The 70677-nt window shown below is 48.6% G+C and overlaps 2 protein-coding genes across 2 annotated transcripts; one reads left to right on the forward strand and one right to left on the reverse strand.

The window, feature by feature from the left end:
• Positions 1–4387: 4387 nt before the first annotated feature.
• MLLT1 (MLLT1 super elongation complex subunit) lies at positions 4388–31270 on the forward strand (the record flags this gene model as incomplete). The annotated part of the gene is made up of 12 exons (XM_084276377.1): positions 4388–4411; positions 6858–7038; positions 10014–10096; positions 18976–19119; positions 20643–20768; positions 22418–22963; positions 26544–26631; positions 27388–27499; positions 28709–28808; positions 29000–29071; positions 30506–30577; positions 31142–31270. The coding sequence occupies 12 exons, from the start codon at positions 4388–4390 to the stop codon at positions 31268–31270; spliced, it is 1677 nt and encodes a 558-aa protein (XP_084132503.1).
• A 5314-nt stretch (positions 31271–36584) lies between these two features.
• On the reverse strand, positions 36585–47830 carry ACSBG2 (acyl-CoA synthetase bubblegum family member 2; the record flags this gene model as incomplete). Its single annotated transcript, XM_084276333.1, has 14 exons — positions 36585–37383; positions 37795–38041; positions 38892–39031; positions 39504–39721; positions 40376–40609; positions 40836–41017; positions 41614–41790; positions 41947–42096; positions 42290–42370; positions 42764–42884; positions 43467–43555; positions 44569–44810; positions 45354–45433; positions 47706–47830. 14 exons carry the CDS (start codon positions 47828–47830, stop codon positions 37268–37270), a joined length of 2202 nt encoding a protein of 733 aa, XP_084132459.1. The 3' UTR covers positions 36585–37267.
• Between the last annotated feature and the right edge of the window lie 22847 nt (positions 47831–70677).

The raw sequence follows: 70677 nt of genomic DNA on the forward strand, positions 1-70677 counted from the left end.
GCAAAGTCTTTTTTCCACTTTATCTCCAACTCTTGGGGGGACAGAACCAGCCTTGGCATAGTCCCTTACCATGGGCCAAGCCAGATTAAACACACACCTTTCAGTCCAAGACTAAAGCAAGTCTTTGAAGCAAAGCTCTGGAAAGAAAAAGAAAAAGCCCAAACAAAAATTAGGGAGAGCTGTCGTGGTTCATTTGCATATTTGAATATGCAAATAAGATCTGTTTCTTATCCATTGGCACTGGCCCTACTGTAGATGGCAGCAACACAGCAGATCTCTGCCAGCATAGAGTGCCACAAAGAAAGACGCTAATTGGATTTGCAGACGCTTATTGCAAAACCCAGAAGTTGCTGGAATAGATATAAAGAAACAGGAGCTCAGCCCACGGCTTCCTTGGGTGCGAAGGCGCTCAGCTGACAGCTCGTTAGCTTGAGATGTCCCTGTAAAATTAGAAGTTTGGAGGAGCTGGAATGGCTGCTGGATCCACCTTCCCAGGCACCTGAAACTCCCACCGCACTCCCATAGAGCCTGGCAAATTTCCTACCCTTGGCTGTGTTGGGGGGCGGTTGTGGGGTTTGGTGTATTTTTGGAGCTTGAAAATAAAATCAGGGAAAGCTTGATCAGTCATTGGGCTGGAAACAGTTCAGAACTGGGAAGTGCTACTTGGGCAAAAGCTGATTATAGGAATTTCTCTCGAGTATTTTCTTAGTTGGATGTAAAGTTACCCCAGGACATTTTAAATTAATCCACTACTTGTCCCAGCACAGAGCCCTGAGGTGCTGGCTTGGAGCTGGTGTTAATATAATGATGGGTTTACTCTGAATGCGGCACCCCAACTTCTTCCATGAGGTTTAATGGCTGTGTCAGACTATCCACCTGAGGTGCTGTGGAAGCTGAGGCAAAAATAAAGGCACATCGATAAGAATTAAAATATAAAGCAAATCCTAATGATGTTTCAAAGGAACTAACAGACAAAGGGAAAAGTTCAGGGTCTTGTGTGCCTGAGCAACATCTCTTCTTGCACAAGGAGGAAATTCAACAGAGCAAGAGGAGAGTCAAACTTGGGAGAGATGGAGACATTTCCAGGAAAGGCCTGGGAGCATGTAACCACGATGGGCTGTGATGGGCCCGTGAGTGAATAGCTAGGATTGGGACTTAGAAAATAAAAAGATTTAGACCTAAGAATCGCGTGTGTGGGAATAATGTCCACAATTAAAGATATCAATGAGAACTCCCAAAAGAAAGAGGCCCTGTCTGAAGGGAGAAGAAAAGAGACTGTCCGAGGAGATGGCTCTTGGGACAGCATCAGACAGAAACATGGGAAATTAAAACCGCAGCACCCAAAAGAATCCAAATCAGGCTCTTTTTTGTTGTTGTTGTTGTTGTTAACTGAAGCGATTAAGCATTTTGCTTTCCTAATATCCTCTATCAGGTTGATGAGGTAAACTGGCTCTTTAGAACGATTTGGGAACCGATTAATCCTCGCCTGTGGCTATCGGGTAGCAGCACACACAGCGTTATTGGCTAACAGGCATATTTTTTTTTTCCTGCTGCCTTACAGAGATCAACAAACTATTTCAAACAAGAAAAACTCGCACGAAGGGGAAAAAAAAAATTCTGCCTTGCGCCTGAAAGAAAATATGCTCAGAAACAGTCACAAATCGCAGCTGTAACTTACAGCCCCGCGTTAATTCAACGCTCACGAAATCCAGCGCAATAACTTGTCATTTAGAGCCTTAAGAAAAGGTAAACAAAAAAATCCCCACTTTTCAGATGCAAATGTCACGCTCGGAGTCAGCAGCGGTGCTGAGAAAACCGCGTTTGCAAGGGCGGGCGGCTTTTAATGATGCCTCCGCCTCAGCCGGCAGCTCCTTTCTCAGCCAGGACAGTGACCTCCGGGCTCGTCACCCAGCTGAGCCCGGGGCTGATAACCACCCCTTCACTGAAGGAATCCCTGGGTGTATTTGCATTGCGGTTACAGACTAGAAAACGGCTTCCCCAGCCGCGAACACCCCTCTCTCCCCTCCCGCCGTCTCCATCACGGCCCGTGAGGCGCCGCTGGGCGGGAAAGGCGGGTGGCGCGCGGGGCCCGGGCCGCAGAGCAGCGGCCGCCGGAGGGGAGAAGCGGGATGGGGGAGGGTGAGGTGAAGGAGGGAACGCGGGGACGTGAGGGAAACTGCGGGAGAATGAGGGGAAGGCGAGGGACAAAGAGGGAAAATGAGAGAAGCCGAGGGGTGGGGGAACGGAAAGTGAGAGGGAAATGAGGGAAACAGGGAAAATGTGGGAGAATGAGGGGGAAATGGAAACTGGGAGAAAATGAGGGAGGCTGGAAGAGAAATGAGTGAAACCCAAAATGTGGGAGATGGCAGGGGAAATGAGAGAAAGAAGAATGTGGGAAATTGAAGGGAAAAGGTAGAGTGTGGGGGAAAGAAACTGGGAGAAAATTAGGGAGGCTGAAAGGGACTGAGGGGAGAAATGAGGGAAACGAGGAAAATGTGGAAGACGGGTGAAATGGGGAGGAGGCTGAGGGGGAAATGAGAGGAACAGAAGGAAAATGTGGGAGAATGAGGGGGAAATGAGAGGAACATAAGGAAAACGTGGGACAGTGAAGTGGAAATGAGGGGGACTGAGGGGAGAAACTAAAAATGAGGAGAAAATGAGAGCAACGGAAGGAAAATGAGGGGGAAATGAGGGAAGCTGAGGGGGGAAAACTGAAACTGAGAGAATATGAGGGAGAACAAGAGAGAACGAAGAAGAATGAGGGGAAATGAGGGAGTATGGGAGAAAAATGGGTGGAACTGAGGAGAAATGAGGGATAAGGAGGGAAAAGGGGGCAGGCACCGAGGGAAAATGGACAGCGAGGGGAAACGAGACCGAGGGAGAATGCGGGGGGGAGGGAAGAGATGGAGGGAAATGAGAAGGAAGGAGGGAGGCTGAGGGAGAACAAGGGGAGTCGAGGACGGTCAGAGACGCGGCCAAGGCTCAGCCCTGCCCAGCCATTCTGGACTGCCGTGTCCGCTGTACTGGGAGCTATGGTTTCTCTTGTTCTCAGCTCATTTGTGTGGGAAATTAATAAACGGGTGAGAATCGCTGCCGCCAGCGGCGCGGAAGCGCGGGCCGAGGGAGGGAACGGGGGCGGGGCGGGGCGGCTGGGGCGCACAACAAGGCCCAAGAGCTTGCTCCCGGTGCTGGGTGGCGGCCGTGCTGCGCCGTCCCGGGGAGGGGTAGGGACGGGACAGGACCAGGAAAGGCGCGCAGGAACGGAGCGCGGGTCCGAGCCCGACCACGCCACAGGGCAGGAAGACGCCGCAGCACCGCGCCCGGCGCGGGGAGGGGGGCGGAGGGGAGGCAGCGCAGCCCCGCTCCCTCCCACTCCCCGCTTGACCCAGCGCAGGCCACGCCCCTACCCCCGCCCACTGGGCAGCTCGCCTGCCGTTGATTGGGCGAAGCGGCTGCCCATCAAATAGAGGCGGAGGATGCCGGCGGCGCCCGGGCGGAAGCCCCGCCTCCATGCGTGAGGCGACGTAGCTATTGGCGGCGGGCGGGTGCCTCTCTGGTGGCGTCGGTTTCCGGTTCCGCGGGGCGGGCGCCGGGGGGTGGCGGGGCTGCTGCCTGTGAGTGACACACAATGAGGCGAGCGGCGGCGGCGGGGCCGTGAGGGGCCGCGACCGAGGAGGCGGCGGCCGAGGCGGCGGGGAGGGGGGTGGGGGGGACGGAGAGCGGCTCCGCTCATAGAGCGGGGGGGAAGAGAAGGGGGGGACAAGAGACCCCCCCCCGCCGACCGCCCAGCGAAGCCGCCGCGGCGGGAGCGAGCGAGCGAGCGGGGCCCGCGGCGCTGCGCCCAGCCATGGACAATCAGGTGAGGGGAGCGGCGGCGCCAGCCCTGCCGCGCCGCTGCGGGGGTGGGGCCCCTCGGGGCCGCCCCGCGTGGGGGGCACGCGTGGGGAGGGGCTGGGTGTCCCCCCCAATGCACCGGGAAGGGGGCGGGGGGGGGGGGCTGCCCTGGGTGGGCCCCCATCCTGGAGAACGGGGAGGGGGGGTAGGTGATTGCCCCGGCGGTGTTGGGGGTTATCGCCCCCCCCCCCCCTTTTTGAGGAGGCGCACCTCCTCCTCCTCCTCACACCCCCTTTTTGGGGAGGGGTGCTCAGCCCCTTCGCTGGCGGCCGCGCTGCAGCCTCGCCCGCGGTGGGGGGTGGCAGCAGCAGCAGCATTTCCCGCAAATTCCTGCCCGGGCTTATTTACGGGGAGGGGTGGTGCCGGCGTTACTACCCCGCATCAGCCGCGGTACAAAGGGTTAATGCCACCGAGAGAGTTATTACCGCTCCGGGGAGGCGGTGGGAAGCCGCCCGTTAGCGGCCGGGCCGCTGCGGTGCTGCAGCAGGCGGGGATGGAGCCTGGAAGTTTACCTGAGGTGATGTGGAGCCGGCTGGCTCAGGCCTTTTGTGTGCGTGTGAGCTTGGGAACAGGTTACCTCCGAGCCCGAGGTTCAGGAGGTGAGCCCCGCTATCCGCTGAATAATCACCCAGAGGAGAGCGAATGGAAGCCGGTTATGGCTTTCAGGCAATTAGCACATCAAACAAAAAGCAGAACAGCCTTCAGAATGTTTACTGAGAAGTTGAAAAGCAGACTCCTTTTGTATTATTACAAATTGTTTGAATGGGATCCTGATTTCCCTTTGTTGAGAGACAAGCTTGGAGAAAAGCCCCTCCATTTTCAGTGGAGCAACTTTGGCTGGGTGTTCTGTTATAGGAGATCTTATTTTCGAGTGTGTTTCAACTTCTGGCTTAATTCATAGCAATTGTTAATTGGACCGATGTGTGAGGAGTATAGCGAGTATCACTTTCACTCTCAGCTAAACAGTTATCTTTTAGGCTTAATTTTGTTCTCTTCCATGCAGCCCCATCTGTTTCTCAGCTAAAATTCCTCAGCCGTTTCAACTAGAAAGGCAAATTTTGTAGACTTGACAGTCGTTTGCACCTCTCTGGAGATGGGTAGTAACTGGCACCAGTAGCACGATTTAAAGGGTAATTATGGAGTGGGTAACGTGAAGCTGCAGAGCAGACTGCAGCAGTTGATGTGAACGCTGTGGGAAGGATCCCGGGTACAGCCAGCCTGCGAGCACGCTGCTCTGCAAACTTGGGGTTTAGGCAGACGGTCTCCACCTAATGCCCTTCCACTGGAGGAGGGATTGCTGTGCTTTGAGTGAAACACACCTTGCCTTTTGGTCTTATTCCTTAGTGCATGAAAGAACAGCAGAATAACTTCATTTTTAGTGCAGGAGCGAGATGGAGTCAGTTTATATATATAAAGCACAGAATAGAAGGGGGAAAAAAGGCTTGAGAGAAAGGTAGCCTAAAGAAATACTGTCCTAATACAGGTGAAGCAGTTAATTAGGTGAGTTTGTCCCTCAGTCTTAGAGTTTTAGAGTTGGATGGCAGCTGATGGTTTTTTGCCATAAAGATAACCTGAAAGAGTGTCTTAAGGCTTTTAATTGAAATTAGAACTAGACTGCAATTTGGGAGGTCGGGCTTTGATGCCTGGTACTCTGCAGACCTCCTGTGTGATCTCTTTACAAAGAAAAGACTAGTGAGATTGAGTGACTTAAGCTTTTTCAGACCCTATTAACCATGCTATGAAAATCACGTTCCCATTAAATGTCCAGTTGGATATACAAGATATTTTTTGAGCATTAATCATGGCTAAATTCCTTGTTGCAGTTCCTCAGTGGGGAAATGAGGATAATTCTTTTGCTAAATATTTGTTTAGAGTTTGGGAAGCGTTCTTGTCCCATGTTCATTGTCTTAACATCAGTTGTATTACACTGTAATATTGATAATGGCAAATAATGTTCTTTCCCAGTGGTAGCTAAGAACTGCCAGAAAGAACAAGACCCTTCCTTGAAAGGAAGGTGAAGGTGAAGGAGGGGGTAAGGACTAAAACCTGCCCCTTTCTAAAATAAACTTCTACTTGCTGAAGCTGGGGTTTGATGGGTTTAATTTGAGATCACTGTGCTGCTGGTCTGGTTTGTAGATGTACAAAATTAGCCAGTAGTTGGATAGCTTAGGTGTTACTCCTTGTCTCTACAAACCTTCCCTCAGGATTTGCTTTAACTTAAGCCTGAATCACGTTTGCCTTTCCACTGTTACATCTAATTAATTTGCTTTCTTCTGAGTGTGAAGTCCACAACAATATGTGGATCTTCACAATTGATTTAATCTGGTTTTTAAGACATTGACCAGGATTTTTGTGCTTCGAGTGAGACATTCTCCATTAGCCAGTGATTAGAGTAGGATCAGAAGTGCGAGTCAGTTGGGTCGTTTAGTGCTGCATATTATGCAGGCACACTATGTGTTAACATGATCTTTGAAACTGTGTTAAAAGAACACAAGGAACGTCATAGTTTTATTCCAATGGATTTTGTATTCTAGGGAATATCATAATCCACCAATTCATGATCTCATTTTTCCTGGTTTAATACTAGTTTGCTGTGAATTCTGTAAACTGTGAACATCAAGTTCCATCTCTGACACTTCCTAGAAATAAAGATTCTGCAATTAGGACTTTGCTGGCAATTTAGTTGATAAGTGAAGCAGATAAACCTGTTCCCCTTCTAAAGCTGTTTCCTCTGCAGTGCTAATATTAGGAAGAAAATAGGTATGAAATGGCAGTAAGAGCTATTTTTATACCTTTTCTGTTGACAACACTGTAGTTTGTAGAGTTAGATGAACCTCTTATCCGGAGGCTGTTGTATTCCCCCCCTGCAGTGATCTAGCATCTTCTGTCTGTGGGGCTGAGCGTTCTGAATAACACATAAGCTGTTTCATTTTCCTTATGGTCTCACCTCTGCCCTGAAACAGTGCACGGTTCAAGTCAAATTGGAGCTGGGGCACCGAGCCCAACTGAGGAAGAAGCCCACCACCGAAGGGTTCACTCATGACTGGATGGTGTTTGTCCGTGGCCCGGAGCAGTGTGACATCCAGCATTTTGTGGAGAGGGTGGTCTTTCGGCTGCATGAGAGCTTCCCAAAGCCCAAGCGAGGTGAGTGGCATTTTGAAGATGCTTTATTAGGTCTTTTCTGCACGAAAGAGAGTTGTGCAAGTCAAGGTTGTCTTGGACTGTTGCTTTTTAGTGAAAATGTCTGAAAGAGGAGCAAAATGTACATTGTGTGCACTTCAGCTTTAACCTTTACTGTCTTTGTTTGAGAAAGGTCAGGAAGAATGGGACCTTTCTTCTAGTGAAAGGGCTAGAGGTGAGATGATTCCTCCTTTTATTTAAGCCTTAGTACATGCAGGTTCTCAAGACAGTGATCATAGAATGGTCTGGGTTGGAAGGGACCCCAAGGAGCACAGAGCTCTAACCCCCTGCCACAGGCAGGGACACCAACCTCCAGGCCTGGAGCTACACAAGGTTGCCTAGGGCCCCATCCAACCTGGCCTTGAACACCCCCAGGGATGGGGCACCCACCCCCTCTCTGGGCAGCCCCTTCCAGCCCCTCACCACTCTCTCTGTAAAAAAAACTTCCCCCTAATATCTAATTAAAAGCTCCCCTCCTTCAGCTTCACTCCATCCCCCTTGTCCTGCCATTATCTACCCTGGTAGCAGAAGATAGTTCACATTACAAAATGTGAAAAAATGGGTTTGATTTATTAACATTCACCAACATGAGCTGGAAGGGTGGGATTGGTGAGAGATGCTCGTGTGCACAGACGCTGGAGCATGTCAGCTTTTGTCATTAAGTAGCCATCAGGATTCCTGCAATTCCTGGTCTCATGTGCCAGGTCAGGTAGTGTTAAACCCAGCAGAAGGCAGTGCTGCCAGAGGGGTGATGGTCTCTGCTGCTGGCTGCACCTCCCAGCTGCAGGTACGTGTGTGAGCCCTGTGCAGTCAGCGTGGCTGGGCAGAGGATGCTACTTGTGGTCTTGTTTTCTCCTGGATCTGTTCGTGGCTCTTCCTGGCTGTGCAGCAGTGGGAACCTTACTCTTGGCACAGGGCAGCAGAAACGCACAGCTGAGGTGGAGGAGCTGGAATTGCCCTGTTCAGCAGCAGCAAAGGTTGTGTAACTGCATCTGCAGTCCTGTTCTGTAGGGTTACCAGGGGTGCTGGCTGCCTGAGAGCGTTGCTGGTAATGAGTTTGTAATGCATATTCTTTGAACTGTTTCTTTGGAAGACAGCTGGTCACACAGGATATCTTAGGACTTCCTGCTACGTTGTTATTTGTGGGAGGGAGTCCACAGTGGAAGGTAACTCAGAGGTGTTCAGCTCCTAAGGATGTGAGTCCAGCCTGGATGTTAATAGCACCTCCTTCAAATGGACACAGTAAAACTGCTGTGTGACAAGCAAGCGCAATCCTGAGCTGAAAGCTAATTTATAGAGTCAAAGTTACAATCTGTTGTACTACAGTTCTTTTCATCTGGTGTAATTACTTTCTGCAAGGCACTGTGTTGGGATTGTACGTGGTCTTTGCCATATTACCTGCCTTTAAAGAGACACTTTTATCTGATCTCTGGGCTTTGCATGCTTTCCTTGCTTGCTCGTAAAGCCAGCTTGCTTTTGACCAGAGTATGCCTGGGCTGTGGGTAATGGTATGAAAGATGGATACTATTTCTAGATCTGTTTGATGGGTTTCTTTGGGTGGCTTTGCTTTTACTTGGAGCAAAATCTACCCGTGAAGGTGAGGTTGTGCTGCTCACAGATTGTATAGTCATTCTAATCTGTTAGAATAGAGCAGCGAAGGAACAAAGGCTGCTTGGCAGATAGTCTTAAGATTCCTGCTGCCGTATCAACGCTGCTCTTTGGTTTGGGGCTTTTTCCCTTAAATTATAGGCTGCTTGTATGAAATTCAAGTTAAAGCAAGCGTAGAGATTTTTATTATTTTTAGATTTGCTATTTTTTCCCAGTTGAATTTTGAGTGCAGCTTCCTAGCACCTTAATGATGGTAGAAGTGCTTAGAGCTGGGGATAATAGATCTACAGTAAAGGAAAATAATTTGTGTGCACTCCAGGTTTGAGGTACTGTTTCCTAATCATATTAATTATTTGGAATTCTTCAGAGAAAGTAAAAAGATTTGCACTGCATTCCCTTAATTATTTAATTGACTTTATTTACATATGTTGTAGTGCATAAATTATATGCAAGTGCGTCCGGTTCCTGAGAGGCAAATCTGTCAGTCTCATGTTTCTTGTGGCAGCTGTTACATATAGCTATATCATGGCCAAATAAGCCAGCCTAGAGTCCTTCAAGTCAGCTATAATTATACTGAAACACAGGGGTAGGTGATATCTTGTAGCATAAAGATACAACAGGTAGCAGGCAGGGGAAATTGAGGCAGGACGCGTGTACATTAATTTCTTAGAAGCAATTACCTTCTGTAATTGATGTTTCTGCAGCAGGCAGTGCTGTGACTTTAGCAGCAAACTGTTTAAGCTTTCTCCATTTCCTTGTGTGTGAAATAAATAGCAGCCCTTACCTGCCCTTCAGGTTTGGATGAAGCAGCTTGTAGTATGTTACGTAGTTGTGAAGATTGAGCATTGCAGGAGAGCATTTAAAGGGGGGAAAAAACCCCACAAACCAACCTGCTCACATGGTACAGTGTCTTGACTAATGAACATGGGCATCAGAGTAAATTTAACCTTTCTGTTCTGTTCAGATTCTCACCTTTTGGGTCTTTGCAGGTTTTTTTTGGCAGGACAGCTTTAACTGGCAGTTTGCATTGTTGTGGAACAGCAGAGAAATGTAATTGTATCTCACTGCATAAAGGGGGGGGAGGACATTCTCATGGAGACTCTGGCATGGAGTGTTTTATGTTTCCTTTCCATGGGAGGAGCTAAGAACACATTTCCATGTCCTTAACTAAGTCCATCACCACCATCTTATTTTAATTTTTTTTCTTTGCAAAGGTCAGTGTTTTAAATATGTCCTGAAGTTGTCAGAGGCCCATTTCTCATCTTGCAACTCCTTTTTGACTCAGATTAAGTTGCATTATATTCAAAGCTAATGTGTGTTCTCTTTTTCAGTGTGCAAGGAGCCCCCTTACAAAGTGGAGGAGTCTGGCTACGCTGGCTTCATTATGCCCATTGAAGTGTACTTCAAAAATAAGGTAGAATCTGATTTCTGGTCTTCTAATTGTTTTGAGCTGTGCCAGAGCCTGAAACTGCCTGACAGGAAGACTCTAAATTATGGGACTGGTTTATGTGTGTGTTTTTTATTAGTCTAATAAATAGAATTTAACTGGGAGTTGGAAGCTCCTGCTAGACTTCAAAAGAAAACTTTTGGCAGAAATGGAATTGTATAGAAAGGTAATATCAGGACAGTGTGATGGTCCTAGAGATTGGGAACAGAGATTGTACTGCTTGTGAGGAGGGAATACTAAAGGAGTTTAAACTACTTTATGCAAATAGGGAAGTAAATAAGTGTAAACCACTGATTTCTACACACACTTGTAAATACTGTATTGACTGGCAATATATATAAAAATATTTTTATTTATAATCTTATTGAAGTACCTGTGCTGGTATAAAACCCAACACAAACATTTGCATATATAGGACAGGTATCTACCACTGTGTTAAAAATATTGTTGTACTCTTCCAAAAAGAAAGCACTAAATATTTTAAATCTTAATGCCAATGAGTGTGTAGAAGTTAAATTTTAGGATTTATGGCTTAGTTTAAGTCTTGTCACAGGAGTCACATGCTGCATGAATTGAAGACGGTTGTGACAATAGGGATTTGGGCAACTAGGCTTCAGTTAAGGTGTTTAGCTAAATATGAATACTGAATCTTTCTGGGTTTGATAACTACTTAAAAAAAACCCATATTTGATTATTATCTCTAAGAGGGAACGTAGATAAACTGAAACTTGACCATTAAGTCACATCTCTCTGACACACTCTCAGCCTCAGCCCCCGACCCTCGAAGCACAAGCCATTACCCCAGGATTTGTTGACAGCAGACCACAGACAACAACCTAATTCTATTTAGCTTCCCAGCATCCTTTCCATTGTACCTCCCACAAAGGTATCTGCCTCTTGTTCCCTCCTCACCCCAGGCCAGCACAGCATCCTCTCCTGGTGGTGTAACTTGTGAATAATTAACAGTTTAGTTTGGGGTTTTTGGCATACCACATGGCTCTTACTCCAGTTTCTGAGTCTGAGTAATAAGCCAAATAAAGAGACTGAACCACATGAAGATTTGTCTTGTAAACCTGAGAACGTTTTGCCCACAACTTTCTTTTGGGTGGGATAAACCAAAAGGATGTAAAGAGAAATGGCAGTTAGAGTGAGGGATTCAGGTTGTTGATAGAAGCAGCTTTTATAGCAAACACTGAAAACTAAGAGTTGAAGTCAAAAAAAAAGCCAACCCCAAACCTCAGAAGCTTAAGAGCAGTTTGACTTCTGGTGGCTTTTCTGAGGCTTTGGATGGAAATCAGGAAACTCTTCAGCTGCGCTGTACGTGGTTTAATTCAGGTTCAAAGTAACATTAGGTTTCTGACCAACTTTTTCATGCAGGTTTCTTGTAAGGGGAATCTTGAGTCACTGTGATGGGTGAACAGGGGTTTGTTTCTACTCTTACCTGTTATTTTCCCTTCCTTTCTTCACTTAGTCTTTTCCCACACTTGCCTTTTCCCTGTGGGTCTCCAGTGGCTTCCTTTTTCACAAATCCTCAGAGATTTTGTATCGACTGTGGTCTATTTTCTTGTAGGCTCACTTGTTTGTGGTGAGAGTCACCTGCTTTTTACCTCTTTGTCCTTAATAGTCATACACTCCTCTCACTCAGCTTCTCTAACTGTAACTTGGTCTCACACCCACCAGGGTCATCACTTCTCATTGTTTATCTATAAACACGTGACTGTGGATTTGTTCTTCCTCACATCAGGGATAGGGTGGCTCTTATAAATAAGGGAAATAGGTGGTCTCTGTTCTTGGTGGAAACAATGGAAGTAGCAGTTGATTAGGAAAAGGCAGTTTGGTGTTGGCATTTCAGTCTTCAGAACCCTTAGTAGGAAAACAAAACTGCAAATTTTCAGAATGCTCACCTTTGCCCTGTGTTTTAGATGTATGCCTTCTGGAGAAGTTCTTTTCCCCTTGTAAGCTGATTGACAAATCAGCTAATTAATGCATTTCGGACAGCACCCCCCAGTATTGAATTGGGGCCAGTAGTAGTTGAGGGAAAATGTGATAGCTTCTGCCTTCCAGCATGTGTTTCCAGGTTCAACCATGTATTTGAAGTACATGAGCTGTATTGAAGTGTTTTGACATTTGTTTTTACTGATTAAAAGTAAAATTTTCCATCCTTAAGTCAGCAAATGTTATGTTCCCTACACATCTGGAAGTTAACTCTGGTACTTACCACTGCTGGAAGCTTAGAAGTTGTCTGAGGGTGTGAAGAATGTGGCTCCTCTGCCCACCCTTGCCCAGTGATTGTGCCATCTGGAAATATTAAGAGCTATGATCGTTTTCAACAAGTGGAGTTGAAGGAAACATAAGAGGTAAATACTTCAGTGAAGGTAGAAATGCAGACACAAAAGATGAGCAAAGATTGGGATAGACTAGAAATTAAAGAGACTGGGAAAGAGGAGGAATGGCAGAGGCTTAGAATACAGCCTGTTTTCCTCTGCATTGAAGAATGTGACATTAAAGCACCAAATAAAGAAAAGTCTTCACTACTTTGAGACCATATGTTCACTCTGTAAACCTGTTGATGCTGGTGGGGGATCAGCTGTGGTGTGTGGAGCATATATTGTTCTGAATTTGCTTGAATTGATCACAGCATTTGGGGCTCATCCTTGAATAACTCTTTTCAAGTGGATGTTACGGACTGATTCCTGCCTTGGGTAGAAAATGCTGTCTGGTAGGTGGCTGGGCAGGAGCCCTTGTGGGGTGGGTCTTTCTGGCCATATGCTCCTTACATTCTAGCACATTTTTGTTGATGTGTGTCCTTTCAGTTGAAACAAGAGTGCAAAGGCTTTGGGGGTTGTTTACCGATGCAGATTTAGCTTTGTGAAGGTGAGAGGAGAAAGGATTTAAAAAGGGAGCGAGCTAATCTGTGGAGGTTGATCTTTGCCATGGTTGGCTGATCTTCCCCCCAGTTTAAGCCTCCTTTCTTAGTCGTTTCCTTTCCCTGTTCTAATTTGTTACTAGGATGCTAAATAGTGGTTGTCAGAGCCAGTGTACTCTTTGCTTTGGCTAAAGAAACCGTGTGCCTGTTCACTGCTAAGGAACAGCTTTGCTAAGAATGGCTTAAGAATGTTTTTAATGAACTTCATCAGGGATTTTTTTTTTTTAAGGCAACTTTACATAAAACTGCCTGTTAACTCTTTGTGTGGGGAGTACTTTGTTGTTGTTGTCTGTTTGGAGTAGGAGAGTCAGTGTTCCCAGCCCACTGAAGCTTTTGGTGCCTTTCTGTCAGTCAGGGAAGTGTCAGCAGAGAATTAAAGGTGTGAGAGCTGGTTGTTACCCTCCACACACACACACTTATGCCTTGTTGGCCTGTGTTTGTCCTTCCTGTGCTGTAATTCAGTTCCTCCATAAGTAGTGTGTTGTCACACCATTTGAATTACAGAAGATTTATTCTGAGTATTGCTCTGAACCTGGACAGTTTGTCTACCCCAGCTTTCTGGAGAGCTGCTGTGATGTATCCAGGCTGCAGAACTTGTGGTCTTATTTGATGCTGGTGGCCTGCTAAAGCCTTTGCCTCTGTAACTGAACCTGAAAAACAAACGGCGGGGTCTCAGCGGGTTGGGTGATAGAGCTTTGGAAAGCACAGTTGACTAATGATAGTGGATCATTTGGGATTGTTGGGCTGAAAATGTTAGTATGCTATTTTTGGTTTTAAATCCTTTGTGTTCCTTCCTGTAATGAGGGCTGCTGTTAGTGGCTTCTGCTGCTTGAATCAATACAAACTGGGTACAATAAATGTGTTGCTGTTTTTCTACTGCTCTTCCCCTTCCCTCTCCCCAACTCAATTTCAACGGTCTTGAGGCTTTTTTTTTCATGGCCTCATTGTTGTTGCCAAACACAGCTCTCTGTGGCATATGTTGTAATCTGGAGGCTGTAATACAGGTATGATTTTGGTATTCATTGCATGTTACATGGTTTGAATCCTAATCAAATAAGATCGATGTCCCCCCCCAAATAAAGGGCTGACAATCTGGGATACTTCCATACTCTCTTCTGATATAAGGCAGATGATGTTAATGTACCGTGGCTAAGATGTTGTATTGAAGTCTGTTTACAGATACTACCTCCCAATTTCAGTCTTAGAGATAAAAGGCTTCCAGTGTTTACATAATGGATACCTGTAACTTGGGCTTTTTCTGGTAGTGAAAAGGGAGATAAGCACAGAAAGCAGAGAAATCCATTGGATTTTTCCAGGTAGGTTCAAAATAAAAACATGCATCTTTTACCCCTGCTGCAGTATTTACAGGGGTGATGTATAAAATGCATAGATACTGGTAAAGGGGAAAATTATTTGTGTTTCAAAGTATGAACTTCCCCAAAGGTGAAGATGATCAGAGGGCTGAAGAACCTCCCCTACGAAGAGAGGCTGAGGGAGCTCGTTCAGCCTGGAGAAGAGAAGGCTGTGGGGGGACCTCACTGCAGCCTCCCAGTCCCTGGAGGGAGCAGAGGAACAGGAGGGGAATCAGCTTGTTCAGAGGGGAGATAATGGCAGGACAAGGGGGATGGAGTGAAGCTGGAGGAGGGAAGGGTGAGAGGAGATATTGGGGGGAAGTTCTTTGCAGAGAGAGTGGTGAGAGGCTGGAACAGGCTGCCCAGAGAGGGGGTGGGTGCCCCATCCCTGGGGGTGTCATCATGTCAGGACTGTGTCATCAGGAAGGTACCAGCTTGGGAAATACTCCTGGGGCAGCGTCTGGAAAGCCCCTGTTTGTGTGAGATACTTGGGTTTTACTAAAGAAGTGGCTGTGTTGTTGGGGCAGGGTCTGCACAGGTTTGAGGAAGGGAGGGGAAAGTTTAGCCTGTTAGTATTTACTTGGTGTAGGTGGAAGTTGTGGAAGGAGGGATAAAACTTGTCTTCTTGCCTTGTTTTAAGTGGAAGCATTTCTGCTTGCATTTTTCTGTCTATTCTGTATCATCTTACCAAACCTGCAGCACTTTTTTTTTGTGCTGCTGCTGAGTGGTAAAGTATATTTTTAAACATTTTTCTTTCATAAATGAATACATCCTACCAGTTTACCCATTCTTCTCTCTGAGCAGGCTGTTTTCCTGGCCAAAACACCCAGGTTGTGTGTGTTTCAGTAGCCTTTCAGTGTGGCACAATAGATTGCAGCGCCTGGCAAGGAAACCCTGTCGAATGTAGCAGCTTTACCAGCCATGCCAGCATCACATCATGTATTTGTAAGAGCTGGGAGATGATTAAATGCTTGTCATTGAGCAGCAGCTCTATTTTTCTAATTTTCAAAGTGAAAGGCTTCACTTGGGGGAATGAATGTTATTTTACTTAACCCTATAGAATCCCCCAAAAGGTAAGGGTGTTTGTTGGACTTGTTAGAGTGTAACATAAGGCTACTTGCTTCAGAAAATGAATATTAGGCTATTTGCTTTTAAACATCCTGTCTGGAAGTGGGGTGGAAGACTAGTCAGACGGGTTGTACAAGCCTGGAAGGGGGGTTTTGCTTCTCTAGACGTTAGGCACGGGGTTACAGATAATGACTCTGTCAGGCTGGATCTATGGCAAAAGGGAAGTAGTGTTAGATGTTATAGTTATTGAATAACCATGAGTCTGCTTCCTTGGTGTGCTAGATTTTCCTAGATAATTTTGTTTTATGGCTTTCTAAAAGTGATTTATGAGCTTTGTGTGCACGCTACCAGTGAAATTCTTTTGATTTGTGTTAAGTGGCAAAGGGCACACCCTGCCTTAAAAAACAGGACAAGGAAATTTTAACAAAAGACTTTGAAAAAAAAAAAAATTCCTCCTCTTATGAAAAGTGCCAAAAGAACTTTAACCCTTTACTGCAGAACCTGGGAGAAAAATAAAGCAACTTCAGTGTTTGTCACAGCTCAGTGGCAGTCAGTGCAGGCAGGAAGCTGGAAAACCATAAAAATGAAGTGTGATGTACTGGTGTTGGAGATTGGAAGTGGAGTAGGGGGATTCACTGGGTGGAGGGGAATTTACAGCGGCTGCAAATGAAAGCTTGGCCCTTACTTTGTGGTACACACTTCTACTTTATGTCTCTGGCATCCTGAGATTTAAAGGGCAGATATAAACTGAAGTTCTGAGGTGGCTTGCTGAGAGACCCCATACCAGGTTAACCATTTCATGTCCTTTGAGTTTTAATCTGAATACCCACAGTACCTACCAGTTAGGAATGGATGTGATTCATCCTTTCTAAAGCCTTTCCTGGAAGTGAGGCCTTTAGAAAAGTTTATGGTCTTGGAGAGCAACGAAATACCTACGGAAAGTAAGTCTTTCCCCTTTCCAGTTTTAGTTTCTGACACTGAAGGTTGAATATCAGAAGGTGGAATCATGTAAGAGCCTGGCTTGTGTGTGTAGTTGCTGCTCAAGCAGGAGTAGGTAAAGTGCTGTTGCAGTCTGAGAACAGACTGCCAGGACCTAAGCTCCTGGGGTGGAAAAGCACCTCCACTCCGTTGCAGCTCCAGGCAGTGGGATGTGTCGATCCCAAGGTGGTGTTTAGAAAGGCTTTGAATTACAGCATTGTGGATTCAGAGTGGCTTTCCATTTAAAGTTAGAGGATGTGTAAGTCCAGGTCAATTGAGAGAGATTTTCCTTGGGTTTGGGGTGGTTTTTTCTTCCTTTTTTTTATCTCTCTCTTTTTTTCCTCCTCTCTTGATGGTTGTTTTTGAGAGAACCTTTTAGGGAGGACCGGATGGGTTAAGCTTTGGAGTGTCTTGAGCTGTAATCATTAGCTGTCAGTGAAGGCAGTAAAGGAAAGAATGTTTATTTGCAGCTTTTTGCTTTGAGACTTTTGTACTCGTTCTTTTAGGAGTGCTATAATCTTAACTATTCACTTGGGGCAGGGGGCTTCTGATGGCCTGAGACACGATACAAAGGATATTTTAATGATCATGGTACTTGGCTAGGGCTCAGTTCCCAGGGTGGCTGTGATCTCTGAGCTGGAGGAAAGTCACATTGAAAAACTGTCTTAATTTTGCAAAAAGTGGAAGCTCGTCCACAGAAGTACAGTAAATAATTTAAGGTTTTCTGATGCTTTTAAATCTGTGTAAAAAAATAAAAAGGGGGGGGGGAGGATACTGAAGATAAAAGGGAATGAATCTGCTGCCCCTCTCCTGCTCTGAAAGCAAACAGGCAAATGACAAAGCAGAGCTCTGATAATGTGATGGTGTAACAGACTGAAGCTTCCTCTTGCTGATATGTCCAGGATAATTTATGCTATGTTGTAAACCAGGAATAGCATTTCTAGAAACCATTCTTAGGCCAGGTTTGGATTTCTATTAATCCATCATTTGGGTTTATTAGACTTTGAGGGACCCTCTACAGCTGCTGCTCTGACTCCAGTGTAAGCAGGCACATGCCGAGCTCACTAATGATTCAGTTAATGAGAATGGTGGTGGCAAAAGAGGGAAATGCCAGTGCAGTGCATTCTGCAAGTACTGTTCTTACCATCCATCTGTTTCAGTAGACATTGAACCCTTTCAAGTGTGTGTGGACCCTCCCAAAAGAGGGTCTGAAGCCCCTTGTGTTGGTGGCATGTTCTTGCTTGATAAGGGGAGACAGTTCTGTTGCCTGTGTCTGCTTAGATCTCTGTCTTCCCCAGTTTGGGCACTTAGGACCCAAGACCTCGACTCCCAGGTGAGCTTAGAGTACTGATTTAGTTGTAAACCAGGTGTTGTTACAACAGCTCTTGTTATCAGGGCTGTGGTTTGTACAAGAAATGGCTGCTGTAGCACTGTTAGCATCCACCCAGCAGGAATCAGTGTGGTCTGGAGTCGTTTGATGCTTCAACCTATTTTCAGCAAATCTAATGGCTCAGGCTGCAGCCTGCGGCGCCTGTTCCCTACAACAATGCAGCTGCACCAGGAAACCAAGCTGCTGGGTAGGAATTGTGGAAAAGACTGCTGTGCAGCTGCTTGATGCTGCACACTGAATGAGGCATGTGGGATGCGTTCATGTAAATACCAAATGTACTGTAAGGCTCTGAGGGCTTTGCAGGAGAGTCTCTCTTGCCACATTGTGAGGTTTCATCTTGCAATGCAGAATAGAAGTTAATACTGGGGAAATAGCATCTTGATATTTGGAATACACAAGCAGCATGTGATGCTTGTGATTTTCTGAGGTGAGGGGAAAAAAAGGAAGGGATTCCTTCCATTCTGTACTGCAGACACAGTGTTCACTGTGCTGCTGCAGCAGGTGGAACAGAACCAGTGAGGCGCAGATGATCCCCAACATGCATACCAAACTCTGGATTTCTTCAGTGAAAGTGCCATTGGGAAGTTCAAAAGCCCAGGATATCTTCCCATTCAGCCCCTGCAATATGCATATTGAAAAGGATTTGGCAAAGCAAGTCATTCTTTTACCATTGCATTTAATCTTTTCTCTGTACCCACAGAGATTGTGTGAGTTCAGAAGTTGTTCTTTCCCTAAACAAAGGATTATACTTTTCTTAATATCAATACTTTATAATTCTGTTGCTCCCCAAAGGAGATAGGATCTGAAATTGGATGGAAACAATATAGTGGATAAAGCTTGTGAATTTGCTTTCCTAGGATGACTTGAATGGCTTTAAACAGAGAATTGTCAGTCAGTATCCTTGTCTGTACCTTTCTTGTGCAGTGAAAAGCCACTCCAGTGTTTCTTCTCAATGGTATTTTAGGCACAAATAATTTATTTCCTCACTCTCTGATCTCCTAATGAAAACCTCTATGAACACAACACTCACTTGGCACTTTAGTTGGGATTTTCAGGAATGACTCTTTGAACCCTCTGCCTTAGTGTGCTTGCCAAACTTCTTCCCTTTTCCCAAAGTCTGTTTTGTTTTTAGGAGGAGCCCAAAAAGGTTTGTTTCACATACGACCTGTTCTTAAATTTGGAGGGAAACCCACCTGTGAACCACCTTCGTTGTGAGAAACTGACTTTCAACAACCCCACCAAGGAATTCAGACGTAAACTCATTAAGGCTGGAGGGGTAAGTGCCAAAGGGATTGGGGATCTGAAGAGTCTCTGTTAAAACAGAGTGTGGTAGTTTTACTCTGAGGTTTCTTCTCAGCTGCAGCTCAGCAGGCTGCATTTTCCCATGTTCATCTAAAGGATGAGCCAGCCAATTTTTACTCCTGGTTCTACAACTGCAGCACTTGAAGCAGAACAAAACCATTGCTGGTGTGATCGGTGGCACTTCATTTTCAATTTAAATGAGACCATTAATATCAAAGCACTAAAACTCCTCTGGAAATGGAGATCATCTGTGGATGTTGCATGCTGTCTGTCAGGCAGTTACAGATACCTGTGACCTTCCTAGTGTGAGATGTATCAGCATAGAACAGCTCATGAAAAGGGAGAAGCTTCCAGTCTGTTCCTTGCTCATTTTTGCCACAGGAAAGCTTAATACTTGGCATTTCCTGGTCAGTTAATGTCCTCTAAACCTGAGGTCAGCTTCTTGTGGCTTGGATAATAAAAGATTAAGGAAAAGTGTTGGAATATAGAGTGAAAATGGGTGTGTATGGTTGGAAACATGATAAAATATGATATAGGCTGCTACAGTGGACGAACTCTCACTTCTGGGAGAGTCAAATGCAGTGACAGACTGAAGAAATGATCCTCAAATAACTACAAGATCTAGGCAAATTAATACAGCCACAAAGTGTATCAAGTATTTAGGCAGAGGATGTCATGACTGTATTCTGAGATTCCCCCTTATATAGTAATGTATAATTATGTTCTATTCAGGGACCATTTCAGATTATCTTAATTGCTGGCAGAATTTTCTTCTGAAAAAAACGTTTCTAACATGAAACAAGTGAAAAAAGTAATTGTGGGGACACAAATCTCAAAGTGGCAAGTGGCTTTTCTGTGTTGGACACAGAGGAAGGTGCTTATGGATGGCTGGAATGTAATTTGCTTTCTAGGATTTTCATACTGCATTAATGTATTCCTTATGCATTGATGTGTTCTGTCTGTCAATCTCTTCTGATGCTGATCTAGTGAGGTAAGAAGGCAAGTGTTTCATGGAGCTCAGTGCTCTTGTGTTACCATCTTGTCAGGGAGAGACCCAAAGCTTGTTTCTTCCTTTTTTTTCCTTTCCCTGAATGAGTGAATCCAGCTTCTCCTAAACTGATGAATTCTCACTCATTCCTTCCAGATTTATCTTGCTACCCTTTTGCAGGGTAAGGGCATTTGCAGCAGAACACACAGTTCTTGTCCAGAGCTTTATTGCCTGCTAGTGCTCAGAATATTGGAGTTCCCTTTGGGAAAGATACTTGATATTGCTTGTTGCCTTTCTCTTTTTTTGTGGTTTTAATGTTCTGTAGTTGAGGACCTGCCTTTAAACTGAGCACAACCTAGACAATATCTTTTTATGACCTTTAAGCACAGGGAAAAAACCTCCAAAACATGAATAATAGGGTGTTAATTGAGCAAGTGACTTAACATAATCATGTGTTAATAGTCCATTTGACTCCAGTCATACATAATTTTCCTCCTTTTTATTACTAGGTGATGGTAATGCCAGAAGGAGCAGAAACTGTTTCAAGGCCGAGTCCTGATTATCCCATGTTACCCACAATACCACTCTCTGCCTTCTCTGATCCCAAGAAGACCAAACCATCCCATGGGTCAAAGGTCAGTGAGACATGCTTTGCTGGCATCCCGAGGTGAAGAAGTTCTTCAGGCCTTGCTGTGAAGAGCTTAATTAGCAGCTGGCTTTGGCTTTTAATTCAGAAAACATTTTCCTTGTTCTCTAGTTCACTAGCTAATGGTCTGGAACTTATCATAATTTAGGAGGCCTTTTTATTATTCACTAGACTTCTCTACAGAGCAATTCTGAAAAGAAAATTAAACAGCTATGGCTAGGGTTTTTTTTTTTGGTGAACAGCATCATCTCTCTGATCTGCTGTAGCACATAAAGTTGAATGAAGCCCCCTCTGATTGTTCTGGCTTGTATCCTCGATGCTGAGGAGGAATGACAGGGTTCTTTCCTTGCCCATCCTGTAGAGCTGTACTCTTCTTAAGGCATCTCCTTGCAGCAAAGCTGAGTAGAGTCAGATCTTCCTCTGTTACGACTATGTGAAGTAGATCAGAAGGTCCAGAATACATAAAATACTCTGCAGTTGGTCACAGTAGTGATTTCAAAGTTTGATGGTTGCATCCAGCAATTTCTAGTTGTTGAGACTTCAGAACAAGCTGCTTTTCACTTGTGTGATGAAGCTGGTTTTGTGTGATCCTACATGGAAGGAACAATCCACAGGCACTGTGTTTTGAAGCAGGTCACATGCACGTTATCAGCCAGAACAGTCACAAATATTAACAGCAATTCAGTTTATGGTGTAATTAAATTTTGATTTCCACTTTGTTCAGGGCTCTAACCACTTCTGGCACTTCAGTCACATCTTCTGATGTTGATGGTATGAAACAGAGTAAAGATCACTTATCTTTTAGTGACTGATTTAATTTTGGTCAGGAATTAAGTGTTAGAAAACAGAGAAGACAGAAGTAAAGGGCTCTGACACGTGCACTGTGGAAACTGCTGGTAGCTGAAGGTACCAGAGTCTTCTGCTTCCCTTCCTCAGGTTGGCTTCTGAGGTGCTTGTGTGTCAGCCTGTCTGGTTCATACTCCAGTGTCTCCCCACAAGACCCACTTCTCTAAAGTGTTTTAAATTCATGTATAATCTGCAAAGGGAAGCTACTCCTTTGCCTTCATACATACTTGACTCCTAGGACAGGCAGGGTTCTAGGGATTGGTGTCTTACAGCTCTTGCTAAGGGGATAAAATGCCTGCTGACATCAGGAGTGTGGTATGAGGCACATGTGGAATTGTCAGGTTGCTGTGTTGATGTGGTGAGTTAGGGGCTGCAAACAGCTTGCACTTGGCATGGATGTGATTTAACTCTCAAAAATACTTCCTTTAGCTGATGCTTTGTGTAGCACAGCCTGGGTAGGTTCCTCTCTGCTCTGTCTTCAGATGTTAAACCTGCAGATTAAAGCTGCACACATCTGTAGATGTTAATAGACCTTCTTTTATAGACCATGGAAAAGGAACAGGCATTTTTGAAACATGTTTCCTCCTGTCCTCATGGAGATGTTGAAGTGCCTGCTGTCAGTCTGTCCATCAGCTCTGGGGAGATGTAGATGTCTACCTCAGCGGCAGATGAGTGCGGTAGGGGTGTGTGGGTGGATGTCTGCATGAAACAAACGCTGCAGTGTGATTGATGGGAGTGTGCTTTGTAATTCTGTGCAGAGCTTCAGTTTCATTCCTGGCTTGCATGTTTTAGGATGCTAACAAGGAAAGCAGCAAGGCATCGAAGCCGCACAAGGTAACCAAGGAGCACAGGGAGAGGCCAAGAAAAGACTCTGAGAGTAAAAACTCCTCCAAAGACCTTGAAAGAGAACAAAACAAGCCTTTGAAGGACTCCTCCAGAAAACCAACTGAGAACAAACTGCCTAAGGAGGAGAAGGCACCTCCAAAAGCTGCTTTCAAGGAACCAAAACTGGCCGTGAAGGAGACCAAACTGGAGAACACCTCTCCAAAGGGTGGGCCGCAGCCGGAGTTGAAGTCTTCCAGCAAGAGGCCCTCCAACGTGGAGTCACCAAAGCCTAGTGCCAAAAAACAGAAAAAGAGTAGCTCCAAAGGGGTAAAGAACATCCTGGGGACATCGCCCAGAACCTCGTCTTCCTCGTATCCAGAGAAGAAACAAACCAAGGAGAAGATGAATGCCAAAGTGGAAAAGGTAAAATCTGAAAGTGAGGCCAAGGAGATCAAAAAGCCTGTGGAAATGGAGGAATCCAATTCAGAGGATGAAACTTCCTTCAAGTCAGAGGTGAGTAGGGGGTTGCACTCAAGCAGCATGCTTAAAAATGTCTGGTAAAAACCCTGCTTGGAAAAAGATGTTGAAAAAATTCTCCCTTAGATAAGATAGAGAACCAGCCTGGCAAACACATGGGCTGGGTTATATCTCTGATAAAATTAATTTAAAGAAAATCTTATCAGTATTAATTGTTACTGCCTCCTGTCTCAGGCAGTTCTGCTGAGATTTATCTGCAGGCAGAGTTACCTAAAAGTCAGAGTTTAAGGTTATGCTCTCTGGTTCATCCCTCACAGTAACATTTACAGAGCTGGAGCACAGCAGGGATAGCTACACTTTGTACCTGTTTATGGTAATGTAATGGTTTTGAACAGGATCTTAATACAGAAAAGGAGGAAATCATTTCAGTTTTGTTTCTGAAAAACACACTATTAAAATGTAAATAAAAAACCCCATTCCTGACACAGCCTGTAAGAAATGGGCCATTGGCTAAACCTCAGAATGCAACCACATGCCACTAGACCCAAGTAAGTTGTATTGTAAAACATAAACCAAATGATGTTATTCTACTACTATTTTTAAAAGCTGTCTAAATATTTTTTTTCTTTTTTACAACTCAGAACATTCCTCATCCTCTGTCATTTTCCAAAAAAAGGTGGTGGGGGGAAATGTAGGAGGGGAAAGATACAGTTTAAATCCAAACTCTTGCTCTGTTTTGCTTGTGTATTTTCTATTTGTGGCAAAGAAGCCAGAATGCAAAGCATAATATCCCATGAATTTAACTGCTTCCTGCTGCCCACTTGTAGAAAAAGATCTGGTTTACTAGAATAAATGTTTAGGGACAACTCATACTGTGATTTAATACAGTAAATACTGTTTTTATTTCAGAAAGAAGGGCTGGCTTTTATTTTTGCAAAGGATTCTCAGTAGAAGAGTGGGGTTTTTCCTCCCCACACTGACTAAATGTGTTGCTTGTGCATTAACAAGATGTAGCTCTTCTCCACCTTACACCTGAAGTGCCTCCACGTGTAGCAAGCCTGTTCCATGCCAGACTCACAGCCCTCCCTGCGAGCTCCTGTAGTCCCCTGGTCTCTGTAAAGTCCTGAGCATCTTGTACTTCATTATTTCCTAGGTGCCATCCATCCCCCTGGGACTCCCCGTGCAGCTGGAAGCTGATAGAGCTGTTTAGATTGCTCTGGCACACCACAAATTGGGGTTGTGGTTCCACAGTGTCTGCTGCAGTCGTGTCCTGCCCACCCCCCAAAAGCTCTGGATGCTTCTGTGTCCTCTCTTGCACCAACTCTTGTGTCTGTTGGATGCTTGACAGAGGTATTTGAGTTTGAGCCCAGGAGGAGGGTAGGAATACTCAGTGTGATGGAGAGGGAACCGTGGCAGCTGCCAGTGAGATCAGCTTAGGTTTCTGTGGAACGTGGAGCTGGAGGGTGTAACTGCATAGTGCCTTGTCATCAGCAGAGGGGACTCTCTGAGTTCCTTTTCCACCCTGGGGGGGGGTTCCTCTTGCTCCCAGCGCTGCAGTGTGCTGCTCCCTGGCTGTGCTGGCACAGCTCTGTGTGGCTCTGTGTGGTTGAGCCACATCACTGAAGCCAACGAGCAGCTGGAGGTGGACCGGGGCCCGGAAACTCTTAAATCAGCTTTGCTGCTGCAGCCAACATATTGTGCAACGTGCTCTGGGGCTGCAGCTCCACGGTTGCTTTTGAGTTGACATCTTTGCAGGCTGCTGTTGAAAGGAACAGGCTTGCTCCCATTTGTGCTGCTGGCCTGAGCTCTCCTGTGACTCCTCAATGGCTTCAGAGGAGTTTCTCCTTCCATTTCACCCCCTGCTCACACTTCTCCAGCCTTTTATTTTTTTCCTTTTTATTTTTTGGGGTGTTTTTTTTTTTTCCCTTCCTTCCCCCATCAAATCCAGATCCCTGAACTGGCCTCATGCTTGGCTGCCTGAGCACTGGTGCTGACAAAAGGGAGAGGCTGGGATGTGAGGGCAGGATTGCTCTTCCCCTTTGTCGGTTGTGCTTTGTCGTATCGCGGTGACAGTAGCCACAGCCCGAGCGTATCCAGCTGGGTGCTCCTCAAACAGTTGAAATAACCCACAGGGTTAATGCTGAAAGGAGACACAGAGGCCCATGCAGCTCCCAACTTGTGCTTTTTACCTCCTATTAAGTCATTTTAAGGCAAAACCTGCTAGATTATTAGGAATAAAGGCTGATAGGATTGAATTGTGACTGAGACATGTGAGCTGTGCTCCCTTCCCTTGAGAATATTGCTCTTTATTTTCCTGTTGTGTATAGTCTTAAAAAAAGGCTGCTGCAGTGTGCCAATACACTGATAAATTATTCTCCTTTGCTGCTGAATTACTTAGAAGGGTTTTGTGATACCCCTTTTCCTGCATTCCCCCCCACTTTCATAAAGTTGAATAAATCCAGCAGTACTTGGGTGATAAATTAGAGAGGAGGGTGGTTGTGGGATGAAAGCTATGTTGCTGTTTTCATTTAATACCTGAAGCTGCCTCTTTCTCCCTGTTCACAATGTTTTTATAGTAATGACACTTTCTGTAATGATGTTTATTGATGAGTGGGAATGTGTGATTTTTTTTTTTTTCTAGCATTGGGATTTGGCAGTGGAAGTAATAGGTGGATTCCCAGGAATGGTGCAGTGCAATCAAAATGCAAAATTTCCAGAGCATTACTTTAAAAAAAAACCCCAAAAAACCCCAGTATAATATTATGATACACTGAGGATCCTTAAACTACATCCTACTGAGGAACAAAAAAAACCCCTGTAAGACACCGTGCTGCTGTTGGGGATGAAACAGTTGAATTAACCTTCACTGCCACCTCCTGGTCCTTCAAGCTAAAGCATGTGACTGCTGTACAACATCTGGGCTTATGGTAAAAAACGTACATAGCATCCAGAAATGGTGGTTTTGTGCTGTCATTAGCAGCTGATTACATCCTTGTACCCAGTCCTGCCACACAGTATGCTCCTGGCATTTCTGTGGGCACTCAGTGGAGCTCAGAGTCACAAGAGCTTGGTTGCTATCTGTTGTGTTATCACAATCAAGTGGAAAGAGTGCAGTGGATCACTCAGCCTGGTGTAGAAACAGCTGCTTTGAGGGGATAGTAATCAATTCGAACTGATTTTGGAGTCAGGTCAGCTGAGGAGGGAGAGCATCCTTTTTCAGTGATGAGTACAGGGTGTTCAGAGGGAACGCTGGTGGGTTACAGATAAATATACTGATTATTCTGGGCTGTAAGTGATCCATCCTTCATGTTTCAAAGTTAAGGGGGGTTTCCACTTTGAGATCTCATCACTTGAGGCTGTTGGAAATCGGTGGTGTGAAGGGTGTTGGGGGGAGCTGGTGCTGCTGCTGCCCAGCAGTGCTGAGCCACAGGATGTTTCACAAATGTTGCCTTTATTCACCTCACATCTTACGTATTTTCTGTAATTCATTCAGCAGTGTATGATGATGTACAGTGCTCAGATGCTTCTGTCTCCCTGTGCTTTGTGCTGAGTGCTGGTTTTCTGGATTAGAAAGGTTAAGATTCTTTTTCTCTTTTCCCTTTTATGGGGGGTTAAGTCTGTCCAGTCCAGCCCTTCCAACTCCAGCTCCAGCTCCGACTCCAGCTCTGACTCTGATTTCGAGCCCTCTCAGAACCACAGTCAAGGTGTGTATTGCAAGAAATAAAAACTGTTAAAATCTTCCTTGCATGACCTTAAAAGGCTCATTAGATCTCTTTTCCCAGCACCAAATAGAAAGCTAACACAGTTTCTTGTACTCAACCATGTGCTGAAGCTGTGATGCTTCATCAAGACAAGGCAATAATGTCACAGCACAGTCATGAGCAAGTATTTCTCTTGCTTTGACAGTTAATTTATGAGGAGGTTATCTCTCTGGATTTGGTTCTTTCCCTGTTGACTTTGGGTTCTGCCTCAGTTTATAAATGTGTTTGCTGCTGCTTGATCTGTAGTGCCACCAGGATGGTTCTCCAATCTCATATATGCTTTATTAGAAATTAAAATGTGACATTCATCACTTTGCCAGTGTGTAACAGCTTCTGTTCCAGATCCCTCCTCCCATAATCCAAAGAGAGAAACTGTGGCAACAGTAAAGGGTCCAACTCCAAGCAACTGCTACAAATTCTGCCTGGAGAGATGTTTAAAATAGAGAAAATGGGTCCTTTTGTTTTCATTTCAGAAGAGGGTGGGAGGATGGGGATGGGGGGTTAGGGTGACTTTATAGCAGTTGTAAAGTCTGTCAGCTCTGCTGGAGTTCAGAGAGCAGAACACAGGCCCTGTAGCCAAAACCCAGACAGCAGTGATGCCTTCCTGAGGAGTCTGGCTGTACCTCTATGATAACTCACCCAGTTTGCACCACACAGCTTGGATGGAGCTTTGAGTTCCTTTCTCCCTTCTGCCCCCAGGCCCCCTGCGCTCCATGGTGGAAGATCTGCAGTCAGAGGAGTCTGACGACGACGACAGCTCCTCTGGAGAGGAGGCAGCAGTCAAAGCAAACCCAGTCAGCCGGGATTCCAGGTGGTAACAAAGCAGGAAGAAAGATGCTTGTTGAGCCTTTTTTTTGCCTTCCACATTGGGGTGTTTTTGCATGGGGAGGGATCAAAGCCATGGGGCTGTGTGAGAGGAAAGGGTGACAACAGAAGGGGCAGATGTGTGGGGTGCTTAGCCCTGCTGGGGACACAGAGTCCATTCAAACCTCAGGATGAGAACAGAATTGGATGAGGAGGGATCAGCTGAGCCTCAAAGAGAGGAAGCCACTGGGAAGTGGTGTGTGTTGAGCTTGCAGGTGTTAGTGACTGACCCCTGTAAAATAGTCACCTAATTGTCATCTTCAGATCTCTGCTGAGCTGAATGGTGTGTGGCACCTTTGATCTGCAGAGATTAGAGTAGTTCTGTGGAGGCTGTCAGCATGAGTGCTGCTCTTACTGTGTTTTACTGGTACAGAACTGGGAAATCTTAGTCTCTGCCCATAGTCTGTGCTGACAGTGGGTTACTTGACTCCTCTGGGACTTGGTTAACAGCTGCTTCCTGCTTTAGTCAATGGAAATAGTTGAATTTCATCCTTCTCTCCTCAGGAAATGCTCTTGTCTCAGGCTGAATATTTGAAACCAAATGCTTGGCCCAGATAGCAGCTACAGCTTGCAAATGGTGCCTGTGTTTACCAAAAACAACCCCAAAAGTTCTGTTGTTGCACTTTGTCCTTACCAAATAAACAGGAGTGAAAAGACACTGAAGGATATGACTTTATACCTGTAGGGGATAGGTAATAAGCATTTCAAGCTCATCAAAATTGGGATACCTGCTGTAGTACATTTGTGGGGCCACAAGAAGAGGGAGAATAAATTGGAAATCTCAAAGGTCCCAGAAGGTGGGGGTTTTGCCAGTGAGGTGTTGGTGAGGCACTCAGTGGTCTTGGAATGAATCCTCACAGTGATGGGCTGCTGCTTGTGAAAATCAGCTGGAACTTCCTCAGGGGGGACTTGATACACCAGAGCTGCAACGTGCAAGTTCAAACTCCCTGCTCTGCCTGCCTGGGGAATGGAAGGTGGTGAAAGTGATGTCATCTGGGGGAAAAAAAGGGCTGCTTGGAAATTACAGACTGACCCTGTCTTCCAGCCGACTTAGTAGCCTGTAAGAAAGAGTCTCACTGAACTCTGCGGTTCAGCTGACAGCCAGGTACCTCTCCTGTGAGGTGGTGATGCTAATTCTCTGCTGGTTGTTTTTCAGACTGAGCCTTAGTGACAGTGACAGCGATAACAGCGCCGACTCCTGCCTGCCGAGTCGAGAGCCACCTCCCGGCCAGAAGCTGCCCCCAGCGAATAACAAGGTACCGCATCCTCCCTGCCCAGGCTCCTCCTCTTCCTGGTTCAGTCCAGGGGGTTGGGTCAGACTTGCACCAAATTTCCCCCATTTCACTGTCCTTATTTCTCTCTGTTCAGTGCTCTGCATCCAAACCATCAAACCACTCTGTTGCCCTAACTAATTCTGGTCCCTAATGCTGATTTATTTTACCCACAGGCATCTGGAAGAAAAAGCCCAGAGTCTTGTAACAAGCCAGAGAAGATCCTGAAGAAGGGAACATATGACAAGGTGTGTTTGGGGATTTGCATTGGACACTCACTAATGTTTCTGTGTAGAAAACCAGTTTGAACCAGTCTGGCCTTGTTCACATTGTTCTGTCTTGGGTTATAGTGAAAAACAGCTGTTGAAGGGACAGACTTCAGAGCCTGGCACTGCAGAAGGGGTGTGCTATAAATAGGTGGACTCCCAGGTCTTCTCCACATGCAAAATGATCTTTCAGATGTAAAGACTGTTGGATGCTCTGCTTGAACTGAAACCTTTGTTCAATGAAACTCTCTCCTTCCTTGCTTCCAAGGAGAGCAGAGCAGTGCACATGCTCCTACATCATGGTGAACTCAAGTAAATAGCCAAACCCCAGTTGTCCAGCAAGATCTTCCACAGTGATTTATTTTCTTCCCATAAAGAATTCAGTCAAATGAGAACATACTACTGCTCCTTGGCCTGATTTCAGGGCCTTGCAGCGATGGGAGGAGCAGTTTGCAGCTCTCACTTGTGCATTAACACTTCTTCCACAAGCAAATGCAGCACAGTGAATGGCTTAACATTAGGTGTGGGACCTTGGAGATGTTTGCACCTCAGTCTGCTGCTAGCAGCAGCATCTTCCACTGTTAACCACAGCTGAGATGGCCTGTCTGGGGCAAGGTCTGGGGGTAGTTGTATCTTTTATTAGATTAATTAATACAAATAGAAGGGGGGCACCCACTGAAGAGAGGCCCTGACATGCCATCAGCTTTTCCAACTGTCAGAGGTTTTATAAGAGACTCTGGCTGTCCCAGCAAGCATGGCATGCTGTATTGGGTGTGTTAGCAGGAAGAAGCCTTTTCTCTGCATGAATGTGCTGGGGAGGGGGGTGTATTTCCCAAATTATTTTGGAGGGGAAGGTAGTTTAGTGGTATTTTTTGTCAGGGTTGTTTTTGTCTTGGTACAATTACTTAAATGAGTTGAGGGCTTTTTGGTACAGACAGAAACAACTCTGGGTCAGCTTTACAGACTGAGAATCTATCCCCTGTGAGCAATAATGTGCCAACAGAAACCTGCCTTAAATAAAATCAGAAAAGCCAAACCATCCTTATGTGAGAACAGAGAGAATGGTGAGCTTGAATCCTGCATCTCCCATGGCAGTGTGTGTAAAACAGAGTGTATCCAGAGAATCCCTCTCCTTAACACACAGCGTTGTGCTATAGATTGCTGGGGTGCTGGTCACTGAGCACCAGTGCAGTTATTTTTAGGTAATGAGTGATTTATTAGTGTAACCTGTTGATGAAGAACTCTCACTGCAGTTCAGCAAGCTGAATGGATGGAGGAGGCAGGAAAAAATTCTGGGGAAAATTGGGAACGTGTCTGAAAGGGCCTCAGGTTCCTCTTACACTCAATAGAGATGTCACTTTGGCAGCTGCAAACGTGCCAGGTGTGTCAGTGTTTCTGTTCTTGGCTCCTCTGCAGGCCTACACTGATGAGCTAGTGGAGCTGCACAGGCGACTCATGGCACTACGGGAGCGCAACGTGCTGCAGCAGGTAGAGACCCTTCCTCAGCTTTCTCTGGTGACCTCCGACCCCTGCGACCCCTTCCTGAGGGGCTGGGTTGCTCTGACAGCAAAGTTACTTAGAAAAAATAAAGTAAACCCAGATATGCAGGTAAAGGTGTTGGAAGAGATCAGACTCACAGAGCTGTAGGGGTGGGAAGGGACCCGCAGAGCCCATGGGGTCCAACCCCCTGCCCAAGCAGGGTCCCTGGGACAGGGCACACAGGTCGGTGTCCAGACGGGGCTGGAATCTCTCCAGAGAAGGAGACTCCACACCCCCTGGGCAGCCTGGACCAGGGCTCCCTCACCCTCACTGGGAAGAAGTTCTTCCCCAGATTGGGGGGGAACTCCCTGTGCTCCAACTTGGAGCCTGACCAGGGCAGAGTAGAGGGACATGTGAGAGGAGCTGGATTGCTGTGCTGGGAGATGTTCTCACCCCTCAGGCTATTCCAGAGGGATGAGAAAAGGGCAGGATGGGTTGCTGTGTGTGTGCCTTTCTGTGCTCAGCCTTCCCGGGGTCCCTGTGTACATCCTTCCTTGTCCCCTTCCTGTGCAGATTGTAAATCTCATTGAGGAAACCGGGCATTTCAACGTTACCAACACAACCTTTGACTTTGACCTCTTCTCCTTGGATGAGACGACCGTCCGCAAGCTGCAGAGCTACCTGGAGGCGGTGGCGACATGACGCTTGGCCTCAGGACCTGCTTTGGAATCCAGAAACCCCCTTGATTGGTACCAGGAAACGACCCCATGGAACTAGGCCTCCTTCTTCTCCTGATGCACCCGAAGCACTGCCTTAGAGAACAGCCATGCTCTATGAATGCACAGCCAGCTGCACTTTCTTGTAGGCTTCAAACAAGCACCCATATTGCTGAGTCTGTCCTCCCCAGCTTCATACTACGCTTGGGCACAGGTCCTGAGTAGAGCAAAAGACGTGCTGCACTTAGCCAAGCAGTGTGACCTTTTCCTTTTTTGGTTTTTACTTCAAGAAAAACTGTGTTTTAAGAGCACATTTCCAGGCGTCTCTGAGATCTGAGGAAGTGTGGAGGATTTCTTCACCACACCTAGGGACCAGCCTGCCCACAGAGAGCTCCAGCGAGTCCCATTCCCTCCAGCTCCGTGAAGAAGCGCTCATGCCGTGCGAACGAGATTGGCTTTTACAAAGCTAGCCTAGAGACTGACACAGGGGAGGCTTCCCAGGGGGGTCCTGCTGGTCCTCTGTGGAGCAAAGCAGCCCGGATTCCCAGCTTTGATTGCTTGCCAAGGTAGTTCTGCCGTGGTTGGGTACAGAGCACTGCTGTAGTTTGGCTCCTGATTCCTTCAGGACTCCGTTCCACATGCAGGACCTTCAGCTTCCTGCAGAGCCAGTTCCTGCTCTTGGAAGAGGCCTCTAGAATCTGCTGTCTCCTGCTGGGGTTTTGAGATGTCGTGTTTGTTTGATCTGAGCTCCTAGATAAAACAAAAGTCTCACTCCTTTCAGTCTGCTTTAACTGTAATAGGACTACAAAACTGTAAGCTGTATATTTTATATATATTATATATATATGTATGTACTGTATGTATAAGAAGGGCCTAGTTGGGTCTTATGATCTTGAGGGTGTGTTTTTCTGTTTTTTACTGGCTATGGCAGGGGAAGGGCGCTTAATAAGATCCAGTTTGGTGGTTAAAATGCCTCTGGTGGACAGTTCTTAGCGTGTGAAAGCTGAACAGCAATCTTGAAAGCGTTTTGTGCTCTGGAAGGGACTCACCTGTTGTCTTCTCATTTGTCAGTGTTTAACTTTGCCAAAATACGTGATTGGTTTTGTTCTCTATGTTCTCAAAGAGGAATCTCCTACAGTGGCCCCTATAGTAGTGGCTGTACTTTGGGAAAACCAAAACAAGGGAGTATTTTTACCTTGGGACACACCTGGAAAAGGCTGATGTAAAAACCAAGTGACGTCTGGTTTGATTCCTCCTCCCTCTCCCACCCCACTGCCTGAGAAAGGGCAGGAAACACTAAACACTAATCCAGACTCCTTCATGTATTTCTAGTTCAACTAGTATTGACCTCCAAGTGTTGTCCAAGTGGCTGTGAGGAAAGTCCTGTTCAACTGTATTACACTCCTGGTCCCTAAATTCGCGTGGGTTTCGCTTTTGTGGGGATTTTTTGAGTTGTTTTTTTAAAGAAGTGCTTGGTTTTATCAATCAGTGTGTAAGCTTCTGCCAAATGTTACGTGGGCTGCAGGGAGGAGGAGAGCAGCGCTCCAGAGGACCCACCTCTGCTCCTGAGGGGACCTCGTGTACCTGTGAGAGCCCCATGTGGGAGCTGGAGGGGGTCACGTCGCTCCAGGGTTTGCTGTCCCTTCTCCCTTGGGAAATGGCAGTCCCTTGTTTTGGGTTACCCCTTTCTTTATCATGGAAATGTTGCAACTAATCAACATGAGTGGCAATATGATGATAAGCTTGTTTGAGTTGGGTCATGTTGACCCGATTCCCATTAATTTTGTCTTTGTACCATCTTTCACGTGTCTGTGTGTGTGTGTGTATATATATATAAAATCAAGCTCATGCCAGGTGCAAACCCTGTCACAACAGTGATCTCAGCTATTTTCTTTCCTGATGGACAATGCCAAGCCTGGATAGAAACCCTGTGTGCAAACGGACTCTGAGAAGGTGGAGGAAGAGGAGGAGCTGCAGTTCCGTCTCGGTGGGACGCGCAGCAGCAGAGGACGCGGCCCCGAGCGCCACAGCTCCCCGTGTCAGTGGGTATGTGAACTCCTCGTGCTCTCCGGGCTGTGGTGTGGAGGAGGCAGAGCCTTGTGGGGTCACTGAGGCCCCAGTCGTGGCTCCTTGGGTCTGAGGAGAGGCCCTGGGCACCCGGTGCCTGCAGCCCCCCGTGACGGGTGGGGTCAGGGACAGGGTCCTGTCCCCAAAGCAGCGGTGGAGCCGGCCTGAGACCCCCCACGGTCGCTGCCTCCTCTCTCCACTCGCTCCCAGCGCTGCTGCACCCACCTCACCCATCCCAGCAGCGTCTCTCCAGGGACTCTCTGCAGCCTCCAGAGTTTCACCCCACGAGGGATCGGAGGTGCCGCCTCCCTCCTGCCACCACCTCCTCCTCCTGCGGAGGGCTGAAGGGTCACGCTGCTCCCAGCCAGTCCAGGAACACGAGTGGGATGGTGTTCCTGGACTTGGCTGGAGGGGCTCCCCCCGGGGCTGTGGCATCGTCCCATCCTGGAACCGACTTTAGTCGTGAAGTCTGATGAGCATTGATAGGAATTTTGTTTGGTTTTTATAAGAAGTATTTTACACATGGAATTTTTTTAGACTCTTTATAATCTCCTTGAAAACCTGAAATAGGATTGTTCCCCCAGCAATAGTTCTTTTCCATTGTGTGCACATGCTGATTTGTTACTAAAAGGTTTCTTGCAAGTACTTAGTTGTTCTACAGAGTTGTTGTTTTTTGGGGTATGTGGTAGCGTCGGGGACCACAGGAGGAATGACTCTGCAAACAAAAGGATGGGCTCATGTTGGGGCCTCATCTTGTCCCCTTCTAGTTCCATATGAACGAGTTCCCTGTGTAGATTCTCCGTAGGCTGGCTGAATGCTGTTCTGAACATGCCGTGTACAGGTATTTGTGGATAAAGTGTTTGTTCTTGTGTCACTCTTGAGAGCATGGATGGATTATTGTACTCTAGGAAGGAGGTGGCAGTGCTGCTGTTGGCATTGCTTCAGGTCTTCGAGGATGTGTAGTAGCTTTGCATTGTTTAAAAAAAAAAAAAAAGGAAAAAAAATATACCCAAAAATTGACTTGTAGCCATACTGGTTTTTCCAAGGAACATGGACAGAACTCTGTTACTTTCCAGTGTCCTTTGTCTTGGTGCTGGTGGTGCGACTGGGTGCTGCTCGGGCTGAAGGCTGCCGGAGCCGCTCTGCCGTGAGTCGTGTTGGAGGTGAGATCAGGACGCAGCTTTCCCTTTGTCCTTGGCCTTGGAAGGGCAGAAGAGGGGTCAGGAGTATTGTCCTGTTGTCTTGGTCTGCGGATGTATTAAGCCTTGAGGCTTTGATTACTGACATTTACTAGGAAAAAAGGAAAAAAAAAGGAAAAAAATAATAATGAGGAGAGGAGAGGGAGGGAGGGAGGCTGTCTGGGTCCCAAACCACGGCTGGGAGCCCGGGCCCCGAGGCTGTGCAGTGCAATGGGTTTTGCCACCAGTTCTATTGCCGGGTGCGGCGGCAGCACCAGAACGAGCGAAGCGATTGATGCAACAATCCCCGAGCAGTTTCACATTGTCAGATCTTGACACGTGTTTTGATGGTGAGAGAGGTTGAAACTTCCCTCCTTGGAGCTTGTCCTGGCACGTTGGTGAAAGCACTGGAGCACGGGCACCGCTGTGGGACGAAGCCTCTCTCCGCTGGCCCGGGTGCCTGGCACTGGCTCATTGGCAACGCTGTAGACAACATTGTGCACCTTGGACGAGTAATTACTCCTAAAAATGATGAGTATTGATCGGTGTTGCTTTCCTGGGGGGCGTGAAATAGCCATCAAAAACTGACAAGATGAGTTTTGCACTCCTAAACACACAAAAAAAATGTAAGTACTTCAACTTCTAGATGATTTTTAATTGTATTTCTGCCTAGAGCCGAGGTATTAAATACCTTGTCACTTGAGGATTTTAAAAGTTGTGTTGGGAAATGAGCTCTTCACTCAGCTGTAGGAAATTCAGCTGGCCCAAGACTAACTTCAAGATTTAAAAACAAAAAAAAAATCATGTTTGTAATACGTTACAGGATTGTTTGTCCTGAATTTTAAACTTTTTGTTAAATTTGTGGAACTATGGAGGAATTTTCTAGAAAAAGTGAAATAAAGTAAGATGGAAAAGTAACGTTTTTCAGTGGGTTTTGTTTTGTTGTTTCTCCAGGGCCAGCACTGGGGCTGTCCCAGTGCTGCTGTGGGATGCAGGCAGCATAGGCAAGGAAAGGAAACTTGAAGTGCAGTTGGGTTGGGGGATGACTCTGCTGTCCTAAAACTCCACTGTATTGAATGTTTCAGTCCTGCTGTAGGTTTGGGGTCCCTGCACTGCACCAGCAGCAGCAGGAAGGAGCTGTGAGGCCCAAGGCAGGTGCTGTGCTCCCTCTCCCCTGCTCACAGCTCCCAGATCACATTGGGTCTTGTCAGGACCTCCCAGGGCAGAGCTCTGGGCTGGGCACAGGGCTGAGCCTCCTTCCCTGCAGACAGGTCTCCTCCCTGATAAGGATCGACTGGAGCTGCAGCTCACCCAGGGCCCATAAACCCTTTTTGCTGCCCCCACCCTGCTCACCTTGGACCCTGACCCCGGCTTTGTAAAAAGGACTGAAGCCCCGAGCCACACGCTGCAGGTCCTTTATTAGGCATCACTCCCCCCAGCGCTGGGGACACGGGCACAGCTGAGAACATGAACAGCACGAGGTCAGCAGCAGTTACAATAGTGCATCTCCCACCCCTGACCAGGGGCTGCAGGTGGAATTTCACTGAACCTGGATCAGATACAAAGGTTTAGGCTTCAGCGCTGCCTAAGGCACCTGGGTCCCTGTTAACACCCACCACAGGTTTCCACACAGAGCTGCTGTGCTGGGCACAGGGGTCAGTGACACCATTCCCCCTCCCAGCCTCCATTCCCACAGCCCAGGACCAAGGGCTGCAGCGTTTCCACTCCTGGTCAGAGAACAGTTCCTGGTTTGAAGCCGTTTTTCCAGCCATCCTTCACTTGCTGTGGGGAGCAGCCGTCAGCATCACCCTGCTGGAGCCACTCAGAGGAGATACGGGGGAACAACAGCGTTGAATTCATGGAGCATGGGACACACCAGCACCTTCTCCCCTGGAAAGGGCCTTCACAGCTGCTGTGACAGACCTTCAGAAGACCCAACCTTGGAACAACTGGGTTCCCAACAGTCTCCTTTCTCCCCAGGCAAGTATAAAGCTGCACTGCCCCCCCCCCCCCCCCCCCCGCCGGCAGCCCACCTGCCTTGAGAAGCTCCAGAAAACAGTTCCATGGTAGTAAAACTACAGCCAGACTTCACAGCCAGTTGTACCCAGCCTTAGAACTACCCCCTGTATATTGTTGTGACAGTACGATCACAGCTTCTCTCTAATGCCAGAAGGTAGAACAGGCTCCAAAATATTGCACAAACAAGCCCAGCAAACATGAGGTCACACACAGGGTGTGTAGTCACACGGGGTTCCTTGTCTTTGACAGGAGATGGTTTGTGGGTAGAGATGTGAAGTAGTTCAGATGCCATCAGCATGCAGCTCGGTGTGCGGGGGGTGGATCGCACACCGATGAGAAGAAATCTGCTGGTCTCCCCCAGCAGGAAAACTGCAGCTCCTGATTGTTTTACATTCAGCTCAGGAAAAGAAAACTTTGGTTAAAACAGGAGGGTTGAAGGTAAACATTTGTTTGCTCTTATAAAAACAGAAAACCAACAAACACGAAGCGGAGATACTCGGGAATACCTCAGCACAAGGACACGACACACGCGGCACGAACACGCTCACCACACTGCAGTACAAGGGCTACACTCTGTACAGTCAGCTGCTTCAGAAGGGCTGCGTGATACTGAGCCTTGTTTATTTCAGCAGAAGCAGGAATCCTTCACGGGGAGCTCAGGCTGCTGCAGGGCAGTTGTTCTCCAGGCTTCCTTCAGTCCACAGCACAGCCCCTCAGCGCTACTGCCGCAGCGGCATCTCGGAGCCCGTGGGGGTATCGGCATCCGTGTAGAACTGAGCGATCTGCTCCCTGTACTTCTGTGCCACGACCGGTCGCTTCAGCTTCATTGTTGGGCCTGTGGGGAGGTACAGGGGAGGGTTAGTGGTGAGGGGACTCCAGCTGGGGTCAGGGTGCCACACAGAGCGGTGCAGGGTGAAGGGAGCCTGGAGGAAGGAGCAGAACACATTAACAGACCCAGACTTCTAACTGACTCTGTGATTAATGAACCCTCTCTCTTCCCCTGGAGAGAAACAGCACAACTGTCCAGCAAGAGACAGTGCTGAGCCAAGGTAAGAGCTGCTCAGCTCAGTTCTGCTCATGAGAAGTGGGAATTGATCCTGCCCTCCCTAGAAGTACAAGGTGGGAAAGCCACAGCAAGGAAGGGCTGCAGGTAGCTCTGTGCACTGGGGGTCCTGGGCGTGCTGTCTGCTCACCAGCCAAGGAGGGGGAATGGGGCAACCCCCCAAACACCCCACCCACCACTCACCAAGCTCCCCACCGACAACAGAAAAGTCCTTCTCCAGAAGGACCCACTTCTGGACTTTCTGAGCGTTGGAGACAGCTCGCTCGTTGACGGCGGTGATTCCCTTCTGGATAGCAGCGTAGATGGCCTTGTCTTTACTGCTGATGACTTCAGAGACTTTGGTCGCCTTGCTGCCCAGCTTCTGACAGTATTCAAGAGCTTCTGCAGTGAGATCGTCTCCTGGCTCCCCAGTTTCCACATCCACGTTGCACTGCAGAACAAGTCAGAGCAGGTGATGAACACTGCGCAACCCCCCACGCGAAGGAGCCTCAGCCACGGGAAGCTGCTGTGTCTCCTTCCCCACCCCAGGACCAATTAAATCAGCCACCCCTGTTTGCACAGCTCTGCCTCACATGAAAACTCCCTGAGGCAACAAAGCAGATGAAACCCCTTCAGATCCACTTACTCCACAGCAGGAGCGACACCAAGGAGCGAGCAGGGTACAGAGCTCATCTGCCACCTTCCTCCTGTGCTGCCCCAAGCTGAGAGCTTTTTTCTGGACTAGTCTATTTCCCTACAACCCACAGCAGCAGCAGAGTCATCACACGCAGCACCCTGGGCCTGGCACAGCATCTCTCACACCAGGGGAGGAGGTGGCAGTCAGTCTGCAACTGCCACAGTCCTGAAAACCCAGCAGGCAGCAAAGGTGCCTGGAGAGGAGTCACTGCAGCCACCACATGTGTGTCACGGGGGAGTTTAAAGCCAGCGTGTTGAAAAGGAATCCCTGACAGCTCCTGACTGTACAGGCTGCCCCAGAGACACTAAATGCAGGCAAGAAAAGCAGGGTGGTTTCTTTCTTCCAGTCTCACTTGGTTGTTTTCCTGCCCTGTGTGGCACAGAGAGCAACAGTTGCCCCTCACCACAGACCCCCCAGCTGCTGGATCGAGTGACAACGCTCATTTTTCTGTAGGTAAAGCTGCTGTTTGCAGCTCAGATCCAAGTCACACTCCATGATGCCTCCTGCCTCTCCTGTCACTGTAAAAGTGTGTAACAACTCTCCTCCTCACTGCAGTTAAACACATCCAGCACCAGGGGTGGATTCCCAGCCTGTTTCCCATTACCTTTAGTGTCAGAAGCATAGCAAGGAACTTGGCTTTGTCTCCAACCAACATTGCGTTGCTGATGATGGGCACAGCCTCCTTCACAGCATCCTCAATGGGAACTGGAGGAACGTTCTCACCCCCGGCAGTGATGAGGAGCTCTGGAAGAGAATCACATCGGGATTAACACTCAGAGCTTCCCCCCTCTTCCTTCACAATCTGAAGTAACTTGATAGCTGCTTTGTGTCTTCCAGATCAAATAGTGAGAGAGAAGCAAGCCAGGACTCTAGCCAGGACGGAAGAGGGGACCCAGGGATGCAGCAGAGGCTGCTTTAACACTCCAGAGATTTTTGCAGACGGGGATGTGGGGTACCCCTCAGTATCCAGCCACAGTCATTAACTGCTGCTGAGCCCAGAGGGTTTCTTCCTTGCTCAGCAAACACACGGTGGTTTCAGAGGTCATTCCTCTCATGCTCAGCAGCAGGACACGCAGCAGCCACATTCATGTTAAGAACTTCAGGAGAAACATTTAAATACCTTTCTGCCAAGCCACAGCTGTAACTAGGAGGGTCCAAGCACATCATATCACAGTACTGTGTAACCTCAAGATAAGGAAGTCAGGGGATGTGTTACCTTTAATCCTGCCAGTGATGTAGAGGAATCCATCCTTATCGTGCTTGCCAAGGTCCCCTGAGTGCAGCCAGCCATCATCATCAATCGCCTCTCTGGTTTTCTCTTCCATGTTCAAGTAGCCCATGAAGATGTGTCTTCCTGAGAAGCAGATCTCCCCACTGCCATCTCCATCGGGCTTATGGATCAGCGTCTGGCAGCCTGTGACTTCCTTCCCACAGCTTTAAGAGAACACAAACCAAGCCAGGGCCTTTTTGTTAGATGGAATCCAACAGCTGAGCTGCAGAGCGACAGGAGAGCAGCACCCTCTCAAGTGTTTGAACAAAGCCAGGTGGCTTTTCATTACAACTGCTGCAGCAAGGAACTTACAAACTTCAAAGGCATCTGTTTATGTGGGGGAGCTACAGCAAAGCTGTTACTGCAGACAGATCAGTGCAAACACCTGGTGTTTGCCACTCATTGTTCTCAAACACCTGAGCTTGGAATCGGAAGGCTGATGTCCTTGGCAGCAAACTCTTACTGCTGGTGGGATTCCCCCTGCAGACTGAACCCACGGGGCCTGAATGAGCCATCCAAAGCAGCAGCAGTATTACTGCATTTTTTCATTTGACCTTAAAGCAAACTGTGGGCTGGAGTTAGTAATTCTTCCTTTTCCCCATCAAGCCCTTACTTCCTCCCCAGTTCCGAGCATCCAGGCCAAGTTAAATGTAAGCAACACGGCTGTTGCCCTTGGCAGATCACCCATCTGCAAGAGGTGGCTGAAGCAACCAGCTCCCAAGGGACTTTTTACTGGCAGCAAAACTCTGAGGCTGAGGCTGGAGACACCAGGTGCAGGAGAAACCTTGAAGCAACTCTTCCCCCAGGAAGACACTCACCTGGTAAGCTTGAACGCGTGAGGTAGGGAGATGGTGTGTGGCCCGGAGCTCTCGCTCATGCCATACAGCTCAAACACAGGGATGTTCAGGCTCAGGAAAAATTCCAGTGTCTCCCTGGTAATGGGAGCAGCCCCTGTGTAGCACTTGGTGCACCGGTCCAGACCGATGGCCTTTCGCACCTTCTTGTACACCAAGTGCCTGGCCAGGCGGAAGTTCACCGGCACCTCGGAGTACCTGTGGGAGAGAAAGGGTTACAAGCTCTCCCTCACCAAGCAGAACTCTTCCTCCTTCCTCCTTTTATCTTCCTCATATTTTAATATTTTCAGTAAAAAAATGTATTTCCCCCTGCAGCCCTTGCTGCTCACCCTCTGGGCCCAGCGCTGAGCAGGCAGTAAAAGCCAAACTCCAGCCTGTGATTCCCAATCCAGCTGTGAACACCCCCAGTGTGGCCCATAATTACCCGTTCATCCTCTTCAGGTTGGTCTGCAACCCGACTCCCTTGGCCCACGATGCCACCTTTCTTCTGAATGCTGAGGATTTTGCACCTATGGATTTCATTCTCTCTTCCATCTTTTCCCAAACACGAGGGACTCCCAGAAAAGCTGTGGGTCTCACTTCCCGCAGGGTGTCTACCAAGGTGCCCTGCGTGAAGCAGAATTTAACACAGCTTTTAGAAGGACATCTCTAGAGGCTTCAGGGCAGCACTGCTCATGAGCTGAGGCTTGGGATCTGCTAAATTTTAGGGAATTGTTCATGTTCAACTGCAGGACCCCCAAGAGAAAGGAACCCGGGAGCATCTGAACGCTGCAGTGGGGTTGGGAAGGCAGCAAAGGTCGATGCTTTCAGCACCAATGCTGACACAGCAAGAGAAGAATCCTTCTCTTCTCAGGACACAGGTTTAATGGTGATGGCATTTTGCAATGTGGACAGAGCAAATAAAAAGCCGTTGCTCAACAGAGCTGTCGGGGTGGAGAGCTGGTGTCAGGTGAGACACCAAGAACCTCATAGTTGTGAAGTGCTTGGTCAGCTCATCCCAGCTCACAATACAGAGTCAAAAGCCAAAGGTCAGAGTGGCTATTCTTGTTAAACCAACAGACCCTTAAACAGGTCAGTCTGTAAATAACCAGAGTTATCTTGTGGTTCCAAAAGCTGTGCTAAGTCAGCCACGTTTGCTTTAAGGCACCCACCCCAGCTGCAAGTGGGTGGATGGGTGTAGAAAGTTTATCTGATGTTTTTACCTTCAATGCATCTGGCTGAGCAAAGAAAACTTGTACACCAAATGTCATTGCTGACCAGATATCTGACATCTGTGCTGCGATGTGGCTTAGGGGCAGGTAGCTGACCACCAGCTCCTGTTTCTCTGTAGCATCTGCCAGCATTATGAAGCGCCCCGCTGCCAGTGCCGTCCACGTCAGCTGCAATGAGAACCCACATCAGCATGAAGGGACAGCCCCGAGCTCACAGAACACCCAGCTCACTAAACAAGTCTCCACCATCCTCTGATCTCACCAGGCATGGGGTTTCCTACCCTCCCTCAGTTCCCAGAGTGGGTGTTACAGAGAGACACTCACGTTGTCGTGACTGAGCATGACTCCCTTTGGCTCTCCAGTTGTCCCTGAGGTGTAGATTAGTGTACAGCACTGGTTAGGCTTCTGCGACGCAATGATGTCCTGGAGCTGGGTATCTGGGACATCTTTGCCAAGGCCCATGAACTCACTCCACTGTATACAGAAGAGAAGAGCTCAGTCATTTTGTTGGTATTGAGCTCTGAACAGTAAACAGCAAGGCCAGCAACCCCTCACTGAAACCAGCACAGCTCATGCCATGAGAGCCCCATGGAAGGCAAGGGTTCCCTGCAAGCCATCAGCCACGCAGACCTGCTGTTTACAAGCCATTAAGATGCCCGGTACTTACAGAGTAGAGGTTTGGTCTCTTCTCTTTTGGCTCTTCTCCATACTGGATAATAGCTTTCAGATGAGGTAGCTTATGCTGAATCTGTGTTCAGAAGGGAGATTGGTCAGAAAGAGTAAGTCCTGTGTCCCTTTTTAGCCTAAGTAACTCACCACTTAACTTGTCATTTTAAGTACAGCTCAGAATCCTGTCTGTGTTACTGAAAGAGAACAAGGAAGCCTTGCTCAGGAGTAACCATTTGGGCTGGGATGTTGCCAGACAACCCAGGGGATTCTCAGTTGTTCACTCTGGCTTCTCCTATTTTAAGCTTGAGGCTTTACTAAGCTGCAGAACCCCCACTTAACTACTAATGAGATTTGGCCAGGGAGTACACCAAGTAGGCTCAATCCAGTCACCTCTGCATTTCCCTCAGGTATTGCCCTCCCACCTCTGGCAAGAGGATGCTGTAGCTTCCAGCCATTTCAAAAGTGTACTTACTTCCAAGAATTTCTGTAGCTGTTTATGGTTTTCCACAACCACAATGTTAGCACTACAGTTCTCTGCTACGTAATGACAGGCCTCAGAAGAGTTTGTAGTGTAGATACCAACTGCAAATCCACTAAAAAAGTAAAAAGAGGGGAAAAAAAAACAAGAGAGAAAAGCAAAACCCAGCATTAGAGGATAAGCAGAGTGTCTGGCAGAAGTCAGATCATTCCAAACATTAACAGGAAAAACTTTAGGAAGCATATCTTGTAAAACAGTAACAGAGTGAAGGGTTTAAGTCCAAGAGCAAAGGCTCTGGGGCATGGGAATGGAGAGAATGGTGTAAGGGACACACCAGCTCAGGTGGATAAAGGTTATCACAACACAGTGCCACTTCTCTGGTGTTTCTCATCATATCTTTAAGCACACTGTAATTAAGCATGTTTTTGCTTGATCTACTGTTCCTCTTATTTTCAGAGAAGCACCTGGCTAAAACAAAAAAAATAAGTAATTTTTGTCTCAATTCCTAAAGAATTAAAGAGAAAAATTAGGTTCTAGGTGCCTTCATTAAATGCAGGTGTAAGCAGTTGGGTTTATTCTGGGGCCTTGTGAATTTGTTGTGGTTTTTTTAACCAACAACTGCTTCTCAAACAAATACTGACACTATTACCAGAAGGCTAAAGCAAAGGGCACCTCAAGAGGCAGTGCTGATTCTTACCCTGCCAGGATAGCGCCGATGTCAGCGATGAACCACTCAGCAGAATTAAATCCCAAGATGCAGACTCCATGGAAACGTTCCAGTCCCAGCTGTAAACAAGAGATGGGATCACAGTGACCCTGGGTTTCCTTTGAAGAACACTCAGGAGTTAATTTACAGATCTCTGCCATGAGCACAACGTCAAGGGAGAAGTTCATGCTATTATATACAGTTATTCATATTGGAAAACTTCAAGAGCCAGGATGGAACCAGGGAAGTTTCACATCCAGGCACTGTCTCACTCTGTTAGTAGCCAGGAAAACAGGATTTGCTTAGCTCTGCACTTGGCATGACCAGCTCAGTGACACTAACGGTACTATAAAACTGCAAGCCAGGTAGTTATCAGTTTCCTCTGGGCTGGGAATAAGAATGTAAGAGGTTAAGTGAGACACCACCTACTGAGACAGTAATTTAGTACAAGTTAGATATGCCAGATATCAGTAATGACAAGAGCAACAAGCTCCAGGGACAGTCAGAGGCACTTTGCCATGGAATTCCAGCTGCTGAAGTCCCAGTTTTTACAGCTCCTTCAGTCATGCACTGGTTTTGTCCCAGAGAGCAGAAGGATGCAGACTGGAAGATCCCACTGTAGGAGTAAAAACAGAGTGGTCCTAACTTCAAGAAATAAGACTTTACAGTGGTAACAGGAACTACATGGGATGCTGGTTTCTCTGAATGTTGTAACTCCTGAGAATATGGGCAAAAGACTCAGCCACTTGGGATGTTTAAATCCAATTCATAAACACCCCTTCAAGTTTCATCTTAAGATCATCAAAATTTACACCCCTGAGGAAGGGCACTGTGCAGGTTTTCCAGATACTTCACCCTAAGTGTTTCCTTACACACTTTGTTTGTTATTCCAGTTGAATGGAGAAGCAACTCATGAGAAATTCACACAAAACCACTGTGGTAATTACTGAAACGCCTTCAGGTATTTCCCTGTCACTCCAGGACTCACCTACACTCAGAGAATTTGCAGGTCCAAGATAAAATTGACCACAACCATTCCAGCAGTTAAACTGAGTGTACAGGAAGGAGGAGCAGAATTCAAACAAAAGCTTACCTTCAGAAAGCTTTTTGCTGCTTTCCAGCACTCATCATAGTACATCTTGTATGTTAGTTTCATCCACTGGCCACCCTTCTTGGATGCAAGGGCATAATAATCACCATATTTCCTGACAGCTTCCTGGAATAGCTGGTGAACTGTCTTTGGTGCCTCACTGCCTATGCCCTGTTCATCCATCCTAAGCATGACTTCTCCATCTCGCTGTGTCGTCCACACTCTGCAGGCAGGAGGTGAAGAGGCTGGTTCAAAAGAAAAGGGTTCAGGCATCTTAAATTTAGAAATTGCTTGCTGAAATACACATACAAATATAAAACATATGAAAGCAAATGCTATTCTGTCCCAGTTCCACTCCCCTTTTTTGCCCTTTCATTCTTGGCAAGTTTGCCATACAAGTCCCAGTGTTTCAGAGCAGGACTGATAGGTGAAGCCTCTCAAGCACTTTCAAAATATTCCCATTTATATCCCCCTGTGACCTGCTCTGCTGCCCTACAGCTCTTGTCATGGTCAGGTGGCAGTTTTCCACAACACTCATATACACTGGGCTTTTGTTTTTAAGGAAGACTGAAGATATTTGCATATTTACCTGCTCAGTAAGCATTAGGCAGTGACACTCCCTACTTTACTCCCTGAAGCACACCCATACTTTAAAATAAGTTCAAGAGGCTTCTGGACAGACCAACCTGTACTCTGAGTTTCTCCTTCCACTGTTAAGGTTAAATTCCTCTCTCCTTTCAGTAACCACTTTATGCACCTCACAGTGAGCAAGAATTCTTTTCACTTACCTTTCAAACCAGTCGTGTCGCTCTGACTTCCCTCTGTCTTCATGTTTTCACCCATCTTGGTGCTGTGGACCTCATCAGTTCTGCAAGGGAAAAGCAGTTAGCCCTGGACAGGCCTCAGTGCTGCCAGAACAACACCTCGGGCGTGCTTGCTCCATCACTTAATTATATCAGTCCTTGGATGTCAAAATGATTCCTGATGCTCTGCAAGTGACTTTGTTTCACTCACCTGCCTGGTCCCTCTCAGTGTGCAAGCTTTGCCTGCACTGCTTTTAAACACATGTATGTTGTCCTGGTTTTACCAGCTACCACTGCAGATAAGCTGCAGAAGAATCCACAGACACATGGATTTACATAAACCCCTCAACAGAAACCAGCAGTAACTTAATGCCACAGGTCTGCATTAAGGGGCACACGGATCTGGTGCTTATCCCCCCTCTGCCAGAGATGAGCCTAAGGCTGGGGAGCCCCAGCAAGCTCAGCCCCATGAAGTGCAGAGCCCCTGGGTAGTCTCCCTGTGACTGCCCACCCATTTCCTGTGGAAGGCCAGGCCAGCTGAAGAGCAGGAAGTTGATTTAACCAGCAATCTCCTCTTTAGGTATTCCTAATAAAGTCAGGACATCAGGCTTCCCCCGGATGTTTGTGGGATAGGGAAGCAGACACATCCTCCCCTCTACTCCAGCCCCACTCCTCACCAGGAGGTTGTCCTGCAGTGCCAGCTGCAAGTTGCCCTTTTGAAGGTGGCTTTCAACCTGGCAAGATCTGGTGAAATGTCAGCTGCCCACGTTTGTACAAGTGTTCTTCCTCCCTCCCTTTCCACAACAGGCTCTCACAGCCATAAATCATGAGGATAAGGAATAATCCTACTTCAGACCATGAGTTGGAAGCCAGACCCTGTGAGATCGAGTACTCAAGTCCCTGTATTCTGCTCCCTAGAAGACATCCCACCTTCCAACTACAGGCAGATCTTGCTTGTTCCCCTCCCCTGGACAATGCCACATCAGCGAGGGGTTTAGCCAAACCAAGATGCTATTCCAGAGTACCAAAACGTCCACCTTGCCTTGCCAAACAGTCCTCCCAGGGCCCTTTGCTCCATGCCAGAGCTGGGTGTTTACTGTTCTCCAGGGCGACGTTTGGTGCCTCTCTAGCATCAGCACCTAGGTGATCCAGAATGGCTGCAGACATGTGATATCACAACAGCCCCAGCTGCTCTGACAGCAGGCAGGCACAACTGCAGCTAGGCAGGAGCTCTCCTCCACCTCAGCAAACTCCTCAGACTTCCCCCTTCAGCCCCTCATTTTCTTCCCTTTGTACCAGTCTAGAGAAGCCACGTCAGCCCAAGGCACCCTGTGCATTTCAGTGTAAGGGGGAAGTGATTTCCCCCCCCTTTCATGTGTTCTCTGAATTTCCAGGGGAGAGGCCACTCTCACTGCTTTGGGCACATGGTACAGTTAAGGCACAGAGAAGATTTGACACAGCTCCTCCCACATGCTGTCCAAAAGCTCCCAACCTATCTGCAAGCCAGAAACCAGAGGGAAGTAAATACTAGTTTTCTCTTTATTTCCCCAAAGGGATTGCAAACTGTTCCCCACCACACGTTTCCTCATTATTTTGAGCATTTTTCAGCACAAATCACTCCTCAGTTGCAATAGTTCTATGCCATTTCTCCACGATCTTTTATGATCAAAGCATGCAAGCAGCCCAATAATAAGAGCAAAAGAGCCTCAGCTTCTTCTCTTCCAGTCAATCAAGTCATCATAATTCAAACACAGCCTGAAAACACCTGGGTAAATAGGTTTTTTGTCAGCTATAACCCATTACACCGTGGTGAGATACAGATCCATAACTGCCAACCTGCTCTTCAGGAAGAGGCTGCTCAGGCTTACAGAGACTAACAGGAGTCTGATGAAAATCAGTGTAGGTGCTGCACATAAACCATCCCACACAGAGGCAACGCCTCATCGCTCACAGTGCAGCAACACTTCATGGTCCTTGTGAAGTACTCCCAGTATCTGACCAGTGCCCTCCCAGCAACAGAGAACTCACAGTTGCACAAAGTTCCTTTGTAAGAGGTGATTTTCCTGACCACACAGAATATTTTAACATTTCTGTGCCTTAAGTTTATATTAAATGCACACAACTCCAAGCTCCACATGCTGTGTGGTAGCTAAGGACACTTAATTCAGCACATTTAGCTCTGTTTCTCTTGTGAGGGTGAGATTGTGGAGTCACATTTTGGAATCAGTAACAAACGTTTAAAAATTCTTCCCAAAAAGTATTCATTAAGTAAACATGATAAAATACAGCCTGTATACAAGTCACCACAGAGAAAAGAAAACCTGGAATTAAACAAACCTAGCTGAGGAGTTGAGCAGTACATCATCCAGTGACACCTCGCGGCTCCCTTGAGGATCTGAATTCAAATAAGCCCCGGGGACAGGTTCTGCAAGCGCCATCCGTGTATCTGACTCGCACAGCATCGTCCCTGGGAAAAGACAGGGTTTAAAGATTAAAACACTGTTGAACACAGGAGTAAAAGCAGCTTCTGTCGATGCAGCTGTCTGAGCAGGCGTGACTCACGGCTGCTGTGTTCACATGGAGCACAGCGAACGCTGCACCCCGCGTCACGCTCCGTTTGAGGAACCCACCGTCAGCGGGTGACACAGCCATTCCCCCATCCGAAGAGCAGCGTGACAATTACAGCTCTGAAACAGCACCACGAGCCTAACAATTCGAAACCTCACACTCCCTTCACCCCAAACGCTCCCTGCTCCATCCCTAAACCCATCACCGCAGGGCTCCAGGTCCAGCCTTACAGCGCATCGCCTCCACCTCGGTGTAGCTTCTCCTCCTGCAGCCACGCTCCGCACCGGCACCGAGGAGGAGGAGGATGTGTAATATCCTTTATTTTTAAACTAGCGCCCAGGAGGCAGATCTGGAGCATCTTATGTCATGTGCTGCCTGCCTTGCAATTGGAAGCGGCTCGTCACCCCACACTGCTGCCTCTTAAGGACGCGCCGGTCCTGCGCCTGCCCAGCAGCCTCAGGCACACCGGGGCTTTGGGGTCCCCCTGGGGAGCCGCAGCCCTGGGACAGCCCTGGAAATTTCACTTGTGCTTGTAAAAATCAGCACTTTTACGGGCATCATCTTGGTACTTTGTCATTAGGGGGTTTCCTCACCTAAACGATGTGTTTTCTAACCCTGAACGCCGCCTTGGTTTTATTTAAGGGTGACATTCATCACAAGGCTTTGATGCTTCTGACTTGCCAGGGTGAGCTTTAGTTGTTCCACTGGAGATGAATCTCACTACCCTTGATCTTTATTTAAGAAGTGGATTTTAGCATTCTCTTTTGCACCCCTGTTAGACCAACACAGTTTAAAGTGGGGAATGTGAAGAGCACATTTGTCTGAATGATGACAGACAGGAGCAAAAGGAAAGAGCCTTTTTATCTAACAAATCCAACGCAGCCAAACTGCAGCCCTGTGCCTCTGCCAGGCAGGGAAAGCCACGGCCAGCCACATTCACAGCAGGCAGACCTGCCTGCAACCCAGGAAAGCACATCCTCGCCCCGCCCTGCCTTTCACTTCCTCATCCACGCAAGTACACGTTGCTGCTCACACCACGCTCTGCCACAGGCTGCAATTCACAGTGCAAAAACAGTTCCATTCACAAGCAGTTAAGAAACGGATGTCTCCAAAAATCCAACCTCTGAAGCTCCGAGATCATCAGCAGATATTGCCCAATGCCCCACTCTAGACAGGAAAAAACAAGGGTGGTTTATTCTGGGGTGGTTTATTCTGTTCTTTTAACAAGGCAGCTGTGAGCGACAGAGCAGCCCAGTGCTAGGAGCAGCCACCCAGACCTGCAAAGCTGGGGTTTAGTTCCCACCCCGGCCTGGAGGAACTCAAACCCACATCTAGAAGCACAGCACCAGTCACCAGACTGCACGGTGCCCAAAGTGTCACCACCTCTCTTGCTCAAGGAGACTCCTAGGCAGGAGGTGAAGAGAATCACACCATAGAAGCTCTCATCAGTCCCGACCCTCTTTCGCAAGACCATACCCACACTCCTTCCCAACGCCACACAAGGAGAAGCACGAGGCTTCCTGTGTCCCTGAAGGAAGCTTTTCTCTCCGCACTAATTACAGCCTCTCCCTCACCATCTGCTCTTTAAGGCAGGGTGGAGGTGTCCTCACACAAGCTGTCTTGTGGCACAGCCCAGCAAGCTCCTGGGCGGTGGAAGTTGGTTGGAAACACGTTGGGCAAAGAAAGCTACAAGTCCCATCACCCAGCCAAGGGTTTCTGCTGGCTCATGCCTCACCCCATCACTCAAGAGGAAAAGAGCACAGCCACACGCTGCTCTCGCCGTGCTGTGCACGTGCCCTTCACCCAGAACCACTGATCCTCTCCTACCCCACAGTTCCCAGAGGAGTGAGCACCCTGCATGGCACTACAGATGCTCAGGAACACAAAGAGCATGAAGAACACACCCAAGCAAAGACCTGCTGGAAGAAACCTCCCTTTTAATTAAGCCTGCGTGACAATTTAAGTAATTTAAATACAAAGCATCTCCTGCTTTGAGGGAGCACCATGTCCTAGAAGGCCTGAAAGCAGGTGAAGGACCTCTGTGGAGCCTCACTGACAAAGTGTGACTATGTGCAAACTCCTGACAGTCAGCAGGACAGGAGGGAAGGTTTCTGAACACGCCTTTGCTTAGACCACACGCAGAACTTCAAAAACCACCAGCTGAAGTTCAAATTACTGAGCATATTTATGAGCCAACGTGATGATTTCCAGCAAACCTCACTTGGCTTCCTGTAGCTGGTTTCCTTCCTTTTTGCTGGTAGACACCACATCACCTCCGCTCCGGTTTTCCCTGTGCAGATCAGAAGCTGGAGGAGATTGCCACATTATCTCACTGCCTTTCCACACTTCCACCAAAACTGAAACTTGGCCTTTTTTAGCCTTTTTGTTTTCCTTAAAGACTGATGAAGTGGGGAAACGAAAAGTGAGCGACCCACTCTTCCTCTTTGAGGTAAACCCAGTTTTTAAAAGGGGAGCGATACAAACTCCGGGGTGTGTGGCTGCCCTGGGCAACCATCCAGCGCCCTCCTGATGCAGGAGGGGAGAGAACACGAGCAAAAATAACCCCAACCCCTGCAAGGGTGACGCCACACCAAAGATCTGGAACGAATGACACGACTGCAGGTGGGTATTTGCCCCCACCACGGTCTCCGGAGCTGAATTCTGGCTGAACAAAGGTGCCCACAGACCATCGTTTCACCAACAGACCTGCAGCTGGCCCAGCCTGGGGAGCAGGGTGCTGCTGTGGGGTGACAGCTGAGGCCTCGGTGCCACCCTTCGGCCACACAGGCTGCTGCTTAACTCACCCTCAAGCCAATTTGAGGTGGGATGGCGGGGAATTCACCTAAAATACCCCCGAGTCCCTGAGGAGCGAGGCTGACTCACCGGGACGCGGGTTGCGGCCCCTCTCAGGCTGCCGCAGCGCTACCCCGCTGCCCGCAGCCGGGAAGCCCCCTCAGCGGGCAGAAAAAGCGCGGGATGCGGTCACACACACGCGTCACACGTGTTTCCACCGGCTCCCGCACCGCCTCCACCTCCGCCCTCAGGGGCCCGGCCACCCCACACCCCTCAGGGTCCGCTGCGGGGAAGGGACAGGCCGGCGCCTCAGCGCCCCCCGCCCGCTCCCCTGACAGGACGGGGCGGCCGCCGGCGGTTGGTCGGGGCTCGCGCGCCCGCCCAGCGCGTGCCCCGCGCCTCCCGCGCGGCGTGGGGACGGGCGCGCGCCACACCACCCCCCGCCGCGCGAGGGAGGCGCGTGGGCCGCCCCCCTCTCTTCCCCCCCCCCAACTTCCCACGCGCGCGCACGCGCGCCGTTACCTCAAACCCGGGCGGGCGCGCGACCAGCCCCACGCGGCGCGGCAGCAGCTGCCGCGCGCCGCCACGCGGGACCCTTTAGAGCGGTCGCGGAGGGAGGGGGGCGTGGCCACCGCCGCCACGAACGACCCGCGCGGCCGCGCCATTGGCTGAGGCGGCGGTCGGACGGCGGCGAGGCACCGCCCCCTCCTTCCCGCCCCTGGCGGGGTTTATTCGCGGTCGTCGCTCCTCAGCCGGGTCAGGCAGCGCCTCAGCCGGCCGCCGCCGCCCTGCCGAGCGCAGCTCAGCGCCCGCGGGCTAAAGGCGGGACGGGCCGAGGCGGTGGAGAAGCGGGAGTCGCCTCAGCGGCCACCCTGGAACCGGTGAGCGCGGCTGGGCCCCCGAAGTCGATCAGCAGCTGGGAGCGTGAGGCGCGGCTGGGGCCAGCGCGGCCCGCGCTGCCCGGCGAGGAGGGAGGAAGGCGAGGGGAAGGGGACCCGCCCGGCCTGAGGTGCTGCGGGGAGGAGGAGGAGGCGGCCCCGCGCTGTGGTGCTCCCGCCCGCTCCCAGGCAGGAGACGGGCGGGTGCTGGGCCCTGTCACAGGCACAGGGCGGTGTGGCCGTGGCGGCAGCGGGCACACGGTCACCAGGCCCGGGGCAGAGCCGCCAGCTCCACTCCCTGCGTGTTGCTGTGGTCAGTTGGATCACCCAGCCGCCCCCAGTTGCTGCTGCCTGATAGAGGTTGGAGCAAGCCAGTGTTCTGTCTGACCTGTTAACAGAGCAGACGGTTCGGTCAGGTGGATTATTGTGCCGGTGCAGACCTGGAACTCCTGCACGCTGGGGTTTTCCTGCACAGTCTGCTCCCCCCACACACCCCCCAGAGACACTCTGGCTGTGGGGAGGGTGCGGTTCAGGCCACTCAGTTGATGAGCAAACTGAAGGAATATGTCAGGAGAGAAGCTCCTGCCAGAGGTCAGGGCCACAGCTGGAACAGCAGCAGGTCCAGAGGACACACCAGGGCCAAGGAGATAGCAGCTGCAGAACAGCAACAGCACAGTGAGACAGCGACTGCCAAGTCAGCCCCAGGAGCCCTGAACTGTGCCGTCTGCAGGTCTGGGCACCCACAAGTTATGGCTTTGTCAGCTGTTTGCTGTCTCTTGCAGTCTGAGTCTTCCCTTGCAGCCTCACTGCACACCCCTCCCTGACCCAACTGTCTCATCTGCTCCTCCCTGCAGCCTGTCCACATCCCTCACGTGGCTCCATTTTGATTCAGATGGCAAATTTGTTCTGAAGAACAAGGATGCAAACAAACAGCATCTGGGAAGTGAGAGAGATCCAGACTTAGCAGACCACTAACCCTCTTGCTCTGGTCACGCAGTGGTCATTAGTACCTGCCGTGCTGACCAGGGACACGTAACTCTCAGTGAACCAAGGAAAGATGCAGTGGCACAACCCAAAGGTTAACTGAAGTGGCAGGAGTAGCCAGTTCTATTTTTGGTTTCGTCCTGAGCCAATAAATTACCTTGGGCAAGCTGCTTTTTTGTGCTCCCAGCGTCCTTGTCTGTCAAACTGAGGTTGCAACACGACAAAGGTCGATGCTGTGGTGTTTGCAAAGCTGCTGTCACTTCTGGGGCCAAAGGGGACCGTGTTACTTGTGAAGGGCCGGACCAGAGCAAACATAATTAATTGTAGATGGTTCTCAGGCAGCTCTGCTGTGGCCAGGAGAGGGAGATCAGCTTACACCTTGGAGTAACTGCAAAAACTGTTATTATTTATTGGCGATAGCACAGCCCGGTCCTCTATAAACAAATGTGGAGTAGTTAAGCTTGACCTGGCAAATGCACCCGAGTGACTGCACCCTTTGTCAAGTATCTCCTTTGTTAGCTCTACATTTATAGCAATTACCTTGAGTGGAGTCCCAGGGTTCTCACTTTCTGAGGCAGCAAGAGCAGGGTGGCCTCAGCAACTCCAGGAAGTACTAACTCGCTTGCCTGGGGTGAATTTTCACAGTGGCTGGCCAGGCCAGGAACAACTGGAAAGTCTTTGCAGGGGTCAGTTATTCCCATCACTGGCTTGTGATTCATCTTACTGAGTTTTCATGCCATGAAAACTGTGACCAGCCTGTGGGAGAAGAAAAAAAAGGCGTGTCTGGGGGGGGAATGTTAAATGCATGTGCTGGTCCTGCATTTGTAGGCAAGGGAAGGAAGTATAATCATACCTATTATCTGCATAGGCATTTCAGACTCTGGGGTTTCAAAGGGAAGAAGGGCCAGTTGCTCAGCACAGCTCTGCAGAAGAAGCCATACCCTCTGATGTGCTTCCTGCCAAGGTCAGCACCCCAAGCAGAGCTGTGTGGCTCAGTAAAGGAGCAGATGAGCGAGCACAGTGCCTTGGTGTTCAGCTCCATAGAGCAGATCTAACAAGTGAAACTCGGTGTCTTAACTGATCAGCCCACATTAGAGTGGTAATAGAGATTATCCCAGTAAAACAGGTTGTCAAATACTGGTATAAAGCTGTAATTTTCATTTGAAAGAGGTGTGAAGAACTGTCACAGCTGATGCCCTTAGAAAAGGCTGCTCACAAACAGAGCCAGGGAGGAGTTCTTGGTTACAGGGTCTGGCTGCACCAAGCTTCTAGAAGATACCAGGCAAATGGGGAACATTCAAGAAATGCCAGTAAAACCTTCCCCTTTGAGGATGCCTTTCCCTTCTAGAGTGACTCTCTAACAGTCAAAAGTTTAGCATTACCTTCAGATTGTCCTTGTGATGTGAGATTGTGAGAGGGGGGGAGATGGCTGCGGGTTGAACAGCCTTCATCTCTGTTGGTAACAGAGGCTCACCCACAAAGGAAGGATTGAAAACTGCTTCCTGTGGTGGGCACACAGGTACTGCAGGAGCTGAAAAGGCAGATGGATGTGTGTGTGATCTCCATACAACCTCCAGCAATGGTCTGCTTGGATGATGTAATTACAGTCAGACAGCAGTCTATGCCTGGAATGTTCATTACAGCTTGTTGACTGCTGAGATCTAAGTCACCTGTTCCTGGGGGTGTTTAAAAGACACATACACGTGGTGCTGAGGGACATGGTTTAGTGGTGCCCATGGCAGTCTGAGGCTAGCAGTTGGACTCAATGATCTTAAGGGTGTTTTCCAATGTAAATGATTCTCTGGTTCCTTCATGTTTCTATCCTGCCTTGACATTTGCAGGTATTTCACATGCTGCAGCAAGAGGCAAGGGTGGAGGAAGATGCCACTGAGGACAGAAGAGTCCCTCACAGGACAAGAGTGGTCAGATAAGTGCCTTGGCAAGGTCCAGGACAATAAATCCCAATGGGGCTGTGGTACTTCAGGTTTGTACACATCAAATCACCCAACTGTGGTTAGAAACGCTGGTTTACAGGCAGCTTCCTCCTGAGAGGAGTTGATGTGAGGAGTTCCTGTGAGGCACAGGCTGGCTGCTGTCAAGAGCTGTGCTCTTCACTTTGGCTATAGGTTTCCTGACACCTACAGAGCATCACTCTGCTTTCTAGTGAAACAGGAGAAATTCCATTTGCAAGGTACTATCTCAAGCAAAGAATTATCTCTTCATCCACCTGTGGAGACAGAGTGGAAATAAGTTTCTTCTTCAGCTTAATCGTTCCCCACGTGGAACAAGTCATATCTGCCTGCCTGAGTGACCCAAGACAGTTTACACAACTTTCCATGCTATCACCCTTTGCTTCCAGCCCTGGCATTGGATCTGCAGGCTATTCTGGGCTAGTAATGCTCACAAATACCCAGCTGCAGAGGCGCTGGGAGTGAGTGACTCAACCCAACACATAGTTGCACCTCAGGACATTGACTTGGAAGATAACAGGGTGGGGGGGGGTGACACACAGAAATTTCACATGCAGTGCAAGAGGAGAGGAGAATGCACTGAGAAAATATGCTGGTAAACATGGTCAAAAGGAAAGGAGGGAGTCAAGTGAGTCTGTTTATAGCCTAGTCATTTCTAAACCTAAGCTGGTCACGTTATCTTCCCCTCCAAGGACTCTCAGCATCTTGCTGGTCATGTGAAAGGGTCTACAGCAAACAAGTAGAGGTGTCTTTGGAAGAAAACAACAACCCCAAAGCCAAAAGCCACGTCCACACAATAAAAAGAGGCACACACACACTAAAATTCCACAGGAAATTCTGTTCTAGATTCATAACTGACTCTTGGCTGTTACAAACCAACACAGCTTCACCAAAACCAGGCAGCCTTTCCCAGAACACACCAGCTGATAACAGACCTTTATCTGCCTCAGTTTGTAATAACGTGACTCTTGAGCAGTTTTGTTCTCATGAATAAAGTGGGAGCAAACTTTTTTGCCCTGTTGCAGGCACAAACACCTATTTATTTTTGTTAATACTCATTAAACCCTCCACACTAGTGGATTTTGAAAAACACAGTCTGGGTGAAGGCAGTTTTACATAGCATGCAAAGTCTAGTGTGCAGCATGCACCATCGTAAAGCATGTAAGGCAGTGGGGAGAGAGATTTTCTAGCTTCTGTCATCACTTGATGCTAGATCTCACCTCTCTCTGTAGGTCTTGCCTGTATCCTCCAAACATTCAAGCTAACACCAAATCACAATGCTATTTACGCCCATGGGTAACTCCACTTTTGAAAAAGCAGCTGATAGAAAGCTGTTTGCGCCAAAAAGAGCTGCATGCCCAAGCTAACATCTAAAAAAGTTCTTTCCAGCAGCTTGGGAAAACCCCAATTGCATCCCTGGGACTTGCAGAAATGAAAGAATGCTCTCTGCTGTCTCACTGCTCCAGGATGAGAGTGGTGGGGATGAGACGAGACGAGAACTCCCCCATCCCCGAGCCAAGGGACTTTGTTGTTAATGGTGTCACAATGTTTACCAGGCAGGTCTTGCTTCGAGAACAAGGCTATGCCCTGTCTGTCCTCCTCATTTCAACTGTGTTGTAACCAGGAAAGGAATGAATGTGTAACCAGAGTAAGAGATAGCGACGTGGAAACAGGCTCTATCACTTGATTACACAGAGCCGAGATAGCGTTCGGTGTGCTGGGAGACAAGCAGAGCTGCTGCTGATGGGTGACTGGAGTTGGGGTGCAGTGCCAGACCGATGCACCTAGCATTCAGGCTCAAGTGTTAATAATCCACAGGGATGCTTAATGTTTTCCTGTGGTTTTTTAAACATAAACTCATTGTGGTAAAAAAGTTGCAGAACGTTAAAATGCTGAGAGTCAGGAACGTGTTCAACTTCCCCATAGGAACGAGCCAAACCTTTCTGCCTAATATGCAGGATCCAGACTTCCATAAGACTCCCAACTTTCTGTTCCAGTTCAGGATGTGACCTGGAACACTGAAAACATTCCCCAGGCAGGTAGAAAGTGGTTTGTCCTCCCATGGTCTGGTTTTCAGAATAATTCCTCCCCAGCTCACCAGATCAGCCTGCGAGTTACAGCCACGTGGTCTTTGCCTTCCTGCTCATCCTTCCTGCAGGACAGGCAGCTGCCACCACACAGCACAGCTTTAGTTTTTGTCTAAGAGACTTGTCCCTCATCTGGTATCTTGAGGAAATGGTGCTGTAGCTTTACCTCAGCTGCTGCAGTGCCGCAGCTCCGACTCGCTTTGCCGCTGGTCGAGGCTACAAAAGCCAGGCTGTGTGTGGAGGTGGCCAAAGCAAAACCACACGTGCCTTTCCCTGGGCACTGCTGGGCAGGTGATGGACAGGTGAGGATGGACATGGCATTTCACTACAGCCTCTCTATCAAAACCTTAAAGACTAAGCTACACCTCCCTAACTCCAGCCAAAGCTGTTTGCTGCCATCCTCCTTCCAGCATCATTCTTCTGGTCAAGAAACACAACAGTCCTTCCCACCTACCTGAGTGCACAGTTGGGCACCTTCAGCAGTGATCCAGAAGATGAAGAATGAAGTTCTCATCCAAAGCTGCCAGCATTTTCTCCATGATGGTGCCTTACAAGCACATCTTTGCTCACATGCATGTGCTGAAGGTGACACCTCTGAAACACTTGTAGATTGTATGATCCCTTCCCACCACATCACCCTTTGCTTGCTTATCCTGTCCATCAGTCCTTCCCAGGCTGCTGGTTACTCTGTCCCTCCCCATCATCCTTGTTGCCTGTGGTCATCTGGGAAACGGTGGGGAGAGTTATTTAAACTCACTGCACCACAAAAGAAGCCCTGCATTGTACAGAACTTCAGCTGAAACCTTATGCCAGGGCTATTCAGTCACTGAGAGTTTAATGACACACATGTTGCCTCCACACAAAAGCTGTGTTGACATAAGCTATATTGATTTACTTATATCAATAAGACTATCTTCAGTTGCATCCAGGCTGTGAACACATCCTGTCCAGCTCCTGTGAGCTGAGAGGCCACAGCTCCCTGCAGGGAGTGGCACACAGCCCCCACCTACGCTGGTTTTTCCATGGCCCAGTGTTTCTTTACAGAATTTCCAGACAGCTGTAGCCAAATCAAACAGATAACTCCCCAGATAAATGCCTAAGCCTTTCATTCTGCCAAAAGGAAATTTCCAGTGGCTGGGTGGGGAGGGGGTGGGAAGAAAGTGTTTGAGTTTCACTCTGCTAAAAACCTGTTGGGGGAAGACACGAGGTGGAGAAAGAGTAACATCTTCACAGTCCATGGCATCAAAGCAGGGAGCTGGGAAACTTTTACTAGGAGCTCTTGCAATACTTACTGCCACCCAAGGGAGACAGAAGAAAGAGCAAGGGAAGAGCTGAACTCTCTTTCTTCTTCCTCCTGTCTCCAGAACTCAGCTGTTGGCTTTCAGGCTGGGTAGAGCTGGGGGGAAAGCAGTGCTCTGGTATCAGCACCTGTAACACTGCAGCCTGGATTTCATTTCCCTGTTGAAGAGATGCACAGGCAGAGGAGGATTTGGGCTACAATGCTGCTGGGAAATTCCAGCATGGCCTTGGCACAACCACACTCAACAGATTTATCCTCTTAAGCCCAGCCAGAAGGCACTGAAGAGGCTTCTTGTCTGACCAGCAGCAAATTCAGAAATCCATGATGCAGAGGACAGCGCTCCTGGGGCCCTGCTTGGAGCAGGGTGCTCGAGGGACGGGGCAGCTCCAGGCAGGAAACACCATCTCTTCAGTTTGCTCTCCATCCCTCTGAAGAAGTTTCCTCAGGAATACCTGGTATGGAGATTTATGTTCTTCTCAAGTGCTTCTCTTGAGCACCAACCTGCCCACAGACCAACCCAGCACCTACCCCATCTGCACCCCAATTTAAAATGTTTGTGAAGTTAAATTTTGCTACTCATATGTTAAAAGAAGATCCATTATTGCTGTTCAGGCCATCTCCTCCACGTGCATGGGATGCTGCTGCTTAGACTGTGGCAGAGAGGATCCTTAAATTTTGCACCAGATGCACTGGGCTCACTCAGTGCTAAAATCCAGCACAGACTGGGAAACCTGACAGGGAAAGCTTTCAAGTAGGAAAGTGGTGTGTGGACTGATACCTGTATAAAAATAGGGATTCTCCCCATTAAAGCTGCCTGAACACAAGCAAAAAAAAAAATTAAAGCAAAAAAACCCCAAAGACTTTTTTTTTGTTGTTGTTGTTTTTAATCCTCTGGGCATTTTTTCCCCATTTTCTCAGTAAAACAATAAAAGGGAATAACTTAAAGTTTCATTACCAGCAACCGATACTTTTCACAGATAAGAGGAACATTTCAAAGGATCCCACTACCCTTTTCTTCCATCAAAAAGGAAAATGTTTATCAAAATCCCCCTTTAGCAAAACTCAAGTCGAAGGGATCCTGTGCACAGGGCTGGATTCCTGTTTGCTTTGAGGAATGTGCCCTCCTGTGGGTATTTGTTACAGCTGCAGCAAATGTAATCCCTTTACAAGCAGGCTGGGCTGCTTCTCTCTCTTTACCAGCAGCTTGCTTAAATAAGGCTGCGACCCCCAGACCCAGGCAGAGCAGGATGAGATTTGGTTTATCCAGCAGGTTACAAGGAGAAACTCATTTCAGCTTGATGGAGGAGGAGACAGAAAGGTCCCTAGTTAAAAATACTGCCCTCTGCTTACTCCCCAGGTTCCCAGGAGGCAACTGGCTAACTTCCAAGGTTCCTGGGACTTTATCAAAGGTTTTGTGCTGGGCATTGTGAAGAATTTCAGGATGTTGTTGGCAGGGAACCTCTGTTTTGTGTTTCAGGCAATAATTGAAGCTTTGGAAAGAAGAAGAGCACATCCTAATGTGTGTTACATTCCTTCTGCAGACGTAGAGATGCTGTGAAGTGGAGAATCATGCCCTAAAAACTAATCTAGCAACAGATGCAACGACACATTGCAGGTGATGCTGAACTGGGAAGGACTGGGAGCACTTCTGAAGGAGTTCATTAAGCTCTTAGTAAATTTGAATGATGACCTAAAACCAAACATGACATGATCCAGTGTGGGCAAATGCAGAGTATGATGCTTAAGCAGGAATAACTGGCCACAGTACTGCAGAGTCAAATAAAACCAAAGCACTTCTGCAGGAAAGGCTTGGATCTTTCTTACAGGAGAAGCAGAGGGTTGTTTCAGTTAGAAAAGCAAGTGAAGACATGAGAAGGATCTTCCAACACATCAGCAGGTGCTATTAAGTAAAAGGCATTAATCAGGTCTCCATTCCCCATGGTGAAGGTGGATGTTTATGTGCATTAAATGACTCCTCAAAAACAACTCCATCTCTGTTTTCTATTTTACTGTTTATTATGCAGAAATGTTCATGTACAAGTTGATCTCTCTCAATATCCTTGCCTTCAGGGTCTACAAGCCATTAAGAAAGTGACTCATTTTTCCTTGGAGCTTCTCAGAATCTCATCCAGCACATCCTTGGTGCTCAGACACACAGCTGTGAATTCTTCCAGTCTAACTCAGGGAGCAGCCTATCAAAAGCAGGTATGTTAACCCCAAATCTGTGGAGAGACCAGTTGCTAACCAGCAAGTCCAGTCTCTCCAGTTTATGTTGCCTCACTCAGTCACTTTCCCTCTGTCTCTCCCTTTTCCAGTAGCTCCTTTCCTGATAGGTAAGAACACTACCACCGCAGCGGCGTTTGGAGCTGCCTGTGTTATTGGAGTCTCCATGGGTACAAATTCCACACACTTCCTTGGCTTAGGCCAGGACATACTTTTCATAAAACGTTACAGAAAAGGCATCATAAAATCTTTTTATTGCATGGCAGAAAGGTGATCCCTGAAATCTTGCAATGTCTGACAAGGATTTTTCAAACCCATTGAGAAGAGCACACAGTGATTCTGCTGGGTTTAACTTTGGGGACAAAAACACCCCAATAACCCACAAGAGAAAGTATTTTGGAAAGCTTTATTTTTTAAAAAAAAGCAGCTTTGCTTGGCAGCACCTGCCTTTGAAAGCCATAGAGGAGAACTGAGACCAACCTGGTTTAACTTTGCACGCCCTTTATTGCTAGAATTAAACTGGGAGGACACAGGGTGCAGAGCACCTCTGGCTACTGGGAGTGAAGCAAGTGCCTGAACCACCTTGGATTTATCAGTCATTTTAAACTTAAAATGCCCAGGATATAGGACTGGCTTCAATCTGGGTGAGTCAGCCCAGCCCCAAAGCTGCGTTGGTGGGAGATGGAATTACCTGTGGTAAGAGGAAGGACACATCCCCTCTTGCTTTTAAAGCTCTCCCAACATTCATGATTTGTTCTTTTGGAGTAAAACTGTATTTAACCTTCACCACAAAGCCATGACCATGCTTGCTATCATCATCATCATATTAAAACCCTATCAAAGTAAAACCTCTTAGAATTTAAACAATGGAACCATCTTAACTTGAAAATAAGCTTAAATTTATCACCTATGACAAATTCAAGGTCAAAAAGAGAAAAACCACATTAATAGTGTCAGTGATTCCTTCACTGTCTCTTTCTTAGAGACAGGCACAAACTAAGGGACAGACACAAAACTCAGCCTGTGTGAAATGCCAGAAAACAAGAGCATTTGGCTGGTTTTTTTTCAAAAAGACTGGGGCAAAACAGCCCAGCAAGTGCTGGGGTTCTTGCAACTACTTAATACTAGTTTCTGAGGGAGTCGCTTTAGCTGCCTGGAAAGGTTTGTACATCTGATTTGTTTTTATAGGAATCTCTATCCAGAGGAGCAGCACAACCCTGCAAGGGCAGAATTTGTGTTACCAGCTACCAAGAAAAGCCTTCATTTCCCCTCAAAAATCAAAGGAGTAAAGGCCACCCTCACAGACAGATGACGTCAGTGTGCATTCAGGACACCTGCAGCCACGTCCAGACTGGGAGCGTGAGCCTAAGGCTCCAAATGCCCTTCTTCACACAGCACCACCTTACGAGTCTCTTTTGGTCACTTGGGGAAGGGATTTCAAGGAAATCCTGCCTGCAATCTGCTGAGTTTCCAGCCTGAGCCTCTTTCAGGAGGCACAGAGGATGGTCCACGCTGGGTATCCCCAGTTCTCACTGCAGACACAGGGGGATGTTTGGAGAAAGAGCAGAGTCGAGGGGGCTGCTGCTTTGGCAGTTCTCTGCAACCAGAGACTTGAGGCTTCGTTTTTCTCTCCACCAACAACATCACCACACCGGCAGGATCATCCCAGCCACGCACTGGTGCTCTGGGGGTGCTTCCCAGGGCAGTATCCCCAAGCCTTGTCGTGCCCCACGCGTGGGAACACGTCCGCGGGGTGGCTGGATGCTGCGCCGTTCCCATCCCGGCGCTGTGCCTGCGTTGCCAGCAGCTGGCAGATGTCTCCTCCGGATGCCATGGAGCTCAGCAGGAATCACGCAGTTGGGGGTCACCCCCAGCATTTTGTGGGCTTTAAAACCCACGACAGAGGCTCCATCGGGAAGCATTTGCTGTGAGATGGATACTTGTGTGTCAGGGGAGAAGGATGCTGCCCCCATCCTTACCCACCGCAGCCCCCAGCCTCACCTCACCGGGGTGGGAGGCAGGAGCGTGTGTACCAGCAGCACGTGAGGATGCCGAGCAACAACCCACCTTCATCCCGGAGACCTGCAGCTCAACCAGGACCCCCCAACCTCAGTCTCCGTCACGACACCCCCCAAACACCCCCCCGCCCCTCCGCTTTGCTGTTCGTGGCTTCACAGCCGGTCGCTATGGGAACGGTTCGATGTCACGGGGAGCCGGGAGCTCAGGTAGGCAGAAACCAGCGGCAGCCGGCGCGACCCCGCACCGGATTGGTGCCGGTTGCCCCGGAGCCAGCGGGAACTTTTGAATATTTAATATTCCCAGGGACAAATCGCACCCGGAACCTCCCCCCCCCGCAGCATCCCAGCGCCGAGCTCACGGGACGCTGCCCTGCGCCGGCCGCGGCCCCCGCCCGCCTCCCGCCCCGGTCCCTCCCCGCGCGTCCCGCCCCGTTTCCCCCCCCCACCTCCCCCCTCCCGCGCTGAAGCGCCAAAGCGCGCGCCAACTCTCAGCCCCGCCCCTCCGCCGCTCCTATTGGTCCGTCCCCACCTCTTCCCGCCTTCCCGGCGACTGACAGCCTTTGAGCCAACCGCCGGCGGCGCCCAGCGGCGGGGTGGGCGGGGCCGGGCGGTGACGTGAGGGGAGAGGGTAGCAACAGTTGCCTCGAGACCCGGCGCCAGGCGCCATAGTGACCGTAGCCCTGGAGACTGTTACTTGCCAACGGGAGCAACGCGCGGCCCCGGCGGCCGGAGCCCAGCGCAGCCCGCAGCGCCCGGCGGGGAGGGCAGGTGAGCGGGGGCGCGGCGCCCCGCCGGGGACTGGGAGGGGGGGAAAGCGGCGGGGCCGGCTGAGGGGGTCCCGCCCGCTGAGGGGGCCCGCGACGGGGCGGGCGGGCGGGGGGGGAGGAGGGCGCGAGCGAGGCGCTGCGCGGCTCCCACGGGGGGCGGCGAGGCGGGGAGCGGCAGCGGGGACACCCCCCCCGTCCCCGTCCCGGCCCGGCCCCCTCCGGCCCGGCCCGGCCGCAAGCTTCGCGCCTCGGAGCGTCTTTCCCCCGCGGTCCGCGGTCGCTCGGTGCCGGCCGGGGCTCGGGGCGCTCCCCGCGCCGCACCCGGAAAGTTGGGAGCGGCGTGGCGGCCGGGCGGAGCGGAGGAGGCGAGGCTTCCCCCTCCCTCCCTCCCTCCCCCCGCGCAACCCCCTCCGGTGCCGCTGCCCGCAGGCACCGCCCGGGGCCGGCGGTTCCCGCTCCGCGCCCTGCACGGCGAACGGCGTCGGGAGCGGCGGTGCGGGTCCGGGTGCGGGTCCCGGCGGGGGAACCGCATCGCTCCCGGTTAACGAACTTCTCCCCGGCTCCGCTGCTTTCTCCCCTTTAACTCCGCGCATGGCGTTTGGTTCGGACCCAGCGTTCAGGGACAAACCTCGGCTGCTGCAGACCCCGGCGGGCTCCGTCCCCCGCTCCCGCGGCCGTGCGGGCTTCCAAGTGCCCGGGCAGGGTTGGGGAGAGGGGCCGGGGGCCGGCCGAGCCCCTCCGCTGCCTTGTTAAGCAGCTCGTGTACCTCTCGTGCTGCCTCCCTTTCCCCCGGGCACTCCTCCTCCTCTTACTGGGAGGGGGGGCGGTTGATTTCCCCTCCAGTTTATCCCCTTAGTTTGCCAGAGCTCTGAGATCCCAGCACTTGCTTTCTCGGGTCTCAGAAAGCAGCAAAAACTGCAGTAAGTCCTTGTTTAAGCGGCTGCCGTCTCTCCTTGACTTGCGTTCTGCTGTTTGCTTTGAGTAAAGCCCGTTGTGAAGCAAGACTCATCCCCTGGTACAGCAGGACTTTGTGTATGGGCCGATTCCACGCGTGAGCTCCCACAGGCTGATTAAATCTTCCCATCCTTTGACTTCCATACTGCTCCAAAGTCTCTTTTCTTTGGGTTTTGCTGTTGAAAGAAGCAAAAGTCTTAATAATCAAGGAGCAAAGTGGAATAATATATATTTTTCTTTAAATTGGGGTTTTTTTGGGCTTGGAGAATAACCTTAAACTTACCCTGTGCAGCTTCAGATGCATTTGTTAGTTGAGGCTTTTTGTTTTTCATCTACTCCTGCCCAAACTTCTCAAATATCCATCTCTGTTACAAAATATCTTGAGAATAGTAATTTCTAGCTTTAAAAAAAAAAACCAAACCCTCAAAAAAAAAAGCCTTAAACTCCCCAAGACTGGGGTTCCTTCTCCCCAAGACCCCATGGGCTTCCTTCTCCCCAAGACTGGGGTTCCTTCTGTGCCTCTGCTGTTGCTTTTCCAGTGTAAGCTTGCCTCAGTTTAAGATTAATTCAGTTGTATCTCAGGTTTAATTTTCAAGTTACACAAGGCAGTCGGTAGGGAAGGCATCTCATGGTTACCTCTTTCAAGATGGGTTGGATCAGCCTCTGAAGGTCTTTGTTGAGGGAATCCAGGAGGAGCCCAGTTGGGTATTTGACTTGTAGGTGGCTGAAGTCAGGTGAGGAAACAAAAAATCACCCTTGTAGGACCAAATTGTGTGTGTTGGATGCCTGATGTCAGGACTGAGATGCGGTGGCTCCGACAGGGATGGTCATTGTTTCATTTTGAACAGTGGGAGTTTGTGTTAAAACCCACCCAACCAACACATCCATCTGGGTTCTTCACCTCTCAGTGTTGCTCTCCCAGGGGACTTGAAAGTCACTGGCCCTTAGCCCTCAGTGTCCAGGCTCTCAGAGCTGTTCCCATCCTGGCAGGTTTAGAAATACTTGTCTTTTCAAACTTGGGTTCTCTGTCAGCTGCAGGAGTTTGGTCTTCAGGGTGCAAGAGTACACCAAAGCAAGCCAGGGGTTGACAACTGGAATTTGTCCTGCTTACTTTCTGCAAAATGGGAATGATCCCAACACATTGGTGGATGGTGAGAAGAGCATCTGCCAGCTACAGAGGAATGCAGGAGCCCTGTCCCTCAGACATCACATGGGGCTCCCACAGACAGTTCCTGCTTTGCATTTCCCTGCTGTGCCATTTGCATCTCATGAATTCCTCTTGTAGTACCCTGTCCTGGGGCCCTGCATGCCTGGTAGGTCTGTTGTGTAAATGGAGGCCCATCTTCATCAGGGGACTTGGCCTGAGTCCCCTGCAGCAGGGGTGGGAGGGCAGAACAGCATCAGCCAACTCCAGACTTAAGGCTGAGCACAGTCTAAAGAGAATCACTGTGAAGCCATGTGTTGTGTGTGTGCAAGGACATCAAAAGTACACTTTCTGGATATTGTTGCATGTGTAAATCTGAAATGGTGATTTAAAGCCATCATTGAGAAGGACCTGGGGGTGCTGGTGGGTGACAGGGTGGCAGTGTGCCCTGGGGGATGAGAGAGTATGGGATGCAGGGGGGAAATGGGCAGCCCCTTTTCAGTGTCTGTGGGGACAGGACAAGGGGTGATGGGCTCAAGTTGGAGCACAGGGAGTTCTACACCAACATGGGGAAGAACTTTTCCCCAGTGAGGGTGAGGGAGCCCTGGGACAGGCTGCCCAGGGGGTGTGGAGTCTCCTTCTCTGGAGAGATTCCAGCCCCATCTGGACACCGACCTGTGTGCCCTGTCCCAGGGACCCTGCTTGGGCAGGGGGTGGGACCCCATGGGCTCTGGGGGTCCCTTCCCACCCCTGTGAGTCTGTGATCGAGGACTCGAGCATCAAGTGCCACTGATGTCACATGTCCTGGCTGTCTGTTGGGGTAAATTCTCCAGTTCCAAGCCACCTCCATGCTTGTTGCTCTCTGTGACAACTTCTCAGGGCTGCCATGACTGGAAAGCCTCAGCCTGTGGTTGGGAACTGCGGCTTCTCCGAGCTCCATCCCCGTAAAACAGCCGGCGCCAGTCATTGTCTGTAAATAGTCTCACGCTTGTAACACCTCAGAGCATTGACAGCTGTTCGGTTTAATCACAACACGGGTTTGCTTTCAATACAAGCCTGTAAACATAGCTGCTTTCATGTATTCTAGCATATTTTCCTGGTTCAGTTTTAGTACTCTGGGAGCTAAAAGCGGCCCGCGGCGCGGGGAGGGCAGTGCTGATTCAACAGGCGTATCTCACCCGCTCCTCTTCTCAGCCAAAGTTTCTGCTGGAGGCTGCTGAGTTATATTTAAACCAAGTTTTCTCTCCTTTCCCTCCCTCGAAACAAATGCCAGCACAGTTTAAGGTCTGGAGAGCTGCCAGCTGGAGGCTGCCCCGACCAGCGTGCCAGGGCTTGCCGTGGGTGCTGCAGAGAGGAGCACCTAACCTCCCCCTGTGTCAGCATCCACAGCTCAGGGATCCAGGATTATCCTTCTGATATTTGAAGCACAGGCAAGGTATCTTTCTCTAATCTGCACTTGGAGACTCAGAGTTTTGTCTTCCTTGCATTGGCAGGTCTTTATTCCTGTGTTCAGACATTCACAGATACACCTTACTGTCTAAGGATGTGCTGGTTTCTCACGTTAGGCTGTTTCCCTCTAAGGAGTGTATGAACTAATTATGCCATAAATACATAAATAGATGACAAAACAGTTCTTTGATGCAAGTTAGTACACTGAACAAAGAGGAATCCTTCTGTGCAGGGTGCTACCTACAGACTTCTCTTAGCAGAGAACATGGGGAGGAAATTATTTCAGGCCATACCAGTACACAAACTCCTTCCAGTTAAGGGAGGCAAGGAAATAAACCAAACCCAAACCCACCTTCAGCTTTGGGTTAGGTTTATATGACAGATGGTCACGTCTGCATTTCACCCAGCTAAACCAGGACTAGAAATGTTTAAATACCCCAATTCAGCTGCCGTGTAAAAACAATAGATAGTTCTGCACAGATGTGTGATTTCACATCAATTGATGTGAAAATCTTTGTCTGATGATATCCCTGCTTCTGACTCTGGGGGAGGGGGTTAGGCAGTATCTATCCAGTCTTAAATTTACAAGGAGTATTTTAAACTGCAACAGAACCAAGAGTCTTCCCAAACAGAACTTTACAGCATGTTTTGGTTTGTTGATCCAGTATTATACAGAGTTAAGAGCTGTAGAAATGCTAAATGAAGGCATGTGAAAAGGAATTTAAAGGCAATTGATAAGCTGATTTTTTTCCCTTAAACTCGATTTCTATTAAGAATTTCTGAGCTTAATAAATGCCACAGAAGCCTCAGCAGAGTGAGAAAGCTGCTGTGCACGTCGCTATCTCCACGATGCTTGTAGCAGCATCTCTTCATGGAGATCAGCACCTGCTCTTCAGTTGTCCTGTCACATCTCTTGGGGCAGCTCAAGCTGAGCAGTGAAAAGCCCTTGGCTGTTACTTGCTGCATGAATGTTCCTGTAGCTGCGTGGTGCTGAAGGGGTGTCTGTCCTTTCTGCATCCTCATAAGCTGATAACTCAGGGTGTGGGTCAGGGTTTCAGCTCTCCTTACAGGAGAGGTTGTACCATGGTACATGGCAGCAAGCTCCAGGGTTTGGGGCAGGAGACCTGTCTCCTCTAGTCCTGCCACCCCTGCTACCCTCTTAGGTACCCCATGGCTCCTGGTGCTGCACACAGATGGAGATGCTTGCACCTGGAATTATATTTTCCCCATCCCCTCTGGAGAAGAGGTTCATGGCTGGATTTACTGCTCTCCCATGGAGAACAGCATGTGTTTTGCCTTTCCCATGGGGAAGCTGACCCCGTGCTTGTACAGACCAGCAGACGTGTGCTGCCAACAGCTGCACCCTGGCAGCGTGTTGCAGCTGGGTGATGCCTGGGAAGTCTGTGTGGGGTGAGTGAATCTGGGTGTGAAGAAACACAGCTCTGACTCCATAAGTGAGTTTTCTAAGTGCCCAACTCATCTGGAAGCACTAGGATGGAATTGATGCTGTGCAGCGATGAACCAGTTCTTCAGGAGCCTGTCAGGGATTACGTGGTTGGTGGCTCTTTGAGGTTAATGAAGAAGGACCCCACTGAACTAAGCCCACAATTAAGGATGCTCCTTCTTTTAGAGATGTCACTAGCTAAGACTGACAAGAAACATGAGGGCAAGAAGAGAAAAAGGAAGAGGGGTGGCTGGAATGATCATAAGCAAACAACCTAGGCATAATAAGCAATTTCCCAAGCTGCCACCTAGTTAGTCATTGAGAGACTAATCTTAAGTATCAGCTTAAGATCCCATTTCCACCATGACAACCCTGGAATTATGCTAGATAAGTTCTGGCTTAACACACAGCTGATCAAACATTCACCACACTTTATGAATTAGTTATTTTATTTCTTCTAATCACTGGGGGAGGGTATCTGGGATGCTGGGAGCTCAGCAAGCGTCAGAAAAAGGAACCTCATACTGACAGGTAGAACCCCTAGATGGGCTCCTTTGTGTTGCACAGAGCTGGATATTCCAGCTGATTCAGCCAGATCTGGGGCCTTTCTGTTATTTTCTGCTACCCAGACTGTACTCTTGTTTGGGCAGCAAAGAGACTTTGTGCAGAGCCTCTGATAAGATGAACCTTGCAGAAAGCTGTGAGGAAGTTCTGAGATAAGCCCAACCTCTCAGTGTGTTGTAGGTATGTGGTTTGTCCATGTTATCACCTCACTGCTCTGCACAGGGTTATCTTTCTCCTTCCTCCTTTGCCCCCAAGCTGGTTTGAATGGTCCAGTCAAAAAAACCCAACTTGAAACACATCTCAGTGAAACATGGGGGTAGATGTGAAGAAGAGCACAAGTCCTGTCTAATTTCTGTTCAGCTCCTGGATTTAAACACAATATTTTATGTGCTGTTTAACCCCCCAGCCCTGCCCCACAAAGGAAGATGAAATGCAGAGCTTTTCAAATATTCATGACCTTGAATGACCAGTCACAGGAGGAAATTTTTCTTTAATAGGGACAGATAATAAGAGAAATAATGACTTCTGGTCATCAAGCTAATCTTCAGAGCTTCCTTCTTCCTAGCAAATATTTATTCTTCTTAATATGATAGATGCACACGATTGTTCAGTAGGCTTGCACCTGCCAGGGAAGTGAAATATCCCTCACCCAGGTCCTAAAACCCTTGAAGAAATAAACAGGAGCTTTCCTGCAGGCTTCCTGCCCTCCACAAGGGTTAGAAAAATCTGCACTCTGAGCTCAGCATCAGTCACTTACCCCAAGGCAGAAATAAATATCCCACCCTTCATGTTTTAGACACCAGCTCAGTTACATTCACAGACTCACAGAGCTGCAGGGGTGGGAAGGGACCTCCAGAGCCCATGGGGTCCCACCCCCTGCCCAAGCAGGGTCCCTGGGACAGGGCACACAGGTCGGTGTCCAGACAGGGCTGGAATCTCTCCAGAGAAGGAGACTCCACACCCCCTGGGCAGCCTGTCCCAGGGCTCCCTCACCCTCACTGGGAAGAAGTTCTTCCCCACATTGGGGGGGAACTCCCTGGGCTCCAACTTGAGCCCATCGCCCCTTGTCCTGTCCCCACAGACACTGAGCAGAGGCTGCCCATGGCCCCTGTGTCCCACCTTTCAGCTCTTGATCCCCATTGATCAGATCCCCTCTCAGGCTTCTCCTCTCCAGGCTGAACAGCCCCAGCTCCCTCAGCCTTTCCTCACAGGGGAGATGCTCCAGGCCCTTCAGCATCTCTGTAGCCTCTGCAGGACTCTCTCCAGGATCCCAGACTCACAACCTGCAGCGCTCCCACTTGAGCTGAGCATTGCAAAAGCAAAGGGTTCCTGCTGCTGTGGCTTATCCTGGAGATCTGCTGGTGTCAGTGCCCTTTGGGAACAGCATTTGCCATGGTAGTTTCCATAAGACTGCTTCCAGCACCGGGATCAGATAATATTCACCAGACTGGAGGCAGGAAGCACTTAGGTGGTGAGAGCTGCTGCTTGCTGTGCTAATAAATGGGCTTATTTAAATTTCAGAGCATTGTCTTGTATGCAGCAACCATTAGAGAAAATTGTGCAAGGTGAGGACTTGTAAACCAGATAATTTGTGTTTCAAAGCACTGTTCAGTCTGTACTACTGCTGCTTTCAATGTTTTAATTCTTCCCAATCGTGAAGCTGCTCAAGAACTTAAAAATCTCCTTCAAAAAACCAACACCAAAACCCAACCAAACACCCCAACCTGGTTTTAGATGAAATATGCAGCCAACGTTTATTAATTAAGGATGTTATAAGATGTTTACCTGGAGACTGGGATTTTGAGTCAGTTCATTGCTTAATCTTTCTTGAGGTTGAGGCACTGAGTAGAAATAGCTTCTTTCTTTCAGAGTTATTTTCTAACAGCAGTTAAAGCCCATGGGTGTTTGAGCTGTTAGAGGTCCAGGGAGCCCCATCCTGCCCCAGTAACCCGTTATCCTGGCTGTGGTGTGGTACAGCAGAGCAGTGGGAGCTGGTCTCTGCCCTGAAGAGCTCAGGGTGGTTTCATGGGAGAGGCAGAGCAAAGATCGTCTGCTGACAGCCATGGGAGTTAATTGTTTTGTACTGGCAGCATGTTTAATCCATCACAGGAGCCTCCTCTGCAGTCTCCATCCAAGGGCATTCCAGTGTGGTGCCTCATCAGCTGC

Source organism: Gallinula chloropus (assembly GCF_964237585.1).
Source record: "Gallinula chloropus genome assembly, chromosome: 28".
NCBI classification, from domain to species: domain Eukaryota; kingdom Metazoa; phylum Chordata; class Aves; order Gruiformes; family Rallidae; genus Gallinula; species Gallinula chloropus.